The sequence below is a fragment of the Oncorhynchus clarkii genome, chromosome 9, assembly GCF_045791955.1.
Source record: "Oncorhynchus clarkii lewisi isolate Uvic-CL-2024 chromosome 9, UVic_Ocla_1.0, whole genome shotgun sequence".
Lineage (NCBI taxonomy): Eukaryota > Metazoa > Chordata > Actinopteri > Salmoniformes > Salmonidae > Oncorhynchus > Oncorhynchus clarkii.
Window position 1 is genome coordinate 40896818 of NC_092155.1, and position 72089 is coordinate 40968906.

The window sequence follows — 72089 nt, forward strand, 5'->3', positions numbered from 1 at the left end:
CATATTTAGGCAGCCATATTCTGTGGGTGATTATCTATGTCTATGTCAGTTGCTTGTGTCAGCACAGGTTTCTTATTATAGCGTCACGGTCGTTTATTGTTTTGGTTCAGTTTACTTCATGGTCTTTCTTCAATAAAGAAGAATGTATACTAACCACGCTGCATTTTGGTCCTCTCCATACGACGGTCGTGACAGTCTGACAAATCTCTAAAGTTGATTTCCAAACTGTATCAAGGGTTGAAAGAGGCTTTTCCTGATGACACAAACCAATTCAAACAAAAATCTGAGGAAGACCTGGGAGACGCTATGGATGATGATGGATGGATACAGATCTGTTAGAATGCCCGCTCATGTTCATATAATCTCAGACATAAATTACTGCAGTTTAAAGACCATCCATAGAACGTACTATATTCCAGTGAAACTGAATATCATACACTCAGAAATGTAATTATTCTGCTGGAGGTGTAAATATATTTGCATATATTATGGTCTTGTGAACGGAGGCTGAATATGGTAAAATACTATATTCTTCTATCTCAACATGTCTACAGATTCTCCCTGCTTTTGTTTGCTTGGAAATGTTGATACTGGAGACTGTTGTCAAGTTAAAAGAGCTCAACGGTACTATCAGGCCTATGATATGAATTAAATGGAGGATGTACAGTTTGTGTGTTAATGTGTAGGTGTATGTGTCTTTACATTTTTGTTTCTTTTGTTTTTCAAACCTTTCCCTTGAGACAACACAACCTCCTTCCCATCTTTTTTGTTGTATGAAAATCGAAACAAATCAAATGTTACATGAACCAAATACAACGGGTGTAGACCTTACCGTGAAATGCTTACTTACAAGTCCTTAACCAACAATACAGTTAAGAAAAATATTTACTAAATAAACTAAAGTAAAAAATAAAATAGCAACAATAAAATAACAATAGCGAGGCTATATACAGGGGGTACTGGTACCTAGTCAATGTGTGTGTCAAGGTTAGTCGAGGTAATTGAGACAATATGTATATAATATGTAGGTAAGGGTAATGTGACTGCATAGATAATAGATAATAAACAGCAAGTAGCAGAAACATAAAAAAAGGGGGGTTGGATAGTCCGGGTAGTCATTTGATTAGCTGTTTAGCAGTCATGGCTTGGGGGCAGAAGCTGTTAAGAAGCCTTTTGGACCTAGAGTTTGTGCTCCAGTACCGCTTGCCGTGCGATAGCAGAGAGAACAGTCTATGACTAAGGTGGCTGGAGTCTTTGGCAATTTTTCCTCTTCCTCTGGAGAGAGTTGCGTTATTGACTAGACTGGTGGGGGTCGGGCGTGCCGGCGGCTTGGGCTGGCTGGGCGGTCTGGATTTAATTTGATATGGAGAATGATAAATACAATCAAAAGTTACGTCTTTGTACTTTATTTGTAAGAGTTGTTCATTTGTTAGGCTGTTGGTTAAAGGTGCAACACAATATTGATTAGTGAATTATCATTGATCTATTTATGTCTTATCAATCACTTAAACATATTTAATAATGATATCTTACCTTGCTTGATGACTGTGGTAATTTTTGCTTACTTTTTGTTGATCTAAATAGAGATGGCTAAAAGGGCCGTGGGTCATATCAGATTGTGTAGAAGTGCAGGAAATGAACTTTAGATGCACCAAAAAATTGAAGGACCCTCCAAATACACTTGTGTGTATAAGGTAGTTGTTGTGAAATTGTTAGGTTAGATTACTCATTGGTTATTACTGCATTGTCGGAACTAGGAGCACAAGCATTTTGCTACACTCGCATTAACATCTACTAACCATGTGTATGTGACAAATAAAATTTGATTTGATTTACTAATCATTCCGTACCACACAAATAGATTTTTATTATGGACAACAAGTCCCTAGAGGACTAATACAATATGACACTTGTTACACAAGATGGAGATTTAAAGAGAGCGAGAGAGAGAGCACGAGAGAGAAAGAGAAACAACACATGGAATCATTTGTAAACTACGCTTAGTTTAGCCCTAATACCTTGCCCTGAACTGCCGTTCCTTTGGGTAAGAAGTAATGTAATGATCTATTTACGTGTTGACGGTCTTCCTCTCTGTTGGGCCCTCTTTGGATGGCCTTGTCCTTTGTTCTCAGGTTTAAGTCTCTGATTGTCCACAAGAGGTCACAATGTCCTTAGTTGTCTGTTTACGTGCACTCGTTCTGGAAGAGTGGTCTCCTAAGGACGGCTAAACTGTCATCTTCAAAACATATAGATTCAATGGTTGTAAAGATGGGGAGGGGTCTGGCCGTAATAAAGAGATGCTCTGCTTTTTTGACACCACACTCCAAAAAGCAAGTTCTGCAGGCTCTAGTTTTGTCGAATCTTGATTATTGTCCAGTCATGTGGTCCAGTGCTGCAGGCAAAGACCTAGTTAAGCTGCAGCTGGCCCAGAACAGAGAGGCACGTTTTTCTCTTCATTGTAATCAGAGGGCTGATATAAATACTACGGATGCCAGTCTCTCTTGGTTAAGAGTTGAGGAGAGACTGACTGTATCACTTCTTTTTATAAGAAACACTAATGTGTTGAAAATCCCACATTTTTTGCATAGTCAATTTACACACAGCTCTGACACACACACTTATCCCACCAGACATGCCGCCAGAGGACTTTTCACAGTCCCCAAATCCAGAAAAATGTAAGAAAACGTACAGTATTATATAGAGCCCTTATTGCATGGAACTTCCTTCCATCTCATATCACTCAAATAAACAGCAAACCTGTTTTAAAAAAAAAAGATAACGCAACACCTCGCGGCACAATGGCTCTCCCCTATTTGACCTAGATAGTTTGTGTGTATGCATTGATACGTAGGCTACGTGTGCCTTTAAAAAATAAAAAATGTAGTTCTGTCCTTGAGCTGTTCTTGTCATTCTGTATTATGTTTCATGTTTTGTGTGGACCCCAGGAAGAGTAGCTGCTGCTTTTGCAACAGCTAATGGGGATCCTAATAAAATACCCCAAAATACCAGTGGTGATGAAAGCAGTGTAGGACACGGTGATTTGAAGAGAATAACTTGATGGTCCTACTTAAATTCATCTTCTTAGATAATGTATTCAACCATAGCAGTTACTCAACTCTAGCATTGATTGTTAAGAGGTTCCTTTGTCTTCAACCTCGTGTTGTGTTTTCGGGGTTGCGACTATCTTAGCCCACACTGCAGCTGTGGTCCGTTTAGTCAGTTATGTTAATTCTTAACTCAAATGCTTTATACCCTCGTGTTAAAATGGGTGCGTTTACGTCAGGCTGACATGCTCTCTGGGTTCCCTGGGGCGTGGCTAGTTACGAGGCAAGGTATCACAATTTACTATGATCTCATTAGAGAACTGAAATCACAATCTTATTGTCACAAAAACGTTCTCTTTATCCTGGATATTTCCCACACTGTTACGGTTTTCTTCCGTCGAAGGAGAGGAGGACCAAAATGCAGCGTGGTTATTTATAAACATCTTTAATAAAGATGAAAATACGAACAATATACAAAAACAATAAACGTGAAAAAACCTAAACAGCCCCAGCTGGTGCAACAAACACAGAGACAGGAACAATCACCCACAAGAGACCTAAAGAATATGGCTGCCTAAATATGGTTCCAAATCAGAGACAACGATAACCACCTGCCTCTGATTGAGAACCATTCCAGGCAACCATAGACTTACCTAGAATAATTAACTAAACACAATCCCATAAACTAAAAAACACCTAGACAAAACAAACCACATAAATCACCCATGTCACACCCTGGCCTAACCAAAATAATAAAGAGAACACAGAATACTAAGACCAGGGCGTGACAGTACCCCCCCCAAAAGTGCGGACTCCCGGCCGCACACCTAAACCCATAGGGGAGGGTCTGGGTGGGCGTCTGTCCACGGTGGCGGCTCTGGCGCTGGACGTGGACCCCACTCCATCATAGTCCACCTCCTTAGCTTGGCGACCCTCGCCGCCGACCTTGGCCTAGTAACCCTAACAAAGGGCCCACCTGGACTGAGGGGTGTCTCATTACTGAGGAAGTTCAGGCCTGAGGGGTAGCTCAGGCCAGAGGTGTAGCTCAGGACTGAGAGGAAGCTCAGGACTAAGAGATAGCCGTCAACCTGCCTGAGCTCTGGCAGATCCTGGCTGACTGGCGGCTCTGGCAGATCCTGGCGACTGGCGGCTCTGGCGGATCCTGGCTGACTGGCGGATCTGGCGGATCTTGGCTGACTGGCAGATCCTGGCTGACTGGTGGATCTGGCGGATCCTGGCAGCTCTGGCGGATCCTGGCAGACTGGCGGATCCTGGCAGACTGGCGGCTCTGGGCGGATCCTGGCAGACTGGCGGCTCTGGCGGATCCTGGCAGACTGGCGGCTCTGGCGGATACTGGCAGACTGGCGGATCCTGGCGGACTGGCGGCTCCTGGCGGACTGGCAGCTCCTGGCGGATCATGGCAGACTGGCGGCTCTGGCGGATCCTGGCGGCTCTGGCGGATCCTGGCAGACTGGCGGCTCTGGGCGGATCCTGGCAGACTGGCGGCTCTGGCGGATCCTGGCAGACTGGCGGCTCTGGCGGATCCTGGCGGACTGGCGGATCCTGGCGGACTGGCGGCTCCTGGCGGACTGGCAGCTCCTGGCGGATCATGGCAGACTGGCGGCTCTGGCGGATCCTGGAAAACTGGCGGCTCTGGCGGATCATGGCAGACTGGCAGCTCTGGCGGATCCTGGCAGACTGGCGGATCCTGGCAGACTGGCGGATCCTTGCGGACTGGCGGCTCTGGCGGATCCTGGCAGACTGGCAGACTGGCGGCTCTGGCGGATCCTGGCAGACTGGCGGCTCTGGCGGATCCTGGCAGACTGGCGCAACCTGGCGGACTGGCGGCTCTGGCGGCTCCTGGCAGACTGGCGGCTCTGGCGGATCCTGGCAGACTGGCGGCTCTGGCGGATCCTGGCAGACTGGCGGCTCTGGCGGATCCTGGCAGACTGGCGGCTCTGGCGGATCCTGGCAGACTGGCGGCTCTGGCGGATCCTGGCGGACTGGCGGATCCTGGCGGACTGGCGGATCCTGGCGGACTGGCGGATCCTGGCGGACTGGCGGATCCTGGCGGATCCTGGCAGACTGGCGGCTCTGGCGGATCCTGGCAGACTGGCGGCTCCTGGCAGACTGCCGGCTCCTGGCAGACTGGCGGCTCCTGGGGGCTCTGGCGGATCCTGGCAGACTGGCGGCTCTGGCGGATCCTGGCAGGCTGGCGGCTCTGGCGGATACTGGCAGACTGGCGGATCCTGGCGGACTGGCGGCTCCTGGCGGACTGGCGGCTCCTGGCGGATCATGGCAGACTGGCGGCTCTGGCGGATCCTGGCGGATCCTGGCACACTGGCGGATCCTGGCAGACTGGCGGATCCTGGCGGACTGGCGGACTGGCTGCTCTGGCGGATCCTGGCAGACTGGCGGCTCTGGCGGATCCTGGCAGACTGGCGGCTCTGGCGGATCCTGGCGGACTGGCGGATCCTGGCGGACTGGCGGCTCCTGGCGGACTGGCAGCTCCTGGCGGATCATGGCAGACTGGCGGCTCTGGCGGATCCTGGAAAACTGGCGGCTCTGGCGGATCATGGCAGACTGGCAGCTCTGGCGGATCCTGGCAGACTGGCGGATCCTGGCAGACTGGCGGATCCTTGCGGACTGGCGGCTCTGGCGGATCCTGGCAGACTGGCGGCTCTGGCGGATCCTGGCGGATCCTGGCAGACTGGCGGATCCTGGCGGACTGGCGGATCCTGGCAGACTGCCGGCTCCTGGCAGACTGGCAGCTCCTGACGGCTCTGGCGGATCCTTAGCAGACTGGCGGCTCTGGCGGATCCTGGCAGACTGGCGGCTCTGGCGGACACTGGCAGACTGGCGGCTCCTGGCGGACTGGCGGCTCCTGGCGGACTGGCAGCTCCTGGCGGATCATGGCAGACTGGCGGCTCTGGCGGATCCTGGCAGACTGGCAGCTCTGGCGGTTCCTGGCGGATCCTGGCAGACTGGCGGATCCTGGCAGACTGGCGGATCCTGGCGGACTGGCGGATCCTGGCGGCTCTGGCGGATCCTGGCAGACTGGCGGCTCTGGCGGATCCTGGCAGACTGGCGGCTCTGGCGGATCCTGGCAGACTGGCGCAACCTGGCGGACTGGCGGCTCTGGCGGCTCCTGGCAGACTGGCGGCTCTGGCGGATCCTGGCAGACTGGCGGCTCTGGCGGATCCTGGCAGACTGGCGGCTCTGGCGGATCCTGGCAGACTGGCGGCTCTGGCGGATCCTGGCAGACTGGCGGCTCTGGCGGATCCTGGCGGACTGGCGGATCCTGGCGGACTGGCGGATCCTGGCGGACTGGCGGATCCTGGCGGACTGGCGGATCCTGGCGGATCCTGGCAGACTGGCGGCTCTGGCGGATCCTGGCAGACTGGCGGCTCCTGGCAGACTGCCGGCTCCTGGCAGACTGGCGGCTCCTGGGGGCTCTGGCGGATCCTGGCAGACTGGCGGCTCTGGCGGATCCTGGCAGGCTGGCGGCTCTGGCGGATACTGGCAGACTGGCGGATCCTGGCGGACTGGCGGCTCCTGGCGGACTGGCGGCTCCTGGCGGATCATGGCAGACTGGCGGCTCTGGCGGATCCTGGCGGATCCTGGCACACTGGCGGATCCTGGCAGACTGGCGGATCCTGGCGGACTGGCGGACTGGCTGCTCTGGCGGATCCTGGCAGACTGGCGGATCCTGGCAGACTGGCGGATCCTGGCGGACTGGCGGCTCTGGCGGCTCCTGGCAGACTGGCGGCTCTGGCGGATCCTGGCAGACTGGTGGCTCTGGCGGATCCTGGCAGACTGGCGGCTCCTGGCAGACTGGCGGCTCCTGGCAGACTGGTGGCTTCTGGCAGACTGGCGGATCCTGGCAGACTGGCGGATCCTGGCAGACTGGCGGATCCTGGCAGACTGGCAGACTGGTGGCTCTTGCAGATCCTGGCAGACTGGCGACTCTTGCGGATCCTGGCAGACTGGCGGCTCTTGCGGATCCTGGCAGACTGGCGGATCTGGCGGATCCTGGCAGATTGGCGGCTCCGGCAGCTCTGGACTGACGGGAGACTCCAGCAGCTCTGGACAGGCGAAACGCACTGCAGGCCTGGTACGTGGTGTTTGCACTGGTGGTACTGGGCCGAGGACACGCACAGGAAGCCTGGTGCGGGGAGCTGCCACCGGAGGGCTGGTGCGTGGAGGTGGTACTGGATAGACCGGACCGTGCAGGCGCACTGGAGCTCTTGAGCACCGAGCCTGCCCAACCTTACCTAGTTGAATGCTCCCGGTCGCCCTGCCAGTGCGGCGAGGTGGAATAGCCCGCACTGGGCTATGCAGGCGAACCGGGGACACCGTGCTCAAGGCTGGTGCCATGTAAGCCGGCCCAAGGAGATGCACTGGAGACCAGATGCGTAGAGCCGGCTTCATGGCACTTGGCTCGATGCCCACTCTAGCCCGGCCGATACGCGGAGCTGGTATGTACCGCACCGGGCTATGCACCCGCACTGGGGACACCGTGCGCTCCACAGCATAACACGGTGCCTGCCCGGTCTCGGAAAAGGACCCTGGGCACAACCAGAAAAATTATTGTGGGGGGCACACAGGAAGTAGTAAACACAGGAAGTTGGCTCAGGTCTCCTACCTGGCTTCGCAATACTTCCAGTGTGCCTACCCCCAAGAAATATTTCCCTGGCCGTGCTGCCTCTTCATACCAGCGCCTCTCCGCCTTCGCCGCCTCCAGCTCTTCTTTAGGGCGGCGATATTCTCCTGGCTGTGCCCAGGATCCTTTTCCGTCCAAGATTTCCTCCCAAGTCCAGAAATCTTGATTTTGCTGCTCCTGCTGCCGCTGCCTGTCACCACGCCGCTTGGTCCTGTTGTGGTGGGTGATTCTGTTACGGTTTTCTTCCGTCGAAGGAGAGGAGGACCAAAATGCAGCGTAGTTATTTATAAACATCTTTAATAAAGATGAAAATACGAACAATATACAAAAACAATAAACGTGAAAAAACCGAAATAGCCCTATTTTTTTTTTCAGCGTGGTAATTTAGATACATCTTTAATAATGAAGAAAAACGAACAATACAAAAACAAGAAACGTAACACGAAAACCTAACAGCCTATTTTATTTTTTTTTGAAAAAATAATTTATTACATTCAATACCATTAATTCTTTACAACTTATAATTTTCATTCATACTTCAATAATGGTATTTTAATTTAACTAAACAAAAACCCCAAACAAAACCTCAGGGGAGCATCTTCCCTCCCCGTCATACTACAAACTACCTTTCCCTATCTCCCCGTCCCTAATCTATCCCCTTACAAATCTAAATGACACCCAGCCCTAAACCCCCCTTCCACCTCTCCCGGGCAGCATGCTGCCCCCACTTCCTCTCCTCCCTCTTCATCCTCCCCCTTAAATCTCCTTCCACCCTCCTCACTATCCCTTCCACCCCCCAATCTCTCCCTGTCTTCACCATGTTCTGCCTGGCTTCCCACAGCCCCCGTTTAAAGAGACTCATGAGAGGCCGGAGCAGAAACCTATCCCTATCCATCCCTCTCGCTCTCCCTACACCTCTCTCTAACCTGGCCCACCTTAATACAAAATCCCCCCTTACCAAACCTAACAACACCCGTGCCCTAGCCCATACTACTCCGGCAAAGGCACAGTCCCAAAAGACATGGCGCACAGTCTCCTCCCTGTCACAAGAGGATCTATACCGGTACATGATGGAACGTACCGGCAAGCACTTATGGAGGCTCAACCAATTCAGGTCCTTGAGCCTGTTATCCAGACTGCACTCCCTACCAGACCACTTCCGAGATGCCCACTACAGGCGCCGGACTCCCTGCCTTTCTGACCTCCTCGTACAGGTGCCTGTGATCTAAACCTACTCGGGCAACTTCAACCTCCGGGTGCGCACGCAGCCACTTGGCCGCATGACCAAAGTGCCACGGCAGCTGTTCCGCCCGAGGACCCGTGTTAGACCACACCATTACGCTTCTCGCCTGATACGAGAAGAACACCCGCAGGAGGTAACCGGACTGGTGTATCACTGGATGAGCAAGCTCCGTTAACAAGAAAGAAAGAAAAATTGCGTCCAGCTTGAGGGGGAAATGTGGTACCCCCCTACCTCCCTCCCCGATGGGACAGAGCATGCGTGCCCTGGCGACCCACTCGCACCTGCCACTCCACATGAACTGAAACACAAGCCTCACTACAGGCCTCCTCAGACAAGCCGGCAATGGGTAGATGTACGCCAAATACAAAAGAGACGGCAACACATCCACCTTTAGGACCAGGACTTTGCCCATAAAAGACAAATACCTAGCCTTCCACATTGCTAGCTTCCTCTGTACCACTGTGATACGCATGTTCCAGTTTAGCATCGCTGAGCCGGAGGTCTCAAAATGGACCCCGAGAATCCTCAGGGCCCCCTCACAGAGAGATAACCCCCGGGCACATCTGTTCTACCGCGCCATCTTCCGAAAAACTTGACGGAAGACTTTGCATGGTTCAGAACTGCTCCCGACGCTCGGGTGAAATCCCCAAAGATGGCAAGGGACCTTGTCAGGCACGAGTCCTTGCACAGCAGCAAGGAAGTGTCGTCGGCGTACTGCGTCATCTTAACACGCAGCCCACCACTTCCAGGGATCAACAAGCCTTCCACCCCTGTGTCTGCCCTAATGGCAGCCCCCAGAGGCTCCATGTACAGAACGAAGAGGAGAGCCGAGAGTGGGCACCCCTGCCTGACCCCAGACGAGAGGTCAAAAACGTCACCCAAGTGACTATTTACACTAACTCGGCACCCCGCTCCGACATATAATGTACGAATCCATCCTATGAACTTCACCCCAAATCCTAATCGACCTAACACTCTGAATAAAAATGATCTATTCACGCGATCAAAGGCTTTCGCCTGATCTAGCGCTGCTACCATTAAAGGCAGTCCTCTATCTTCAACCCAAGCGATGGAGTCCCTGATTAACTGTAGGTTCCATCTAATAGAGCGGCCCTCTACCCCGCACGTCTGATCCTCATGGACGACGTAGGGAAGGGCTGTACGCAACCGGTCTGCTAAAACCTTTGCAAGTAGCTTGTAATCTACACACAGCATGGTCAACGGCCGCCAGTTGCCAAGGTCTGTTACTTCCCCCTTCTTATATAAAAGTGACAGCACACCAACAGCCATTGACCCCCCCGGGACCCCCGTCTCAAGGATGGCCTTCAAGACTTCGAGGACCACTGGTCCAAGTATACCCCAAAACTTGAGATAAAACTCAGCCGGCAGCCCATCCATCCCAGGCACCTTCCCTTTTCCCATCCTCCTAAGAGCGCTCTCAACCTCTTCTAGTGAAATCTGGGCCTCCTTCACTTCTCTAATGTCCTCCGGCAACCGCCTGGACAAGTGTTCTAAAAACACATTTCCCTGCTCTACATCTATTTCCCTTTCCTTAAATAAACCTTGGAAATGATCAGTTGTCACCCTGACCATATCCTCTGGTTCTCTAACTATACTACCATTTTCTTCCCTAACGCCATGCTTTACCTTCCTAATCTGTCTGGCCCTAACCGACTTAAAGAACATAGCAGAACAAGTCTCATTGTGTTCTAGAAAGCCACTATGCGCACGCTCCAGGAAAGCTTGAGCCTTCCGCTCCTGCAACTCCCTGAGCTGCGCCTTTAGGGTTGCGGATCTCTCCCAGTCAAACGACCCGCCGAGGTTGCCTGCCTCGTACTCGGGTTCAATTAACCTTTGGATACGATCCACCTCCCTCCTCTCCTCCCTTTTTTCCCTCTTGCAATACCCTATTATAAAAGCCCTAATCCTCACCTTAACTAATTCCCACCACTCTAACACCCCCTCGCACATGGATCGGAGGCCTTCAAGCCTCCAAAAGAAACCAAAAAACCCGTCAACAAAAGCCTGCTCCTCCAGCACATCCCGATCTAACTTCCAGTACCCCCTACCAAAGAGGCAGACTGGCGACCCCACCTGCAGGAGCACCCCGTCGTGATCCGAAAAGAAAACAGGCAACAGCCGCCCAGACAACCCCCCTGGAGTTGCGCCATGTAGGACCGGCCATTTCCGGAGTAGTGTGCAGGCCACCATCAACCAAACCATGGCAAGCCATTAGCCCGGTGATGGTGCCTGCACTGCTATCCCCCCCTATTCCTAAATCTGTATTAAAATCCCCCCCTATCACTAATTTCCTATTTGTGACACACAGGGGCGCCAGACAGTCCACCATCTCCCTCCTGTCTGCCACCACCTGTGGCCCATACACCACCACTAATCTAAATTTACAATCCCTTATCGTGACATCCACCCCTATAACCCTCCCCTGCATCACCACAAAAGAACCCTCCACTTTTACCTCCCTGTGCCCACACAAAATCCCTACCCCCGATGAGTGCTCCTCCAATACCCCAAACCGACTCCCCTTTGTCCCACTCCTTCTTAAACCTACTAACATCCCCTCCATCCCTCAGGTGAACCTCCTGTAAAAAAACAAAAATCAAACCCCACACCCTCCAAATAACTAAAAACCGCCCTCTTCTTAACATAATCCCTTAAACCCCTTACATTTAAACTAACAAAAGTAAAATTAGACCCCATGAAAGAATAAAATAAAAACATGTAATACACTCAAATACTAAACTCAGACAGAAAAAAAACAAAAACAGGAGACTCCCCCGATGCTTCCCTGCTCCATATCTACCGGTGATAACACCATCCGTACTCCCGACGTCCCCCCCTCTTCCTCCATCTCACCAACCCAGGATGCAGGAATAGTGTTTGGCTCCGGGGTGCCCTGCACCCTGGGTCTACCCCCACACTCCTCCTCCTCCCCAGCGCTGCAGCTGTTTTGGAAAAAAATAGGGGAGGCTGAGTCCCCAAACAAAAAACTCCCCACCTCCTCCTGCACCCAGTCCTGAGACTTGTTAGGTGTGTCCCCACCCAACAGAAGTTGAGGGTGTTACGGATACAGTTATCCTGTGTGTGTATCCTGTGTGTGGGTTTCTTTTCTCTCCTTCTCCCCTCACAGGTGAAAATCATCACTCCCCAATCAGTCAACAATCAACCAACCCATCAATCAGAAGACACACCTCCTCCTGTTTCCTACCCTATCACAGTTCCTTCCCCATGGTTTAAAAACCCCATCATTTGTTTGCTCTGGAGCTCAATCTCTTTGTAAATGCCATGTTGGTAGATCTCTGTTCTTCATAGATTTCAGTAGCTCAATCTCTTTGTAAATGCCATGTTTGTAGATCTCTGTTTCTCGACTCTCTCTCTTTGTGTCTTAAACCTCTCTTTTGTTTGAGCACCTCCATAGCACTTTGTCATCACCTGTGAGTATTGTTTTGGTTATGGTGTTTGTTTGTTGCTAGTGGGAAAAGGGGAAACCAAGACAAGTCGCCCATGGGCATACACTACCCGTAGGTGAACTTTGTTAAATACACTACTAGTTAGAACTGGGCGGACCACCCACTGTATTTTTGGTTAGTTAGTTAGCTGTTGTTAAAGTAGCTTAGGGGTGTTTTTGGGGTGTTTTTGCATATTTGTTTCTTTCCTTGGGTCCAGCTCAGCCCCTTTTCCTGCTCCCCCCATTACCGTGTGTTTATCAAATAAACCTTGAGTTTGACGGTAGATTTCAGTTGTCCTGGTTATTACGTTCACACTTTTACTTTGTCACAATTATAATTTACATGAGTTATGTTACGGGTCTCATTACCATCCCCCCTAGACTGTCGGGCCAAAAGGGATTCGTAACAAGGGCCTGGGGAAACCAGCAGCAACCCAGAGGTTTCTCCCACCCCCATCACTCTCTTGACCATCCCCTCCCTCTCACTGTCGGCCAATCGCACCCTCCTCTTCATTCTCTTCTTTGGTGATGGCGGCAGTGGAGAGATACCACCCCCCCCCCGCCAGTTCCTCCACCATACCCCTCATCTCTTCCACCAGGGCACTTTCCCCCCACTCCACTTGCTCTTCCACCATCTCCTTCTCCACCTCTCCTCCCTCGCTTTCTTCTCTCTCATGCTCCTCCACTCGCTTGCCTTCTTCCGCCGCTTTTCCTGGTTCTCCTACTGCCTTCCGTTTCCTTCTCTCTTCCATCCGCCGCTTCTTGCTCCTCCTCCTTCCTTGCGACCCTCCCCTCTGGACCTGTACTCTGGTCATGAGTCATTCTTCCTTCCCCTCCTCTTCTTCCCCCATCCCCCGCTCCTGCTCCCCCCCAGCCACAGACGCGTATGACCTCTGACGAGCCGGGCACCCCCGCCACAGGTGTGCTAACGAGCCACACCCGTGGCACGCCTTAGGCTCGTCACAATCCTTCGCCTCGTGCTCCCCAGATCCACAAAATCTGCATTTTCTTGCGCTGCACGAGGCGAAGATGTGGCCATAGGCCATACAGCGCCTGCAAAATGGAGGCTGACGTGCATAAAACAACGTCCCCCTGTCAGCCCCCAGGGAGAACATAGCAGGAGGATGGAGGTAGCCACCATGTCCCTTTGGGTCCTCCCTGAGGAGGGCCTGGAAGCCTCTCCTCCCATTCCAAAACCCAAGGGAGTCTTTGAGGTGCCTTGCTGAGGAGACGTTATCCATGTATCTACCCAGAAAGGCCCTCACCTCTTCGTCCTTAATGTATGGGTTGTATATGTTGACAGTTACAACCCTAAAGTTGTTCCTCGACAGGCTTGTTATTTCATAGTGGCTCATCGGCCTCTCACCTCCCACTGCTCTTGCCCTTCTCAGGATATCATCGTGTTTCTCCTCTGTATGTAGTGCCACGTCGTATGCTACCGCCAACATGTTGCCTTGGAAACAAAACACGTCCTTCACCGTCAGCTTTAGAATCCCCATCAATATTATCCTTCCAAAAGTTTCCCATCCTAAAGGCTCCAACTCCTTTTCCTTCCAAGCAAACCGAATCGTGTTGGCCAGGCCAATCCCAGGGACCGACCGTGTTGATGTATTTTGCACCATCTCCGCAAGGAGAATGGCGCACCCGGCTCATGTTCTCTTCTCTTCTCTTCCAAAACAAGGAAAAAAGAAAAAAACAAAGTGACTGAGCCTATCTGGTGCAAACAAAACACAGAGACAGGAACAATCACCCACAAGAGACCTAAAGAATATGGCTGCCTAAATATGGTTCCCAATCAGAGACAACGATAAACACCTGCCTCTGATTGAGAACCACTCCAGGCAACCATAGACTTACCTAGAATACTTAACTAAACACAATCCCATAAACTACAAAACCCCTAGACAAAACAAACCACATAAATCACCCATGTCACACCCTGGCCTAACCAAAATAACAAAGAGAACACAGAATACTAAGACCAGGGCATGACACACACAACATAAAGTATGTAAACTTGATATACACAGTATGGAAAAATCTTCAAGTTACAATGTTTTCGTTATAACGTCTTCATGCTACTTTTAATGACGTCACAAAATAGGCATCATTCCCAATATTCGGATGTTCAAATATATTGTCCCAGTGTCCATGGTTTGATGTTGTAGTTTTGGGCAGAGAACTCTTCATAAGACACAAAGACATTCTGATCACCCAAACTAGGCACCAAAAATAATTGTCTGCCTCCTATGGTTTACGATCGAGGTGCGGGGTCATAAAAACCCCACATCCATCCCTCTCCACCTCTGTGAGAGAACGAGAGCTTTGTAGAGCTGATCCACTGTCACTTGATCTTTTGGATCCTCACAGGAGAGTCATGACAGTGTTTTGTTTTTCCAACTGATATTCAACACAACAACAATAAATGTATGTATTGTTTTGGAAATAATATAAAATGCTGGTTAGTATAGAGTCCTTACATGACCCAACTCTATAAGGCAATATGTAATTCATATACAGTAATTATATTTTGCTTCGTAGAAGCCTAGTGGTTAGAGCGTTGGGCCAGTAACTGAAATTAACCGAAAGGTTGCTAGATCGAATCCCCGAGCTGACAATGTCACGAGTCCGACCGAGGGTGTTTCCCTTTCCCGGGCAGGTGGCGCTCGGCGGTCGTCGTCACCGGCCTATTAGCTGCCACTGATTGTTTTTCCTCCCCCTCCTTGTATGTTGAGTGGTAGCACCTGTGGATGTTTAATTAGTTTGTCTTTATTAGACAGCCGGCCCGCCTGGTTGTTGTGCGGGATTATTTCTATGTAACCTTCGGCTCTGTGGTATAGGCACGTGTTAGTGCCCGGTCGGGATTGTTTCCCATTGTACATTTTGATTCCCTGTGTTTTGGGAACGTAACTTTTTTGTGAGCACCCTGTGGTGCGTTGGTGCGATTAAAAGACGCGCAGCATTGAACTCTCTGTCTCCTGCATTTGACTCCACACCCACGACACCTGGAGCATTACAGAATCCCGCACCTATCAAATTGAATGGAGTCAGCGGGAGCAGCAGCCAACCCTCTCCCATCGATGGAGGAACGGGTTCTCCACCACACCACCGTCCTTCATCGGATCGGATCCGCGATGGATCAAGTGATGGAGAGAATGGACAGATGGGAGAGGAGTGGGCTCCTCTCTCCACCTTCGGCACCCACGGTTCCGGACTCCCCATCTCCCGAAATCCAGCTACTGATGCTACCGAGGGCTTATGATGGAGCGGCGGCGGGTTGCCAGGGGTTTCTGCTCCAGCTGGAGCTATACCTGGCCACCATCAGACCCACTCCCTCAGGAGCAGAGAGGGTGAGTGTCCTCATCTCCTGCCTCACGGGTGCCCTGGAATGGGCGAACGCGGTCTGGAATGGCCCAGACTCAGCGCGGGAGCACTACCCAGAGTTTTCCCGCCGCTTCCGTGCCGTGTTTGATCACCCTCTAGACGGTCGAGCGGCGGGAGAACGACTATTTCACCTCAGGCAGGAGAGGAGGAGCGCACAGGATTACGCGCTGGAGTTCCGGACCTTGGCAGCCGGATCTGGGTGGAACGACAGGGCCCTTATGGACCACTACAGGTGTAGTCTCCGAGAGGACGTCCGCCGGGAGTTAGCGTGTCGGGACACCACTCTGTCACTGGATCAGCTGATTGACATGTCCATTCGACTGGATAATCTGCTGGCTGCCCGCGGGCGTTCAGAGAGGGTCCTGTGCGTTCCACCACCCAGCCCCTCCGCTCCCATTCCGATGGAGTTGGGAGGGGCTGCGCCGAGGGGTACCGGAGGAGGAGGCCTTCCCTGCACCAACTGTGGTCGGAGAGGACACACGTCTGATCGGTGCTGGGGGGGTCCGTCTGGGAGTAGAGATGGCAGGCGGAACGCTTCTCGGTCACCCCAGGTGAGTCAGCATCAAACTCACCCAGAACCCCCTGTTGGTCACATGTTTGTCTTAACTTTTTTCCTTCGCTTTTTTCCTTCTTCCCAGCATAGGGCGCTAGTCGATTCAGGCGCAGCTGGGAACTTTATGAATCGCGGACTCGCCCTTAAATTAGGGGTTCCGCTGGTGCCGATAGATTCTCCTTTCCCCCTGCACTCCCTGGATAGCCTGCCATTAGGGTCATGGATGGTCAGGGAGACCAGGGTCCCACTGGACATGGTGACGCAGGGGAATCATAGGGAGCGTATCAGTTTCTTTATTCTTGATTCGCCTGCGTTTCCAGTGGTGCTGGGGGCTCCCTGGCTGGCCCGGCACAATCCTAACATTTCGTGGAGACAGGGGGTTCTCCAGGGGTGGTCAGAGGAGTGTTCTGGAAGGTGTTTGGGAGTTTCCATTGGTGCCACGTCGGTGGAGAGTCCAGACCAGGGTTCCACAGTGTGCATTCCCCCCGAGTATGCCGATTTGGCAATCGCTTTCAGTAAAGTGAAAGCGACTAAATTACCACCTTATCGACCGGGAAGGGATTGTACGATAGATCTCCAGGTAGACGCTGCGCTTCCCAAGAGTCACGTGTACCCGCTGTCCCAGGAGGAGACGTTGGCAATGGAGACATATGTCACGGAGGCGCTGGGACAGGGGTACATTCGGTCCTCCATTTCACCCGTCTCCTCGAGTTTCTTTTTTGTGAGGAAAAAGGAAGGAGGCTTGCGTCCGTGTATCGATTATAGAGGTCTAAACGCCATCACAGTGGGGTATAGTTATCCTCTACCTCTCATCGCTACGGCGGTGGAATCGTTCCACGGAGCGCAGTTCTTCACAAAACTAGATCTCAGGAGCGCGTATAGTTTGGTGCGTATTCGGAAGGGAGACGAGTGGAAAACCGCATTTAGTACTACATCAGGCCACCTCGTCATGCCGTATGGGTTAAAGAATGCTCCAGCCGTTTTCCAATCCTTTGTAGACGAGATTCTCAGGGACCTGTGCGGGCAGGGAGTGGTGGTTTATATCGATGACATTCTGATCTACTCGGCCACTCACACCGCGCATGTGTCTCTGGTGCGCAAGGTGCTTGGTAGACTGCTGGAGCATGACCTATACGTCAAGGCTGAGAAATGCGTGTTCTCTAAACGAGCCGTCTCTTTTCTGGGATATCGCATTTCCACCTCAGGGGTAGTGATGGAGGGTGACCGCATTAGGGCCGTGCGTAATTGGCCGACTCCGACCACGGTAAAGGAGGTGCAGCGGTTTCTGGGTTTTGCCAACTACTACCGGAGGTTTATCCGGGGTTTTGGCCAGGTAGCGGCTCCCATCACCTCACTGCTGAAGGGGGGCCCGGTGCGTTTGCAGTGGTCAGCAGAGGCGGACGGAGCATTCAACAAGTTGAAGGCGCTGTTTACTGATGCGCCCGTGTTGGCGCATCCGGACCCCTCTCTAGCATTCATAGTGGAGGTGGACGCGTCCGAGGCTGGGGTGGGTGCCGTGCTATCACAGCGCTCGGGTACGCCACCAAAACTCCGCCCCTGCGCTTTCTTCTCAAGGAAGCTCAGCCCAGCGGAGCGTAACTATGATGTGGGGGACCGGGAGTTGCTAGCGGTGGTTAGAGCTCTGAAGATGTGGAGACACTGGCTTGAGGGGGCTAAACACCCCTTTCTCATCTGGACCGACCACCAGAATCTGGAGTATATTCGGGCAGCTAGGAGACTTAACCCACGTCAGGCAAGGTGGGCCATGTTCTTCACCCGGTACCGGTTTACTTTGTCTTATAGACCGGGCTCCCAGAACGTGAAGGCTGACGCACTGTCCCGCCTTTATGACACGGAGGATGGGTCCACCGAACCTACTCCCATCGTTCCCGCCTCGAAGCTGGTAGCCCCAGTGGTATGGGAGGTGGACTCGCACATCGAGCGGGCGTTACGGGCTGAACCCGCGCCTCCTCAGTGTCCAGCGGGGCGAAGGTACGTGCCGCTTGGTGTTCGGGACAAACTGATTCGGTGGGCGCACGTCCTACCCTCCTCGGGTCACCCTGGGGTGACGAGGACAGTGGGGAGCCTTCAGGGGAGGTATTGGTGGCCTACGTTGGCTAAGGACGTTAAGGGTTATGTCTCCTCCTGTTCAGTGTGCGCTCAGAGTAAGGCTCCTAGGCACCTTCCTAGAGGGAAGCTACAACCCCTCCCTGTTCCACAGCGGCCATGGTCACATCTGTCCATAGATTTCCTAACCGATCTCCCGCCGTCTCAGGGGAACACCACGGTTCTGGTGATTGTGGATCGGTTCTCTAAGTCCTGCCGTCTCCTCCCGTTGCCCGGTATCCCTACAGCCCTACAGACTGCGGAGGCGTTATTCACCCATGTCTTCCGGCACTACGGGGTGCCGGAGGACATCGTTTCTGATCGGGGCCCCCAATTCACGTCCCGGGTATGGAGAGCGTTCATGGAACGCTTGGGGGTCTCTGTCAGCCTGACCTCCGGTTATCACCCCGAGAGTAATGGGCAGGTGGAGAGAGTGAACCAGGAGGTGGGTAGGCTTCTGCAGTCGTATTGCCAGGATCGGCCAGGGGAGTGGGCACGATACATTCCCTGGGCTGAAATGGCTCAGAACTCACTACGCCACTCCTCTACTAACGTGTCCCCTTTTCAGTGTGTGTTGGGGTACCAGCCGGTCCTGGCACCATGGCATCCGAGCCAGACCGAGGCTCCTGCGGTGGAGGAATGGGTACAGCGCTCCAAGGAGACCTGGAGGGCCGTCCAGGAATCTCTACGACAAGCGAGTGGACGGCAGAAGAGGAGTGCTGACCGCCACCGCAGTGAGGCCCCCGTGTTTGTACCGGGGGACAGGGTCTGGCTCTCGACCCGAAACCTACCTCTCCGCTTGCCCTGCCGGAAGCTGGGTCCGCAGTGTGTAGGGCTCTTTAAAGTCCTGAGGAGGATAAACGAGGTGTGTTATCGATTACAACTCCCTTCCTATTATCGTATTAACCCCTCGTTTCATGTGTCTCTCCTCAGGCCGGTGGTAGCTGGTCCCCTGCAGGACAGTGAGGTACCGGAGGTCCCTCCCCCCCTGCTGGACATCGAGGGGTCCCCGGCGTACACGATCCGGGCCATTCTGGACTCAAGACGCCGGGTGAGGGGCCTGCAGTACCTCGTGGACTGGGAGGGGTACGGTCCGGAGGAGAGGTGCTGGGTACCGGTGGGGGACATCTTGGATCCCTCCATGTTGAGGGATTTCCATCGCCTCCATCCGGATCGCCCTGCGCCTCGTCCTCCGGGGCAACCTCGAGGCCGGTGTCGGCGCGCTGCGGGAGCCGCGCGTCAGGGGGGTGGGTACTGTCACGAGTCCGACCGAGGGTGTTTCCCTTTCCCGGGCAGGTGGCGCTCGGCGGTCGTTGTCACCGGCCTATTAGCTGCCACTGATTGTTTTTCCTCCCCCTCCTTGTATGTTGAGTGGTAGCACCTGTGGATGTTTAATTAGTTTGTCTTTATTAGACAGCCGGCCCGCCTGGTTGTTGTGCGGGATTATTTCTATGTAACCTTCGGCTCTGTGGTATAGGCACGTGTTAGTGCCCGGTCGGGATTGTTTCCCATTGTACATTTTGATTCCCTGTGTTTTGGGAACGTAACTTTTTTGTGAGCACCCTGTGGTGCGTTGGTGCGATTAAAAGTTGCGCAGCATTGAACTCTCTGTCTCCTGCATTTGACTCCACACCCACGACACCCGGAGCATTACAGACAAGGTAAAAATCTGTTGTTCTGCCACTGAACAAGGCAGTTAACCCACTGGTCCTAGGCCGTCATTGTATATAATAAATTGTTCTTAACTGACTTGCCTAGTAAAATAAAAAATAATTCAGTCCCCCATGAAATAACACCATACATGGATCCTACTGATTATTCTCAACCACACTTCTACCTACACTACCGGTCAAACGTTTTAGAACACCTATTCATTCAAGGGTTTTTCTTTATTTTTATTTTTTTACTATTTTCTACATTGTAGAATAATACTGAAGACATCAAAACTATGAAATAACACATATGGAATCATGTAATAACCAAGAAGTGTTAAACAAATCCAAGTATATTTTATATTATTTAAATAGCCACCCTTTGACTTCATGACAGCTTTGCACACTTCTGGCATTCTGTCAACCAGCTTTACCTGGAATGCTTTTCCAACAGTCTTGAAGGATTTCCCTCATATGCTGAGCACGTTCCTTCACTCTGCGGTCCAACTCATCCCAAACCATCTCAATTTGGTTGAGTTCGGGGATTGTGGAGGCCAGGTCATCTGCACTCCATAATCTCTCCTTCTGGTGAAATAGCCCATACACAGGCTGGAGGTGTGTTGGGTCATTGTCCTATTGAAAAAAACAAATGATAGTCCCACTAAGACCAAACCAGATGGGATGGTGTATCGCTGCAGAATGCTGTGGTAGCCATGCTGGTTAAGTGTGCCTTGAATTCTAAATAAATCACAAACAGTGTCACCAGCAAAGCACACCCATACCATAACACCTCCTCTTCCATGCTTTACGGTGGAACACACATGCAGAGATCATCCGTTCACCCACAAAGACATGGCAGTTGAAACCAAACATCTCAAATTTGGACTACAGACCAAAGGACAAATATCCACCGGTCTAATGTTAATTTCATGTGTTTCTTAACCGAATCAAGTCTCTTCTTATTATTGGTGTCCTTTAGTAGTGATTCATTTGTTTAATACATTTTTTGTTACTACATCAAATGAAATGTTATTGGTCACATACACATGGTTAGCAGATGTTATTGCGAGTGTAGCAAAATGCTTATGCTTCTAGATCCGACAGTGCAGCCGTATCTAACAGGTAATATCTAACAATTCCACAACAAAACCTAATATCTAACAAATTCCACAACAGAACCTAATACACACAATCTAATAAAGGGATGGGATAAGAATATATAAGTATAAAATATATGGATGAGCAGTGACAGAGCGGCTGAGATGCAATAGATAGTAAAGAATAGATAGTGAAGGATACAGTATGCAGTATATACAGTGCCTTGCGAAAGTATTCGGCCCCCTTGAACTTTGCGACCTTTTGCCACATTTCAGGCTTCAAACATAAAGATATAAAACTGCATTTTTTTGTGAAGAATCAACAACAAGTGGGACACAATCATGAAGTGGAACGACATTTATTGGATAATTCAAACTTTTTTAACAAATCAAAAACTGAAAAATTGGGTGTGCAAAATTATTCAGCCCCTTTACTTTCAGTGCAGCAAACTCTCTCCAGAAGTTCAGTGAGGATCTCTGAATGATCCAATGTTGACCTAAATGACTAATGATGATAAATACAATCCACCTGTGTGTAATCAAGTCTCCGTATAAATGCACCTGCACTGTGATAGTCTCAGAGGTCCGTTAAAAGCGCAGAGAGCATCATGAAGAACAAGGAACACACCAGGCAGGTCCGAGATACTGTTGTGAAGAAGTTTAAAGCCGGATTTGGATACAAAAAGATTTCCCAAGCTTTAAACATCCCAAGGAGCACTGTGCAAGCGATAATATTGAAATGGAAGGAGTATCAGACCACTCTAAATCTACCAAGACCTGGCCGTCCCTCTAAAGTTTCAGCTCATACAAGGAGAAGACTGATCAGAGATGCAGCCAAGAGGCCCATGATCACTCTGGATGAACTGCAGAGATCTACAGCTGAGGTGGGAGACTCTGTCCATAGGACAACAATCAGTCGTATATTGCACAAATCTGGCCTTTATGGAAGAGTGGCAAGAAAGCCATTTCTTAAAGATATCCATAAAAAGTGTCGGTTAAAGTTTGCCACAAGCCACCTGGGAGACACACCAAACATGTGGAAGAAGGTGCTCTGGTCAGATGAAACCAAAATTGAACTTTTTGGCAACAATGCAAAACGTTATGTTTGGCGTAAAAGCAACACACCATCCCACTGTCAAACATGGTGGTGGCAGCATCATGGTTTGGGCCTGCTTTTCTTCAGCAGGGACAGGGAAGATGGTTAAAATTGATGGGAAGATGGATGGAGCCAAATACAGGACCATTCTGGAAGAAAACCTGATGGAGTCTGCAAAAGACCTGAGACTGGGACGGAGATTTGTCTTCCAACAAGACAATGATCCAAAACATAAAGCAAAATCTACAATGGAATGGTTCAAAAATAAACATATCCAGGTGTTAGAATGGCCAAGTCAAAGTCCAGACCTGAATCCAATCGAGAATCTGTGGAAAGAACTGAAAACTGCTGTTCACAAATGCTCTCCATCCAACCTCACTGAGCTCGAGCTGTTTTGCAAGGAGGAATGGGAAAAAAATTCAGTCTCTCGATGTGCAAAACTGATAGAGACATACCCCAAGCGACTTACAGCTGTAATCGCAGCAAAAGGTGGCGCTACAAAGTATTAACTTAAGGGGGCTGAATAATTTTGCACGCCCAATTTTTCAGTTTTTGATTTGTTAAAAAAGTTTGAAATATCCAATAAATGTCCTTCCACTTCATGATTGTGTCCCACTTGTTGTTGATTCTTCACAAAAAAATACAGTTTTATATCTTTATGTTTGAAGCCTGAAATGTGGCAAAAGGTCGCAAAGTTCAAGGGGGCCGAATACTTTCGCAAGGCACTGTACATATGAGATAAGTAATGTGAGATATGTAAATATTCTTAAAGTGGCATTATTAGTGTTCCATTTATTAAAGTGGACAATGATATCAAGTCTGTAGGTAGGGGTGGCTGTTTAAGAATCTGATGGCCTTGAGATAGAAGCTGTTTTTCATCTCTTTTTCTGTTTTTCATGATTCCATATGTGTTATTTCATAGTTTTGATGTATTCACTATTATTCTACAATGTAGAAGGAAGTAAAATAAAGAAAAGCCCTTGGAGGAGTAGGAGTTCTAAATATATAGATTCTACAGAACCTACTGTATTGAGTATTCCCAACCCCACTTCTACCTCTGTACATAGAATAGTTGTTTCTCTAAACATTGAACATTGTATTTTTCGATATTGGTCTTAAAAAAATGTTTTTAGAGGCATGTTTGTAATTGTTTTCGTAAATTCCTCCCTACATTTGCTTATACGCACAATACAAATGTACATTGATTCAAATGTAATACAGCATCTTGATTGACTTCTCCACGTTGCAGTTTTCAATTGCGGGCTTTTATTTTGACGGTTTCCTCATTACCATACAAAATAGACGTCAGCATTTGTGCAGCTGGCAAAAAAAATACTGGTGGAGGTTTAACTGACTTACGAACAAATCGCGTGTGTGTTTGGTACATCTTTTTTTGTTGTCGTTTCTTAGCTAACACATGACCTGCAATTTACCCAGTGTACTGGCAGTGGTGGAGGGAGCAAAAGAGGAGAGTTTGCATCTGTGTGCAAGCGGGGGGAAGCGAGTGACTGAAGTGCGGCAGGGAGGGAGAGCTGTATCGGTCAGCCATGGGTTTCCGAAAGAAGAACAAGAGCCCGGCGGTGCTGAGCCACGAGTTCGTGATCCAGAATCACGCCGATATGGTTTCGTGTGTGGCTATGGTCATTCTCCTCGGCCTGATGTTCGAGGTACAGTGTTAAATCCTGGGATGAATGCTGTATAAGTTATCTTAGGTAGGGCAAGTAGCTAGATCTTTAAAAAAAATTGTATAAAAAAGCATCGTCTATGTTGACGAGGGGGGCTGGGCGCTAGCGTCTCCCTTCTCATGTGTCACACTGATTGCACACGGGGGGGGGAGGCACTGTTCAAGCTAGTGGCTGCCTGGTCAGCTGGCGTTTCACACAGCCTAGTTGGCGATCTAATATTGCCAAATGGATTGCTAGCCAGTTAGCTTTGAAATATATCCGTGTTACAGCAAAATACGGGGATTGTTTACATTATCCACCCAACCTCTGCCTAACACATTTGTACTGTTTTTGACTCTCACGCACATTTACACTTATGTCCTTCCTTTATTGTAGGTGACAGCGAAGTTTGCCGTCATGTTCATCACTGTCCAGTACAATGTGACGCAAGGTCTTGGTAAGTTTTTACATTTGTCTTTTGTATCTATTTTTAAAACAAGGTCATTTGCCTTTTTATTACATTATTTAGTACTTGTATCCAATACCTTGTATTTGATTCCCTCGAGCCATGTTTTTTGTTTGTTCTTTGTGTGTTATCAGATGAGAGGGCTGAGCCAGTGAACCTGTACCAGTACGGCCCTAAAGACATGGCCACTGTGTTCTTCTACCTGCTCATCGCTGTCATACTCCACGCCTTAATACAGGAATACGTTCTTGACGTGAGTGGCTATGCACACAGACCCTGACACACTGTGTGTGTGTGTGTGACCTGAGAGAGAAAGCGGGACCTCTGTAAAGGTCGTTGCTCCACAGAATACATACGTCACTGTGTATGCGAGTGTGTGTGTCCCCCCCCCCCCCCTTTCTTTTCCATCTCTCTGTGTGAGTCATAAAATAAGGTCTGGCCTTCTCTCTCATCAGCCTTATCCTCCTCACCCTCTTAGTCATTCTAATAGCATCCCCCCACATCCACTACACAGCCCACAACAAATGATAACTGACACGTTTCCCAGCTTCTCATGTCCTATTCTCTCTGATTTCAGAAAATGAATAGGCGGTTGCATCTGTCAAAAACCAAACACAGCAAGTTCAATGAGTCGGGACAGCTTGCTGCCTTCTACTTAATCTCCTTCATCTGGGGCTGCAGCATCTTAACAGCGGTAAAAAGGCCAACGAAGCACTGCCAGGGAACATTATGTGACGAGACTAGCACTCCATCCCGTTGTATTTGTTCTTTGGCTCACGCCTTCTCTTCTTTTCATCTGTTAGGAGGAATTTGCAACAAATCCTACTTTCCTATGGGCGGGCTATCCACACACCCACATGGTGTAAGTAAGGATTTATGCATTTCATTTTACACCTTCAGCTTGCTCGGTCATTATTTCAACAATATGTCAGTAGGTCAGGGTAAGACCTCTATTCATCACGGCTCGTTCTGTGTGTTCTTGTTTAGAGTTACCAAGCATTCTTGAACACAGGTTTTCTGGGAAGGCTCGGCTGTTTTGAGGTGGCACATCGGACAGGCCTTGCTTTCCCAGGGTGCATTGCAGCCTCAGTATTGCGTGTGGGAGTACACTTCTGCTGTATTGGGCTGCCTCATCAAATCCATATTAGATGTCAGGTTCCCCTGAAATATTTATTAAGAATGGGATACTTTACTCAAGCTAGACACACAGCGCCAGGTGTCTCTCTGTCTTCCCATCCTTTCCAGATTTGTCATTGTGTTACGAGGCATCTTATTTCTATGCCTTTTAATTTGTGGGAAATGGAATAAGCAGGTATGCATAGATTGTGAACAGAATATTTTCTCCCAAATTACCTTTTTATTATTGATGGACTTTAATGTACCATCAAATAACATGTTTGTAAAATGCATATATTAGGGGATTGAAGTTATCATGGTCAAACCTTCCAATCGTATCCACTCCCTCCCTACATTGATAGACCTGATCTCTCCCTCTGCCTGCCTGTCACCTGTCCTCTGCAGTTTTCAGGTGAAGTTCTTCTACATTTGCCAAATGGCCTACTGGCTCCACGCCCTTCCTGAGCTGTACTTCCAGAAAGTGCGAAAGGTAAGCGTCCATGATCGCACCATGGGTTAGGTCCTAAAGATGACCCATCTGTTATTTAAAACCTGGAAGGATATATCTTGTTATACTGTAATTGTGCTACGTCTTGTGACTAATTCCCCAATGTTTCTAATATATATATATATATATACGGTTCCTATTCTTTATTCTCATCTTACACTGATACAGCAGTCATGAATAAAGGCTCTGTCCTACTTGTTTCTCAGGAGGACATTCCCCGCCAGCTCTATTACATTTGCCTTTACGTCTTCCACATCACCGGTGCCTACGTCTTAAAGTGAGTGTGTCCTTTTCAGTGAAGTGGTCAGATAAGAGGATGAATGGGTCTATTAGAATGGAGCTGCCGTTCGGAAGTTTTCTGTTTGCACTTTTATTTAGCCTGTATTCCACGGCCTTGAGTGAGCCGTTTCCCAAATAGTTGAATGAAGCGGCAGAACCTCTCTTCAAGCAGAGGAAAGGGTTTGGTATGGCAGAGGGGTAAACGCACTCCATATCTGGGTGCTCCCGTCATTGCAATGAAGTGTGTGTGAGCAGCTGTGGATATTCCCTTATCGCCTCGTGACTGTGTGAGGTGGCCTGGTTTAGTGTGATGGGACGATGCGGACAACAAGGGAGGTATTCAAACTATGCCAGAGGGATACCGCTGTCAAAACAATCCCGTTTATGTCATATATCCCAACGAGAGTTTGTGTGCTGGGTGGGGGGGGGGGGTGGGTTTAGTTGTAAACATTTCCTTACTTTAAAGTGGCTATGGAAAGATTTAGTAGTAATAGCAGATGGTAGAATCATGAGTAGTCAACTAAACCAGTTAGAGGTACTTCTGAACCTTGGCCCAATATTATGTAATGGCCCTCCGTCCTCTCTCCTTCAAGACCGCTGGTCTGGCAGCACAGGGCATTCATTTGATTCTAGTGCGCCCCACAGGGCATTCATTTGATTCTAGTGCGCCCCACAGGGCATTCATTTGATTCTAGTGCGCCCCACAGGGCATTCATTTGATTCTAGTGCGCCCCACAGGGCATTCATTTGATTCTAGTGCGCCCCACAGGGCATTCATTTGATTCTAGTGCGCCCCACAGGGCATTCATTTGATTCTAGTGCGCCCCACAGGGCATTCATTTGATTCTAGTGCGCCCCACATCTGTTCCTGATCACCGGGCATGGCCGACGGGAGTCTAGGGAAGGAAGGAGGATGTTCAAGACTATTTGCAAATCGCTTCAATGTGATGTATCCTGTACCCCTGTCGGGGCTGGCTGACCATGTCCTCAATCGGCCTCAGGGTTGACGTTTCCGCTAGTGTAGCAGCACTCGCAGTGGTGCCGTTCTTACCAAATAAAACAAATGCAATCTTTCTAATAGGTCGGACACCTACTACTGAACAATATTGGAGTACTGCAGCTTATAATTGCATGCATCAGTTATAGGCTGTTATGGTAGATATGCATAAATCATCTGGATGTCTTTAAAAGACAATGCTTCCTGCTGCAAATGTGAATAATATTGAGTATTTCAGTGCTGTTAATCCCTGTACAAAAAATGCCATCTGAAGTTCTGATATGTTTCACCTGGTGCTGTGCTGACTTGCTGTTTCCTGTGTGTTCACTAGCCTCCACCGGCTAGGCCTGGTGCTGCTTGTACCTCACTCCCTGGTGGAGCTCCTGTTCCACGCCTCGCGCCTGTTCTATTTCAGTGACGAGAACAAGCAGAAGGGGTATGGATTGTACACTGGCAGTAGAATCTGCACACAGGGTTTTGGAGTTTAGTTAGAATTATCCCCAGCCTTCAGCAACTCACTCGTGTGCTCCAATGGGAGCTTGTCCTTCTATGTTGGCGTCCCCTGATTTTGGTTTGAATAACTTGGTAGTGATGGTGTCTTTACATCAGGGTTTCCTAAACTCTGTCCTGGGGCCACCCCCGGGTGCATGCCTATTTTTTTAAATATATTTTTTACCCTAGCACTACACAGCTGACTCCAATAACAAACTCCTCATCAAGCTTTGATTATTTGAATCCACTGTATAGTGCTAGGGCAAAAAAAAAAAAAAACTTGCCCCAGGATAAAGCTTGAGGGAAACCCTTTCTTACATGAGCCCGTAGAAGATGTCACTGCTATTGCCGTGGTGACTTGTAACCCCCCCCTCTGATTCTCCTTTCCCAGTTTCACTTTGTGGGCGATGCTTTTCGTCATCGCACGCCTCGTCACCCTCACCCTCTCCGTACTGACATTCGGCTTCGGACTGCCCCGTGCAGAGAACCAGGGATTCTCATTGGCGGAGGGAAACTTTAATGTGCTCACCGTTAGGCAAGTCATGTTCCTTAAGGTCACTTTTTAATTTGCCCTCTCTCCCCTTCTGATTGGGGCCTTGAGAGCAAGTTAGAACTTTTCCTCTATCTAAAAGAATAGAAGCCTGCTCATGGCTGGTCCTCATGTTTCCTTCCCTGACTCAGGATGACATGCCTGGCTGCCATTTGCCTCACCCAGGCCTGGATGATGTGGAAATTCATCAACTTTCAGCTGAAGAAGTGGAGGGAGCACAGCCAGAGCCAGGCTTCCAAGGTGAAGGCTATCAGCCCAAAGAGCAAGCCCCACAAGAAGGACCCAGCCCGGGGTGAGTCCCCCACCGCTGCCCACTCTAAACACCCACCTCCAGCCATTTGTAACTCTGTGACGCAAATATGTTTCTGACATGTTGTTCTTGTTCCTTTTTGTTTTGTTAGGTTCTGCCAACGGTGTTGGTCTGAAGTCTGATGACAAGACATCACCTCGGGCAAGAAAAGCCTTGTAGAGATGGAGGGCGAGAACCAAGTGAGGGGGCTGCTCTCAATGTGACACTTTACACCACATAAAAAAAAGTTAACTTACTGTTCGCCAAAACAACCACTTAAGCGCACAAAGAAACCGTAACTTAACCATCTCTTGAGTTAGAACTGTTAAAAACTAGGTTCTGTTTTGATGACCTGATACGTTTGTGTTCAGTCGTTCTTTCTCAGGATGTAATTAATGTAGGCCGGGCATGGTCGACTGGTTAAACGCTTTAACTGGATAAATTGGTCAAAAAAGTGTCCCTTTTTTGGAGAGGACTTCCTATTGCATCCAGCTTCAGGACCTGATTCTATCAAACTTGTTAACCGGGTTTATGAGGAAGTCAAACAAGTACTGTTCAATTTGCATTAAAAGAGTGCATGTCAGGATTCATGTTCTCAACCGAACATGTGGAAGAAAGAATGGGGAAGCATTGGGCATGAAGTTTAGCCGTTTACCTGGCCGTTGGTTTCGATTGAATAGGGACCTCACCATTAACTCCTAAAAGGTGTCTGTTTACTGCCTGTATTGTTACCTGCCTTTTGCCATATGAAACCTGGGCTATTATGGGATTGAGGGCACTGTTTGTCATTAGTAGCCCCCATCTTCTGACTCAACTGGCCTTCATCCAGGAACCGGAACTCCTGACGGGAGATACTGTCTTTATCCATGCAGACCTAGATCTCTTGAGCAGATGATGCATTCGTGTAAGAGTAGGATTTGTGCAGGTGAGGTTTGTGTGTTTCAGTTCAGGATTTCGAGTCATATCTTCATTTAACAACGGCGGTCCTTTTCTGCGCTCAAGTTGTTGTTAAGCTTCGAGGGTCATGGTTAGGTTTTGACGTGCTGTCATGTTTGCATATCTCAGAAGCATTCGGTGGCCTTTTTTTCACATCCGCTGGTAGAGTTTTGAGTTATTTATTTCAGTCGTATCTTGTTTTTTTTTTTAAATGATCATGCTTTGGCAACTCTCTTAACCAGCATAGACGAGGTGAAACGCTTTGTCTCAGCGCTCAACCCAAATAATACAAAACTCCTTTAAGTGTCCTTAAAATGTCAGTGACGCGAGCTGTGAAATTTTCCTTGGGTTTCCTTTTCTGTTTGCCTTTTTTTATATCGGGGTATATGATGGCGGGCAGCTGCCTCCGGAAACACCCACCTATTCTACTGTACGTCCCGTTCTCAGATGGGAGAGGTGTCTGTTGGTGCGTGTTTGAGCCTTTGTGCATTGTTACCTGTGGTAATGCTTCTGTTGCGTCCGTGAGGAAGTGAATGCGCCGAATGAGTCATGCTTTCGTCTTTGCTTTTTTTTCTTGGTGGGGGAAAAAAAAAGTTGTTGCCCTTGTGGCGTTATAGAATGCGACACAACCAGTTTATAGACTCCCCTTGTTTCCTTTTTAAATCCTCTACCTTGTTTTAATTTCACCCTTTTTTGTTCATTGACGAAAGGCCTTTGTAACGAAGACGACGAGTGACAACTGAGTATATTCTATATAAAGTTAGTTGTTGGATGCTTACAACCTCTGGCCCTTCCTTAACCCTGTCCTGTATGAAAGAGATTCTGTGAGTTCTGTTTGCCAACTTTGGGGTGACGGGGGGGGGGGGATTCTTGCTCCACCTTTCCAGTGATTTGGACGTTTGCCTTTGGACACTTATGTCCTACTGTAGACCCAATGCTGTTGCCACAAATGGGCCAGGTTACCAGTCCTGCTATGGTGAACCTGATCTCAACTCTGCTTCACCAACTTCTCTGACTAGCGTTATAGTTGGCTGAAGCATGTACTGGTCTGGGACCAGGCTACTTGTTTGGTAGGTTGCATTTTTATTTTTTTTTTGGCAGGAAGTACATGAGGAGTTGTGACTAGTTTAGTCCTCATAGAGTGTTATCTTAAGTTGAGTGTGGAGGACTTGTGTTCTGTTATGTGGCAATGTCTCTGAGGAGGAAAGGTGGAGCAGAGAACCTGTACTTTACTGTATCGGATGTTTAAAATTACATGAATCTAACGCTACACTGTACTAAAAATGGTCCGAATTTTTAAAGCTATTTTTATATATTTGAAGAACTTAGTTCACCAATATTCGGCACACAGATATAAATATCTGAATATTATTTTGCATCCACATTGGCATGTTTTTCTACATCAAAAGACAAAGCTTTCTCCCCTTTCTAAGTCAGGGTTCACATTTCAGTTTCACCATCGTAGTCTATTTCATAGACTCGGATGTATATATATTGAGTAGAGTAAATGAGAACCACTCTGCCATAAGATGATGCTCAGAAAGCACTATGTGGAAACTGTCTACTGTAGTTGTATTGTATTCTACTGTAATTGCTATCTGCTGTCCATGGCACTAGGTAGCAAAGCTACTGTTTGATCAGCAAGGATCCTGATGTGTTTTTTTATTGTTCTAAGGTGTATTTAAATCAGTGGGTCGTCCTCCTCTACTCGCCTGATCCCAGACCTGTGTCTTCTTTAGCCAACTCCTCTGCTAGCATGACAACCATAGTCAGAGACGTTGACTAGGATATTAGTATCTGATCAAGGACCAGGCTATTGCTGACCCTGTAAAACAACACATTTCACTTCACCTAGCTGGTGTGTGGCACTAACACATCTAACTATATACAACACTTTGGTGAAGTGTTAATTACAATAAAGGAAAGATGATCATTTTGCCCTTCATCCATTCCTTTATGAATTGATTTGATGTCATGATACACTGAGGGGCCCGAGTAACAGGAGTTTCTCTAGCCAGGTTAGGACACACGCTAACCCTGTAGCATTGAGAAGAGTTGTCTTCTCAATGCTACAACCGCTATTGAAATATACAGTGTAGTGAAGCATGACACCAATGGATGCCACTGTGTACTGTCAGCATGTTGGGTTGTAAGCACTGTTCTGTAGCCTAGCGCGAGTCTTGACTGCAAGGACTGTTTGATCTCTGGTAAGGTGGCAATGGGCCAACACAATGCAAAGACCCATGCTAATCATTTATTAGTGTATATCAGCCGTTTAGGTGGCAACGACCATTTGATGCATTTGCAATGGGATGCATACTCCTTCATAGCAACCAGGTACACAGAAGAGAAACATGGTTATGGTTCATGCACTGTCCTTGTTTTGTGTTGTTTTTGCTGCTTGCTTCTAGATTTTAAAAAAATTATTTCAAAAAACGTGTCGTCTCTGAAATGCTCTGGAATGTAAATTCATGCAAAAATCTTGGTATTTCTCAAATTTATTTTGTTTGTACTTATTTCATGTTTGAATAAAGCCTTTGATTATCCAGAGTGATGCTGTCGTCTTTAGTGGGATTTGTTACGTAACCTAACGTTTGGAGTGTTTCTACATATGTCGGCGCGGGGGGTGCAGTCCTTTTAAAATACTCATTACTGTATTAGAATGAGGAATGTCTTGTCAGTCGTACAGCAGGGGCTTATGAGACACCATTCAACTGATGTTTATATTGCTGTCTGCCCCTCCCACTGTTTTTCTTATGTTCAACTTTAGATTGGTGTACCATCACACACTCATGCTTAATTTTCACTACATGGATACCAATTTGAAACTTCTGCAGACGAGGCTCACGTTTCTATTTTGACTTCATCTCAAAAGTATTTTCCATGATTATTTGTGCCATCGAAACATCAGAGGAAAGCAAGATTGTGTGTGTGTGGCTCAGTTGGTAGAGCATGGCGCTTGCGACGCCAGGGTTGTGGGTTCGATTCTCAAGGGGAATTGGAGCGGATTATGTTTTAGATCTCTGAAGATCAACGGGGAAAGTTATTTCACAGACAAACAGGTGGACATTTTGTGTGAGGGCAGAAAGAACGATGAATAAAATACTGCTGCTTATCATTTGGATTATGCAGGCCGTTTTTGTAATGCTCCTTCCGATTGCAAACGATGTTCGGCAATGGCTCTCCATTGTTCATGTATTTTGTTAAATAACAGGGTAGCTAGGCAAGTTGCTGATTTTGTAAATGGTGTGCAGAGAAGACCAGAAAAATCTGAGCCATTCGTTTTCAATATGTGAGGGTTACATGTTAAACAGTGAAAGTTACGTTGAAACTGTATTGTAGCCGTTACTGGGTTCAAAGGTTCACTCTGGGTTCAAAGCTACTTTGGCCTAAATATTTCTGTACCTTAAATAGTATTGTGTGTGTGTTGTGTAATTGTTAGATATTGTAATAATATGCCTTTACAGTCTCCACACATTACTTCCTTGATCAAACAAAAAGCTACAAAGGAGTTTGCAAAAGCGGAGACGGGCTATTAGCAAGGCTAATGGTTAATCAATAACTAATAGTTAAGCTCATTTGGATCTGGAGCCTTCTAATTTTGTCATTTCAAATCAACATTCTAATATGACATTTCAACTACTGTAGGTAACTAACTATGCATTCCCCTACATATTTATTTGGACAGTGAACTTTTATACTCTGAGCATTTTGGATTTTGAGATCAAATCTTTGAGGTCGACAGTACACCTTTTATTTGAGGGTATTTTCATATATACAGAATCAATCGAAAGAGTGTGCAAAGCCGTCAAGGCAAAGGGTGGCTACTTTGTTTTAACATGTTTTTTTGGTTACTACACGATTCCATATGTTATTTCATAGTTTTTGATGTTTTCACTGTTATTCTACAATGTACAAATCAAGAAAAGCCCTTGAATGAGGTGTCCAAACTTTTGACTGTTACTGTATGTTTTACTGTTTTGAAATTAAAGCACTATGTATCTAGTCCCTGCATTTGAAGGTGACATAAGTATTTGGACAAATTCACTTATCATGTGTATTACATTTAGTCAAGTTTGTATGTGATCCCGTATTCCCAGTACACAATGACTACATCAAGCTTGTGACTACAAACTTGGATGGGTTTGCAGTTTGCTTTGGTTGTGTTTTAGAATATGTTGTGCCCAATAGAAATGAATGGTTAATGTATTGTCATTTTGGAGTCACTTTATTTGTGAATAAGAATAGAATATGTTTCTGAACACTTCTACATTAATGTGGATGCTACAATGATTACGGATAAATATCCTGGTGGAGGGGAACAAAATAGTCAGCTAAGAACAAATTCTTATTTTCAATGACGGTCTAGGAACAGTGGGTTAACTGCCTGTTCAGGGGAATGTTATGGGGCCATGGTTTTGTGCATTTGTAACTTTTTCATTATTATTCACATTTCATTCATGATTATCCTTAATGGGGCGCAGGGTAGCCTAGTGGTTAGAGCGTTGGACTAGTAACCGGAAGGTTGCAAGTTCAAACCCCCGAGCTGACAAGGTACAAATCTGTTGCTCTTCCCCTGAACAGGCAGTTAACCCACTGTTCCTAGGCCATCATTGAAAATAAGAATTTGTTCTTAGCTGACTTGCCTAGTTAAATAAAGGTAACATTTTAAAAAAAACATGGTAGCATCCAAATTCATGTCAAAGGGTGGGGAACCTGACTGGGGGGGAAAATCCTGTGGTTGTGGTTGTAGATGCACCGACCTTGCTTCTATGGGTTGCAGAACTATATGGGTTGGTTCTGTTCAAATGTGAGGAAGATCCGGAGTTCATGAAAATGGCCCCCAGGTGTCTTCAACAACAAAGACCTCACCAACCACGAGCAGGTGAAAGGGCTGCTGGAAAAGGTGGAGGGGAACAAAGGAAAGTCTCCCCACCTCTGACTTTGACCTCTATAACAAGGCTATATAAAATATAAAAGGGGGTACCAGTACAGAGTCAATGTACAGGTTAGGCGAGGTCATTTGTAAAGTGACTATGCATAGGTAATAAACAGCCAGTAGCAGCAGTGTAAAGAAAAATGTAAATAGTCCGGGTGGCCATTTGATTAATTGTATATAGCTCCTGGATGTCAGGAAGCTTGGTCCCAGTGATATACTGAGCCGTACGCACTATCCTGTGCAGCGCCTTATCGTCATATGCCGAGCAGTTGCCATACCAGGCGGTGATGGGCCTATAAGTTGTGGGGGCAATCACATGTAAAGCTGTAGGGTGCGGTGCAGCAGTAGGAGGGATTGCAGGGTTGATGGTGGGGCCGGATGTGGCACCCTACCCCAAAGGCCACAGATATAAACAAGCAGCAGTGAAAGTGATAAACTAGTGGCCGTGTTAGGGACTACGGCAGTTAGAGACGAAGATAATACAGCTCTGGGGTGCGGAGGCTGTACAGTAGCTGCAGGAATTGTTTATGTACGTACGTGACTTGTACGTACGTGACTACACTGATTGTACAAAATATTAGGACCAACTTCCTATTATTGAGTTGCACCCCCTTTTCCCCTCAGAACAGCCTCAATTTGTTGGGGCACGGACTCTACAACGTGTCAAGCTTTCCACAGGGATGCTGGTCCATGTTGACTCCAATGCTTCCCCCAGTTGTGTCAAGTTGCCTGGATGTCCTGCTGTTGAGAGTGAAAACCCCAGCAACTTTGCAGTTCTTGACACACTCAAACCAGTGTGCCTGGCACCTACTACCATACCCCGTTCAAAGACATTTAAATATTTTGTCTTGCCCATTCACCCTCTGAATGGCACACATACACAATCCAATGGAGTAAACAGTTTATTGATGTCAATAAGGGATCATAGCTTTCACCTGGATTCACCTGGTTAGTCTATCCCATGGAAAGAGCAGGTGTTATACTCAGTGTATATTTGACTGAACAAAGTAAAGAAAACACTAGCATTTGTAAGATCTGTCATTGCTCTGATCTGGAATGTGCAAATGCAAATAAAGCTGTTGACTAAACCTTTGAATTGCAGGGATTTAAGACAGGGTACGTGGGAGTCGATGCAAGACACAAGTAGAGACACATTCAAAATTAAGCACAACTAAGGAATTATACATTACAATTAATACATGTGGTTTTATTTATTCAAATGAGCTAACTTGCTTAGGTCCTTTGCACTTAATCATTTTCATTGTGGATCCATATGAAGTCTTCAGTGTGTGTGCATGTGTATAACTGCAAATAGGCTGGTGTTTGATGATGCACTTTTGAGACAAGTGCACAAGAAAAAGTGTGTTTTCTCAGATCCTCTTTTCCCCCTTTCCTCGCCATCCTCCCTTATTTCCCTCTGGTATTGAGGCTTCCTGTCTTAATGTGAAAATAATGGTACAATCCTCCTAAATATGGAAAAAGCAGGACTGCAATAAGCATCTTCTACCTTTGGCCCACAAGAGGGCAATGATGAGTCTCACCTGAGGGACCATTGCAGTCTGCAGGGGGATGCAGGCAGCTCGACCTGCATTAATAAATCACCACTCAGAGAGAGAGAGAGAGAGAGAGAGAAAAAGAGAGAGACACACACACACACACACACACACACACACACAGTTACAGACGCTCTCACACACATTCAACCACAGAAATACGGAAGCACACACACACACACACACTCTCAGACCTACAGTCAATATCGTTAGCGTTAAAAGCCACACTAAACAGGGAGAAATGGATAGAGAGAATGAGGGAAAAATGGATTAAGAGAACGAGGGAGAGAGACACAGTAGAAACAAACCTCTGCCTCGGTGCTAAAGCATCTCGGTGTGGGTGCTATGTTTCAGAGTGATGGGGATTTTCTCGGTGATCAGACAGCACGATGGATCAGTGGGAACCAGACAATCAGACTGGAGCTCTGCAGGGTCGCCAGGATGACACCAGTTCTCGCACACACACTCTCCATCACACACACCACACCAGGCAGCAGCTATTCAGCTCTTCACAAGGTTCCCAAACCTCTGTGAGTGAGTGAGTGAGTGAGTGAGTGAGTGAGTGAGTGAGTGAGAGAGGGAGAGAGAGAAAGTGAGAGAGAATGACCCAGCGGTAAGGTTTCCCAGTGCCCAGAGTGAGGCTTTTATTAGCCAACGGAAAGATATAGGCCAGCGAAAAGTATTTACAAAAAAAGAATCAACTGGATCAAAAATAGCTCTTTCAAACAAAAACCCAGCAGCATGCCAACCTGTTGCCTGTCCCACAAACAATGAGAGGACAGGCCCCCTGAATATGTAGAAACTCCTCCTCTCCACGGAGAACATGTGCCGTGCATATGCTTCAATCATCACTGCAAAATACAACACATGCAAATTAGAACATATTGTCTACTGAAAAGAAGCATTCTGTGACAATTACATCACACGTGTCCCTGAATACAATGACAGAATCTACACGGCTTATAGAGCCCTCACTCTGTTGGGTGAGTGGGTGTGTGGGTTGGTTTATGTAAGAGAAAGGGGAGAGGAAAGAGATGTGAAGGATAGGATACTCTGTCTGTATGTGGCCAGTCTGAGATCAACTCCAGTCTCCTATTGTGCCTGCTGACATCATGCGTATGTTCATCAATGGGCGTATTGAGTGAATATAGTCATTCACTTAATGACTAGCTAATGTCAGAAATGCTGGTGCTTTACAGCGTATCACAGTTCAAAGGAGAGGTGAGCATCCTAAATTGTTGCAAATGAAACGACTGCTGCAGAATCTACCGTTGCCCATTTTGTTAACCTCTGTCTACAGGCCCTGCGACCTGGACAGTGGTTATACCTGGAGTCTTATAGGTTGAAGGCAGTCCTGCATAGAGGTTTGTGTTGCCGTTCTCCATGCATGGAGTTGACAAGGATAACACATGGCAATGGCAGGGCTCTAAGCTGACCATTTTTACAAGGAGCATGTGTGCGCCTCAGTTGAAAAATGTAGGCACACACAAAGAAATGAAAAATATTTTAGATATTAAAGCTAGAATTCTTCCTTTATTTTCTAGGCGCACTGGTTCTACTAAATAAAAATTCCAGGTCACACAGCAAAATATTTAGGCGCATATGCAAGTAAAATGGTCGCACTGTAGAACCCTGTCCTGTACCACTGTATAATACAGCTTCTGCTTGTGTTGAATTGTTTTGCTCCTACAAATAAAAATAGTGTTTGAAATCATTCCGTTTTATTATCAATGACGTAATGCTTTTATCTCCTAGAGTGAACGCTTAACAGAGTGATATGTTTTCCATGACAGAATTCACTATATTTATTTGCCGTTTGTGCAGAACCAGCACTTTACGCCAAGGGACCTTTGGGACCAGATCCTCCCGCCTCCGGACCCCCAGAACCAAAGATCAAATGTCCTATGCAGTTTAGGGCTAAACAAAAATTATCTGAATAGACATCAATATAGAAAGCCACCAGACCCTGCCCTATTTTTACAGGTAAGTCTACACGACTTTTAATAATTGTACGAATTATTGTAATTACAAGCATTGTACAGTATGCATTGTCCATTGGTAAAAGTAACAACCCTTATAATTACACTGAATTTGCTATTTGCCCTTCAGATGCAACAACGTGTCTTGGAGGAGATCGATTTGGAGGTCGTTCTCTCAGAGGGGGATATATCATATCACTAGCCACTTTAAACAATGCTACCTAATATAATGTTTACATACCCTACATTATTCATCTCATATGTATATACTGTACTCTATATCATCTACTGTATCTTTATGTAATACATGTATCACTAGCCACTTTAACTATGCCACTTTGTTTACATACTCATCTCATATGTATATACTGCACTCAATACCATCTACTGTATCTTGCCTATGCCGCTCTGTACCATCACTCATTCATATATCTTTATGTACATATTCTTTATCCCCTTACACTTGTGTCTATAAGGTAGTAGTTTCGGAATTGTTAGCTAGATTACTTGTTGGTTATTACTGCATTGTCGGAACTAGAAGCACAAGCATTTCGCTACACTCGCATTAACATCTGCTAACCATGTGTATGTGACAAATAAAATTTGATTTGATTTGATTTTGCCTACCTGACCCTCTCCTTGATATGCAGGGGGTTAAGGGTTGTTGTGAGCAGTGGAGAATTTCGAAAGTGGACCCATTTTGCCTGGCTGGACTGTAAGTAGCCAATGCAATTAGTCTGAAATGTAATTTGATATAGACAGTGCATTCGGAAAGTACTGAGTAAAGGGACTGAATACTTATGTAAATAGGATATTTCAGTGTTTTATTTGTAAATCATTTGCAAACATTTCAAAAAATCTGTTTTTTTGCTTTGTTATTTTGGGGTATTGTGTGTAGATTGATAAGAAAATAATGATTCAAGTCATGGGGTCTGAGTACTTTCCGAATGCACTGTAGGTACCAATCAACACGTCTCTTGCTATATTGTTCAGTATTATTCCATGTTTGAGAAAATTTCAATAAGGACCGTAAAAGAATGATGAACAGAAACGACATCTGTTTTTATGAAGCCCTTGTGGCTCAGGCAGCAGAGCAACAGTGGCATGAAAATGTTACAACACGGTTGATTGATTCAAGAATGGAATTTACCATCCTCTCCCTGTTTCATGTATCATGTCATCTTAGACAGTATTCTAATTATAAGCATGTTAAATTTAGTAATGTTATGTTCTCCCTGATTCTCCCTCTGTTCCTTGATACAGGCGTCGAGAGCATGCTACAGACGTTTGAAGTGTTGATGTGTATTAACTGCAATGAGTACTTCAAAGACAGTGTGGGGTACACAGGGAATTGGAAACGTGGAGTTCTCCGGGGGGGGGGGGGTATTTCACATGCCCATCCTTTCCTTGATGGTGCCTAGACTGCCAGTTTTAGGTACTGGGGAAAGAGAGAGCAGGGGGATGGAGGTATGTTATGTCTGTGACAGAGGGGTGGAAGAGAAGGGGGGGTGTATCCTTTACATTTAGGTGAAGGGGGGGGGGGCTGCGTGGGTACTGAGGAAAGAGAGAGAAACTCCATGAGGGATTATATGATAACCACACCGAAGAACAAAACAACACTGCACACTACATTCCTACTAAACAGTTTGTTGAATCAATCACACAACGCATACTAATTACAATTGAACATGATAGACTTCGTGTACATGTGTTTTTGTGTGTTTGTTAGACTACATGCAGGAGACTACTAGTTGACCCATCAATCAATCACATTTTATTTGTCACATGCACCACATACAACAGGTGTACACATCAGACGAGTCCCGAGACGCTTGTGGGGGTAGTAGAGCAAAACGGAGTACGCCATCGTGAGAGTCTCATGTTTCCATAGAGGGGTACAATAATAGAATAATAGTTTTTGTCGGCCAAGCCGTTCGGATGCTACAGACAATTCTGTGAGAAGACCGATTGCCGGGAGGTCTCATGGCCTGACAAACACCTCTCTAGCTCTGTCACCACAGATGCGGAAGTGAGACATAGGCGAATGCGGTGGATATCTCTATATTAAATGTACAGATTTTTATTTTTCTTATGCTAATTGATTTCCAGTACATCAACCTTAGGGGGTTTACAAAGTACAACATTTGCAAATAAAAAAAAGGAAATAGTAAAACAAAATATCAATAACAAGGCTATACTGTATGTATACACTGAACAAGAATATAAAATGCAACATGCAACAATTTCAAAGATTTTACTGAGTTACAGTTCATATAAGGAAATCAGTCAATTGAAATACATTGATTTGGCCCTAATCTATGGATTTCATATGACTGGGCAGGGGCGCAGCCACGGTTGGGCCTGGGAGGGCATAGGCCCACCAACTTGGGAGCCAGGCCCTCCCACTGGGGAGCCAGGCCCAGCCAATCAGAATGAGTTTTTCCCCACAAAAGGGTTTTATTACAGACAGCTTTCTTAATCCTCAATTTCATCAGCTGGCTGCTCAGACGATCCCGCAGGTGAAGGAGCTGTGTTATTGTCTTACTTTTTATTTGTACTTTTTATTTTAGCCTAATTGGTAAATAGTTTCTTCTTCTTGAACTGCACTATTGGTTAAGGTCTTGTAAGCAAGCATTTCACGGTAAAGTCTACACTTGTTGTATTCGGCGCATGTGGCAAATAAAGTTTGATTTGATTTGGATGTGGAGGTCCTGGGCTGGCATGGTTCGACATGGTCTGCGGTTGTGAGGCCCAGTTGGACGTACCACCAAATTCTCTAAAACGACGTTAGAGGCAGTTTATGGTAGAGACATTAACATTAAATTCTCTGGCAACAGCTCTGGTGGACATTCCTGCAGTCAGCATGCCAATTGCCCGCTCCCTTAAAACTTGAGACATCTGTGGCATTGTGTTGTGTGACAAAACTGCACATTTAAGAGTGGCCTTTTGTTATCCCTAGCACAAGGTGCACCTCTGTAATGATCGTGCTGTTTTAATCAGCTTCTTGACATGCCACACCTGTCAGGTGGGTGGATTATCTTGGCAAAGCAGAAATGCCCACTAACAGGGATGTAAAGAAATGTGTGCACAAAATTGGAGAGAAATAAGCTTTTTTGGGGTACAGAACACTTCTGAGATCTTTTATTTTAGCTTGTGAAACATCGGACCAACACTTTACATGTTACGTTTATATTTCTGTTCAGTATGCAAGGAGTACCTGTACCGAGTCTGTGTATTGGCAGTTGACTTGATGAGGTAATATGTACATGTAGGTAAGGCTAAACTGCAAATACTCCGGGTAGCCATTTGATTAACTGTTCAGCAGTCTTATAAGATGGCTATCTTGCAAATTTACTTTGGATGATGTGTAATTTGTGTAGGCAGGAAGCATATGTACTGGCCCACACAATATTGCAGCAAATTAGATGTTTTAAACTAAATGTAGTATATAGTTAGGATGCAAGCCTGATGAACCACGGGACTCGTCTTGTTGATGATACCAATGGACTTCATCACTTTACTGCAGACAAAGCACTTTCAGACTCCTATGTATGCTGCTTTACCATCTTAGGATTTATGTGTTGAGTATAACCTGTACACAGGGTTGGTAAGTTACTTTCTAAATGTAATCTGTTAGTTACTAGTTACCTGTCCAAAATTGTAATCAGTAACGTACTTTCCCCTTAAGGGGCATCAGAAGAAGACAAAAATGTATGTTACCAATTGAACGACATCTATTGCAGGATAAATCCATGTTAAAGTTGACATAGTTGGCCAGATATACAGTGCCTTGCGAAAGTATTCGGCCCCCTTGAACTTTGCGACCTTTTGCCACATTTCAGGCTTCAAACATAAAGATATAAAACTGTATTTTTTTGTGAAGAATCAACAACAAGTGGGACACAATCATGAAGTGGAACGACATTTATTGGATATTTCAAACTTTTTTAACAAATCAAAAACTGAAAAATTGGGCGTGCAAAATTATTCAGCCCCCTTAAGTTAATACTTTGTAGCGCCACCTTTTGCTGCGATTACAGCTGTAAGTCGCTTGGGGTATGTCTCTATCAGTTTTGCACATCGAGAGACTGAAATTTTTTCCCATTCCTCCTTGCAAAACAGCTCAAGCTCAGTGAGGTTGGATGGAGAGCATTTGTGAACAGCAGTTTTCAGTTCTTTCCACAGATTCTCGATTGGATTCAGGTCTGGACTTTGACTTGGCCATTCTAACACCTGGATATGTTTATTTTTGAACCATTCCATTGTAGATTTTGCTTTATGTTTTGGATCATTGTCTTGTTGGAAGACAAATCTCCGTCCCAGTCTCAGGTCTTTTGCAGACTCCATCAGGTTTTCTTCCAGAATGGTCCTGTATTTGGCTCCATCCATCTTCCCATCAATTTTAACCATCTTCCCTGTCCCTGCTGAAGAAAAGCAGGCCCAAACCATGATGCTGCCACCACCATGTTTGACAGTGGGGATGGTGTGTTCAGGGTGATGAGCTGTGTTGCTTTTACGCCAAACATAACATTTTGCATTGTTGCCAAAAAGTTCAATTTTGGTATCATCTGACCAGAGCACCTTCTTCCACATGTTTGGTGTGTCTCCCAGGTGGCTTGTGGCAAACTTTAAACAACACTTTTTATGGATATCTTTAAGAAATGGCTTTCTTCTTGCCACTCTTCCATAAAGGCCAGATTTGTGCAATATACGACTGATTGTTGTCCTATGGACAGAGTCTCCCACCTCAGCTGTAGATCTCTGCAGTTCATCCAGAGTGATCATGGGCCTCTTGGCTGCATCTCTGATCAGTCTTCTCCTTGTATGAGCTGAAAGTTTAGAGGGACGGCCAGGTCTTGGTAGATTTGCAGTGGTCTGATACTCCTTCCATTTCAATATTATCGCTTGCACAGTGCTCCTTGGGATGTTTAAAGCTTGGGAAATATTTTTGTATCCAAATCCGGCTTTAAACTTCTTCACAACAGTATCTCGGACCTGCCTGGTGTGTTCCTTGTTCTTCATGATGCTCTCTGCGCTTTTAACGGACCTCTGAGACTATCACAGTGCAGGTGCATTTATACGGAGACTTGATTACACACAGGTGGATTGTATTTATCATCATTAGTCATTTAGGTCAACATTTGATCATTCAGAGATCCTCACTGAACTTCTGGAGAGAGTTTGCTGCACTGAAAGTAAAGGGGCTGAATAATTTTGCACGCCCAATTTTTCAGTTTTTTATTTGTTAAAAAAGTTTGAAATATCCAATAAATGTTGTTCCACTTCATGATTGTGTCCCACTTGTTGTTGATTCTTCACAAAAAAAATACAGTTTTATATCTTTATGTTTGAAGCCTGAAATGTGGCAAAAGGTCGCAAAGTTCAAGGGGGCCGAATACTTTCGCAAGGCACTGTAGATGTTACATTTTACTTTATGGGTTGGTTAAGCTATAGAAAATGTGTGGGCAGAACTGAAAAGGCGTGTGCGAGCAAGGAGGCCTAGAAACCTGACTCAGTTACATCAGCTCTGTCAGGAGGAATGGGCCAAAATTCACCCAACTTATTGTGAGAAGCTTGTGGAAGTCTACCTGAAACATTTGACCCAACTTAAACAATTTAAAGGCAATGCTACCAAATACTTATTGGGTGCATGTAAACTTCTGACCCACTGGGAATGTGATGAAATAAAAGCTGAAATAAATCATTCTCTGTACTATTATTCTGACATTTCACATTCTTAAACTAAAGTGGTGATCTTAACTGACCTAAGACAATTTTTACTAGGATTAAATGTCAGGAATTGTGAAAAACTGAGATCAAATGTATTTGGCCAAGGTGTATGTAAACTTCCGACTTCAACTGTATGTGAGAAAAATGAATGCCTTATGCTGCCTTTGCTCTAGGCCTATTGTTTACCTTTTTGTTGGGGACACTTTGATATCTTGACAATATGCAGCTGTTTAAAGGGCAAATCCACAGATGAAACAATAACAAAATGGCCACCATGCCTCTGTTTTAGTACAAAGCTAAGGGATGGGCCTGGAGAAACGTAACCACTCTCAGATTAATAGACAGAGCTATGGATGTAAGGACTGACCATCCATGATATCAACATTATTGTTTTAACCGTGTTATGAGGCTATAAGGCGTTTGTTTACATTTACAATGTTTACAAACATTGGAGAAAAACAAGCTTATATTTTGGGGTCTCATGGAGTGTGGCAGTTGAACTAAACTCATGCAGGATTTACAAGTTATATTCTTCAAGAATCAATGGATATATACATGGGTTTTTCTTTATTTGTACTATTTTCTACATTGTAGAATAATAGTGAAGACAAATAACACATAATGTAGTAACCAATAAAGTGTTAAACAAATCAAATTCTTCAAATAGCGACCCTTTGCCTTGATGACCGCTTTGCACACTCACCTGGAATGCATTTCAATTAACAGGTGTGCCTTAAGTTAATTTGTGGTATTTCTTTCCTTTTTTAATAAAATGTAACCTTTTTTTAACTAGGCAAGTCAGTTAATTAAGAACATATTCTTATTTACAATGACGGCCTACCAAGGAACAGTGGGTTAACTGCCTTGTTCAGGGGCAGAACAACAGATTTGTACCTTGTCAGCTTGGGGATTCGAGGCACTAACCACTAGGCTACCTGCCGCCTTGCTTTCTGGTTGGCTGGCATGTTTCACCCTCCAACTATTTCAGATCCACAGGAGGGCAAGTTTCACCATGGGAACCCTTTTAAGTGGCACGGACAACACCGTTCAATCAAGAGCGTCTAACCTATAGCAGAGCGCTTTTGACACACCCACCGCTCCGAGACCAGTCCGGGACGCAGCTACCTATACTCGAAGAAAACTGCTGGACGTAATGACAAGACACTTCAAAAAAGAAAAAAACTTTTCCTCCCACCTATCTGTCTCATGTCTCAGGTAGCCCGCGTAAGCCAAGCAATTTACTAATACTTGTTATATTCTAATCATTCTCATGTGCCAACGTATTGCCAAGCTCCGTGCCATGGGGAAACTTGCACTCCTGTAGATCTGAAATAATTGGATGGTGAAACTTGCCAGCCAACCAGAAAATCAAGGCGAAGCAATTCAGGCGTTCTTGAAAGTCAGGAAAATCCTTGTCATGCAAATAAAACATTTTATAATTGAAAAAATGTATTTTGCAAGCAGTAGGCATTTAGAATGAAATGTGAAGTGGAGCTTATAGTTACTGTATGTGATGACATCACTGAACCCTGAATACATTCAAAAGTATTCGGCAATTATTTATTCGAAAAACACAGTTTCCATAATTTCTCGCAATAAAGAAAGTTGGACAAAATAAAAATACACATCTATCAAATGGATTAAACTGTCGTGGATCTTTAGAAAATGACGTCTGTATCTGCCGTTCCCGCTACATTTTTTTGCGTCATTGCTTTTGTCGAATAAACCTGGGTCAACGGAAACCTGCCTATAGAAACACCATGTGCTCGAACGCGCCCCATTTGCCCTTCAATTTTCTGAACAGGGAATTAACAGAAGCCTCTTCAATAAACGAAGAATAAAATATAATCAATCATACATGACAAGAAAGTGTAAAATTGTACCTGGAGAGGCACAAAAATAGGTTTTGGCGCCGACAATATGTAACATGCCGACGCTCTTCTTTTACAGGTGATCAACAACAATCAAGAGGACATCTCTAACCCACATTATTATCAATAAATAAATGTGCTTCTCATCAACTGGGGCTCCGCACTGCATCGCAGTGCTATAGGCGTTACTACAGACCCTGGTTTGATCCCGGGCTGTATCAAATATGGCGGCGCACAATTGGCCCAGCGTCGTGATCGGGGTATGCCGTCATTGTAAATAAGAATTTGTTCTTAACTGACTTGCCTAGTTAAATAAAGGTAACAAAAAAAAAAAAAACGTAAATCGTCGCTGTCTGGTTATCAATTATTTATTTTTACATGAGTACACGGGACGATCATCAGCGTGTCTGTCTGCGTACTCCTCAACACATTTTCGTCCTTAACTTTACAGCCCCGAAAAGACGGTCCCAACCAATTAGAAGAAATCGGTCAAAATCACTCATGTTCTTTTAGTCTAATTCCTCCCCCTTCATCCAATGAGCATACATCTCTTTCTGAATCGTGCGAATTATGTGTAATTTCCATATAAATGAGCTTTATTAAAAAGGGAGACTTTCTAGTTTAACGAGTCTCATTTGGAATTCTGTATTTAATAAGACATGTAATCCTAGACTCGCCCACTAATAGCCAACGATTAGCATGGCTGTAGTATCAATGGTGTGTATGTGTGTGTGTGCGTGCGTGCATGTGTGCATGTGCGTGCGTGCGTGCAGGGGCGGAAGTAGTGATGTGGAGGCCCCAGGGATTTAAAGTAGTTTCCAGTACTTGTCTTATATTATCTCCAATGTATCGTCCATGTAAAAAACCTGTCTGATTAGGATGAATAATATCTGACAATACTTTTTTTAATTCTGTGTGCCAAGCATTTTGCTAGGATTTTTGCATCACAACACTGAAGTGTAAAAGGTCTCCAATATTTTTTTATGGACTGGATCTTTATATATACCACATGGGTCCTGTTTCAGTAATAATGATATCAGACCTTCTTGTTGCGTGTCTGATAATCTACCATTTATATAGGAGTGATTGAAACAAGCCAACAATGGTCCTTTGAGAATACCCCAAAAAGTTTTGTATACTTCCACTGGTATGCCATCCAGCCCTGGAGTTTTCCCATCCTTAAAGGCCCCAATTGCCTCAAGGAGTTCCTCCTCTGTAATTTGGCCTTCACATGAGTTAGAATATATTACACTAGATCTTTCTTGAATAAGTTCCTCCATTTCTTTTTGTTTTTCAATTCAATTCAATTCAAGGGCTTTATTGGCATGGGAACATGTGTTAACATTGCCAAAGCAAGTGAGGTTAGAGGTTTCCTCTAACTTATCCTGTGCCTCTATAGTACCGTTTTTCTTGCTATCTAACTGTACTGTTAGTCCTTCAATTTCCTTTGTTAATATGGACTCTTTTGATCTAAATTGCTTTTGTTTTATAGATGAGTACTGTATTGCATTGCCTCTAAAGGCACATTTAAAAGTGTCCCATACAGAAAGGAGATCTGCTGTACCTATGCTATGTCTGAAAAAGTCAGTTATAAATTCTTCTGTCCTAGTTCTAAACAATTTATCATCTAGTAGGCTTTGATTAAATTTCCAATATCCTCGCCCACGTGGAAATTCTGTAAGAGTAATATATATATGCCAATTACGTGATGATTCTGTCCCCTATCAACACTTTTTAAACTTTTGGTGCCAGAGAGAATGGTATAAGAAAGTAGTCAAGGCGACTAGCTTGATTAAGCCTCCGCCTTGTATATCTCACCAGGTCAGGGTATTTAAGTCTCCATATATCCACTAATTCCAATATATCCATGACATTCATGATTTCCTTAAATGCCTGAGGGTGATAGTTTGTGGTGTGATTTCCTTTCCGGTCCATAGAGGTATTTAAGACCGTATTAAAATCTCCCACCATAATAATAGAGTCTAGTGTTGCTTGTAGAGTTGATAGATTCTTATATATATTTTCAAAGAAGCTTGGATCATCATTATTCGGACCGTATAGGTTAATAAGCCATATCTGTTTATTGTCCAATAACATATTTAAAATAATCCATCTACCTTGAGGATCTGTTTGGACAATTTGCACATTTGGATCAAAATTATTGTTAATTAAAACCATCACCCCTTTTGAATTTCTTTACCCATGGGAGAAGTATATTTCGCCCCCAGTTCTTTTTCCACAAAACTTCATCTAAAACTGTTGAATGGGTTTCCTGTAAACAATAGATATTATATTCATTCTCTTTTAGCCAGGTAAATACTGATTGTCTTTTCTTATTATCTGCTAGGCCATTACAAGTGTAACTGGCTATACTTATTTCACCACTTACCATAATGAGACACAACTTTCAATTCTATTTATCAAAATATATGTTTGTAAACGTACCATTAAAAAGTAACATGATGATGGAGTGTCTATATAGCTGTACCATGATCTTTGCCTTTCTACTAAGTAAACCTCCAATTGGTCCCTACTATTCCACCCGCTAAAAGCCCTCCTCATCCCGAGGTTGGTTTGTTATCCCAATGGCCGGCAGACCACCCTCAACCCCCTGTATCCCATAACCCATAACCGACTGGGATCCATCCTTTGGAAAGAGCACACAGTGCCATTTACCGAATTGAAGTAGGTTAACTGCCAAATGCATTTCCATCGCCCTCACCTCGATTTGTATTATATATAGCTGTGGATCATCCTCTATTGTCCCTAACATCTTTTACTTCTTCCCAACAGTTGTGGGATACACACATACACCCACACACACTCAACCCATACCCCTAGACAACCATAAGCTCACTTACTCGACAATTGCACCACCCCAGAGCCCAACTCAAGACAGGTCTTGAATTACAAATGTACTCGCAGTTGCAGCTGCACGAGAAGGCCTGCAAAAATTTGGCAAAAATTAAGAGATTTTATTTATCATTGTCAGATCCTAGATGATGTAGGTATTATGTAGGTATGTAGGTATTCCAGATTCTGTCACGAATCCCGCTTCCTGAGTCTGTTTTTTGCCTATGTTCTGTCCTGGAGAGTTTTTTCCGGCGTCCTGGAACGCACCCTGTCTGGTTGCCGGGCAATGTAGCCAGTTGGGGTTTCTGATTACCCGCACCTGTATCCCATCAGCTATCTGCACACCTGGTCCTGATCATCATCTCTCCTCTTCATAAGCCCGGACCTGACATCCATTCCCTGCCGGATCGTTAGCCATGAACAGTATGTTGTGCCAGAGTATCAGCCTCATGTTGGATAGAATTTGTTTTGTTGTTTGTTACGTATTGCTTGCCTTGAACTTACCTCCGTTTGTTCTGTCTTCAGTTACTCACCCGGATCATTTACCCCATTCCCGCCTGGTCGTCGGAGGATTCCGCTTCTCCATTGGATCCACCTATTTACTCCCATCAACTCACCACCGCTACCCGCTAGGCCACCTGGATATATCTACCCATTCACATTCACTTGTAAATAAATACTCACCTTCTTCCTACTCTCCTTGTCCTGGTCTGCTTCTGGGTTCGATTTTGAAGAAACGTGACAGAACGATCCGGCCAAGAATGAACCCAGCGGACCTGGATTCCGTTTGCCATGCCATTACCCAGCAGGGGAAGACATTGGGACAACACAAGACGGCGCTACAGGAGATAGCGTTTGCAATCCAGAACTTATCTGCTAGCTTGACACAAATCCAGGATCAGCTCAGTTTGCTGGCGATTCATTCACCACCTGTTTCACCCATCTCACCTGCCGTGTCTGATGCGGTTTCCTTCCGTGAACCCAAGGTACCGACGCCTGATAAATATGAAGGGGATTTGGGAAGATGCCGTTAGTTTTTTATGCAGTGTGGGTTAGTGTTTGATCTGCAGCCCCATTCTTACGCCACTGACAAGGCTAGGATAGCCTTTGTTATTGAACTGCTGCGTGGAAGAGCTCTGGAATGGGCTTCAGCCGTTTGGGAACGACAGGGGACCTGCATGGCTTCATACCAGGAATTCACGGGAGAGATGAGAAGGCTTTTTGACCATCCAGTCCGAGGTAAGGACGCAGCTAAACGTTTGTTCACTCTTCGCCAAGGAGCTCGCAGTGTGGCAGACTTTATGATCGAGTTCAGGACATTGTCTGTGGAGAGTGGTTGGAATGAGGAGTCACTACAAGCAGCTTTTTACCAGGGGTTGTCGGAGCAACTCAAGGACGAGCTGATATCCTATCCAGAGCCTAGTGACCTAGACAGCTTGGTCACTTTATCTATTCGGGTAGATAATAGAGTCCGAGAGAGAAGGAGGGAGAAGCAGTGGGGCCCATCCAATCAATCAGCAACTCGGTTACCATTCGGTTCAGGAAGTGAACCAGAACGTATTGATCGTTATTCCCCACACGGGATTAGTGGAGGGGTCTTGCCACCAGATCCTGAACCAATGCAAGTGGGGCGACACGGGCTAACTAAGGAGGAGCGCCAACGTAGACGTGAGACCAACAGCTGTCTCTACTGTGGTAGCTCAGGACATTACATCTCCGCTTGTCCACAGCGCTCGTTAAACTGCCCGGCTCGCTAGTTTTGGGAGGAATTTTAGCGAGCCAGATTCAACCTCTCAAGAATCCTGTCAGACCCCGTTTTCCTGCGACCCTTATGAATAAGGATCAGAGCTTAGAGATGAACGCTTTTATCGATTCAGGTGCCGATGGCAGCTTTATTGATGCCGACTTGGTGGAACAGCTGGGGCTTTCCAAGGAGCAATTGCCGGAAGGCATTGAAGCAACCACTCTGAACGGCAGTAGTCTGGCACGGATCACTATGAGGACTGAACCGGTTAAGATGTTGTTGTCTGGGAATCATTCAGAGTTTATCTCCTTCATTCTGTCCTCGCCCCATGTTCCTCTGGTTCTTGGTTACCCCTGGCTGAAGGAACACAATCCCTCGTTTGATTGGGTGACGGGTAAGGTAACTAGTTGGAGCATTGATTGTCATGCTAACTGTCTTAGGACTGCCTGTTCTCCTGCCGTTTCTAGTCAGGTCAGTGACTCTGCTCCTCCTGATTTGTCCCTGGTTCCAGAAACATATCACGAGTTGGGTGAAGTATTCAGTAAACAGAAGGCTCAGTCCCTTCCTCCCCACCGACCTTATGACTGTGCGATTAATCTGTTTCCTGGAGCCGCCTTTCCCAAGGGACGGTTATACAGTATCTCTCGACCTGAACGTGAGGCCTTGGAGACCTACATCAAGGAGTCTCTAGCTACAAGTCTCATTCGGCCCTCGTCATCACCTCTGGGAGCAGGATTTTTTTTTGTGAACAAGAAGGATGGCTCTCTTCGACCGTGTATTGATTATCGGGGTTAGAATGATATTACGGTCAAGAACAAGTATCCCCTGCCCTTGATGAGCTCGGCTTTCGATTCTTTACAGGGTGCTACGGTTTTTACGAAGCTTGATTTACGTAATGCTTATCATTTGGTTCGGATCAAAGAGGGGGACGAGTGGTTGACTGGGTTCAATAATCCGATGGGACATTTCGAGTACCAGGTGATGCCGTTTGGACTGACCAACACTCCTGCTGTGTTCCAAAGTATGGTGAATGACGTTCTGAGAGATATAATTGGTATTTTTGTGTTCGTTTACCTGGATGATATCCTCATCTTCTCGAAGGAGCTTTCTAGCCACGTTCAGCATGTCAAGCAGGTGCTGCAGCGGTTATTGGAGAACCGTCTGTTCGTGAAGGCTGAGAAGTGCGATTTTCACGCCCACACGACGTCCTTCCTCGGGTACATCATCTCCAGGGGAGAGATCAAGATGGACCAAGAGAAGGTTCGGGCGGTTCGGGATTGGGTCCAGCCCGGTACGAGATTGCAGCTCCAGAGATTCCTGGGGTTTGCAAATTTTTATCTGAGGATTATCCGTGATTACAGCCGGGTGGCCGCCCCTTTAACTGTACTGACGTCTTGCACCAGAAAGTTCTGTTGGTCTCCTGAGGCAGACCGAGCATTTCTAGATTTGAAGAGCCGATTCACCAACGCCCCGATTCTCTCTCAACCTGACACTTCCCGTCAGTTCGTTGTGGAGGTGGATGCGTCTGATGTGGGGGTGGGCGCCATCCTGTCCCAGCGTAGCTCCACTGACGGTAAACTCCATCCCTGCGCCTTCTACTCTTGTCGTCTTTCTCCAGCTGAAAGAAACTACGATGTGGGTAACCGGGAGATTCTCGCTGTGAAGCTTGCCTTGGAGGAGTGGCGTCACTGGTTGGAGGGAGCGGAGCAACCGTTTGTGGTCTGGACTGACCACAAGAATCTGGCTTACGTGCAATCGGCTAAACGTCTCAACTCCCGTCAGGCCCGGTGGGCTTTGTTTTTTGGACGCTTCAATTTTTCCCTAACGTTCCGACCTGGGTCGAAGAACGGGAAGGCGGACGCCCTGTCCCGGATGTTCTCCAAGACGCAGGAGAGTGGGGCCAAGACTGAGACGATTCTTCCCCAGAACGTTGTCGTGGGAGCCGTTACATGGAGGATTGAGGAGGAGGTGATGGCGGCTCTTCGGACACAGCCCGGGCCCGATAACGGTCCACCCGGTCGGTTGTTCGTGCCTGAGTCGGTTCGTTCTGCTGTCCTTCAGTGGTCCCACGCCAGCAAGATAGCTTGTCACCCTGGTGTTGCTCGGACTATGGCGTTACTGCGCAGACGATTTTGGTGGCCTGCCATGGGAGAAGATACCCAGAGGTTTGTTGCCGCTTGTCCTGTTTGTGAGCAGAATAAGAGTACCAATCGGGCCAGCTCTGGGCTTCTTCAACCCCTACCTATTCCCCGGCGACCTTGGTCGCATCTGGCCCTGGATTTTGTCACGGGGTTGCCCTCTTCTGTTGGTAACACGGTTATTCTGACCATTGTGGATAGATTCAGCAAGTTTGCCCACTTTGTTCCCCTCTCCAAGCTGCCTTCTGCCACTGAGATGTCCGAGATCCTGTTCAGGGTCCACGGGTTGCCCTGTGACATTGTTTCTGACCGTGGTCCTCAGTTTACCTCTGCTGTCTGGAAATCCTTCTGTTTGGCCATTGGAGCTACAGTCAGTCTCACATCTGGATTTCACCCCCGATCTAATGGTCAGGCGGAGAGAGCCAACCAGAAGATGGAGTCCACGCTGCGTTGTCTTGTCTCCTCTGATCCCACCTCTTGGTCATCTCAATTACCCTGGGTCGAGTATGCCCATAATACCCTTCCTTCATCTGCCACTGGGATGTCCCCCTTCCAATGCCTGTACGGATACCAACCTCCCTTGTTTCCTTCTCAGGAGAGGGATCTTTCGGTCCCTTCTGTCCAGGCCCACATTCGTTGTTGCCACCGGACCTGGCATCGGGCCAGGAAGGTCCTCCTTAGAGTTTCTGACCGGTATCAGATCCAGGCGAATCGTCGCCGTATTCCTGCTCCCGCTTATACCATCGGAGATAAGGTGTGGTTGGCTACACGGGATCTTCCTCTACGGACTGAGTCAAGGAAACTGTCACCAAAGTTCATTGGTCCGTTCGTGGTGGAGAGAATCATTAACCCTGTTGTGGTCCGACTCAAATTGCCGGCAACGCTTCGAGTACACCCCACCTTTCATGTCTCCTGCCTCAAGCCGGTTCACCTCAGTCCTCTGTTACCCCCTCCTCCTCGTCCTCCTCCTCCTCGGATGATCGGAGGTGGTCCTGTCTACACGGTGCGCCGCATCATGGACTCCAGACGGCTGGGTCGAGGGTTCCAGTATTTAGTGGATTGGGAAGGATATGGTCCTGAGGAGAGGAGTTGGATTCCTCGGCGTCAGATCCTTGACGATGACCTGCTTCGTGACTTTTACCGCGCCTCCACCCTGGCGCTCCGGGTAGTCCGCCCGGTGGCGTTCGTCGGAGGGGGGGTACTGTCACGAATCCCGTTTCCTGAGTCTGTTTTTTGCCTATGTTCTGTCCTGGAGAGTTTTTTTCCGGCGTCCTGGAACGCACCCTGTCTGGTTGCCGGGCAATGTAGCCAGTTGGGGTTTCTGATTACGCGCACCTGTATCCCATCAGCTATCTGCACACCTGGTCCTGATCATCATCTCTCCTCTTCATAAGCCCGGACCTGACATCCATTCCCTGCCGGATCGTTAGCCATGAACAGTATGTTGTGCCAGAGTATCAGCCTCATGTTGGATAGAATTTGTTTTGTTGTTTGTTACGTATTGCTTGCCTTGAACTTACCTCCGTTTGTTCTGTCTTCAGTTACTCACCCGGATCATTTACCCCATTCCCGCCTGGTCGTCGGAGGATTCCGCTTCTCCATTGGATCCACCTATTTACTCCCATCAACTCACCACCGCTACCCGCTAGGCCACCTGGATATATCTACCCATTCACATTCACTTGTAAATAAATACTCACCTTCTTCCTACTCTCCTTGTCCTGGTCTGCTTCTGGGTTCGATTTTGAAGAAACGTGACAGATTCGGTCAGGGAGAGGTTGAAAATGTCAGTACACGTCCTGTTAAATCCGTCTGGCCCAGGAGGCTTTGTGAATGTTGACCTGTTTAATGGTTTTTTTCACATTGGCTACTGAGAGCGTTATCACACAGTCATCCAGAACAGCTGGTGCTCTCGTGCATGCTTCAGTGTTGCTCGCCTCGATGCGAGCATAAAAGGCATTTAGCTCTACTGGTAGGCTTGCATCACTGGGCAGCTCTCCTCTGGGTTTCCCTTTGTAGTCCTTAACAGTTTTCAAGCCCTGTTACATCCAACGAGCATCATAGCCGGTGTAGTAGGATTCAATCTTAATCCTGTATTGACGCTTTGCTTGTTTGATGGTTCTTCTGAGGGCATAACGGGATTTCTTATAAGAGTCCGGATTAGTCTCCCGCTCTTTAAAAGCGGCAGCTCTAGCCTTTAGCTAGATGCAGATGTTGCCTGTAATCTATGGCTTCTGGTTGGGATATGTATGTACAGTCACCGTGGGGACGACGTCATCGATGCATTTATTGATGAAGCCGATGACTGAGGTGGTGTATTCCTCAATGCCATTGGATGAATCCCGGAACATATTCCAGTCTGTGCTAGAAAAACAGTCCTAGTAGCATCCGCGTCTTCTGAACAATTCCGTATTGAGCGAGTCACTGGTACTTCCTGCTTTCGTTTTTTCTTGTAAGCAGGAATCAGGAGGATAGAATTATGGTTGGATTTGCCAAATGGAGGACAGGGGAGAGCTTTGTATGCATCTCTGTGTGTGGAATAAAGGTCGTTAGGATTTTTTCCCCCCCTGGTTGCACATGTGACATGCTGGTAAAAATTTGGTAAAACTGATTTAATTTTGCAGTCATTAAAGTCTCCGGCAACTAGGAGTTCCGCTTCTGGGTGAACATTTTCTTCTTTGTTTATGCCCTTATAGAGTTGGTTGAGAGCAGTCTTAGTGCCAGCTTCGCTTTGTGGTGGTAAATAGACAGCTACGAATAATACAGATGAGAATTATCTTGGTAGATAGTGTGGTCTCAGGCAAGCAATACCTTGAGACTTCTTTAATATTAGACATCGCGCACCAGCTGTTATTGACAAAAAGACACACACCCTCACCCCTCGTCTTACCAGAGGTAGCGTCTCTGTTCTGCCGGTGCATGGAAAATCCTATATCCTATATTGTCCGTATCTTCGTTCACCCACGTCTTTATGAAACATAATATGTTACAGTTTTTAATGTCCCGTTGGTAGGATAATCTTAAGTCGGTCATCAATTTTATTTTCCAATGATTGCACGTTAGCAAGAAGAATGGAAGGCAATGGGAGTTTAATCGCTCTTCTCCGGATTCTCAGAAGGGTGCCCGATTTGCTGCCTCTTTTCCTGTGTCTTTTCTTCACGTAAAAGATGTGGATCTGGGCCTGTTCCAGTGAAAGCAGGATATCCTTCTCGTCGGACTCGTTAAAGGAAAAAGTTTCTCCCAGTCCGCGGTGAGTAATCGCTTTTCTGATGTCCAGAAAGTTCTTTACCAAAATAGCACAATTGCTTGGGAGAATGTAAAACGTCAGCCATGTTCTTCGGCGCCATCAATACCAGGTGTAAGATCTCTGGGATACTTACTGATCAGTGGTTGGCACACAGAAGGGACTTTATCCTCACTCATCTGCCCAACTTTCAGAACAGCAGAAAATTATTCTACAATTTTAGCAGTGGTGTGGAACCTGGTGTCCAAGTCACTTATGATATTGTCCATAGCAGTAAAAAACACTGTGTTTCCGAAACACCATTGCTGCACTGTCCTGAGCTGTGTCCTCTTGAGAGGTCTTATCATGGAATCTCTCCCTTTTCCTCTGGTGGCTGTGTTTCTTGCTAAATTGAGGTGCAACATTAATTTGCTTAGAAATCAGTGTCGCCTCAGACAGGAGAGACTCCCATCCATCTCTAAGAGCCTGCATCTCTTCCTTTAAGGCTCTGGTATTGGCTGCCTCTGTGTCAAGTGAGATTTTTCCTGACTGGAGAATCACATTCCTGTCCTCAATGCATTGCAGTATCTGCAATTATGCCAACTGACATGCCATTCAACACAATGCTGTTCACCTCCTTCTTTAGTTGGGAGTAGGGCTGGTTCAGGGGTATTGGGATGGGGAGACGGTGCTGCTGAGCCTGAAGCTGCATCTGTTGGGCCTGGTACCAGGCAGGGGCAGGGCCAACTGATTTGGTATGAATAGCCTGCCTGCATTGATTAAATGTCGGCTAAAAGAGGAGTGAAATGTAAACACTCTGCATTTTCTGTGAAGATATTAAGTAACTAATGTTAGGGGAGCAAAAGTAGCCTATTTCACTATGGACTAAGCTAACAGGTTCATTTCCACCACTCACAGACAACAACCACCAAATTGGGTGACAGTTTTCTCTCTCCTGTCTTTCTTTTCTTTCTTTTTGTTTTTGGGTGCCAGATTTTACTTTAGGAAGCTGAGACATCATGCTCCACTGGCACTCCTCACTCGCAATTCACTGCTAGCAAGTCACGATTGCGCCTGGTTTGGGGGCAGGACCGAACCATTTCATTTAAATAGGGGGTTTGGGCAATACAGAGGCTCTCTGGATGTTTAGTTTTTGCAAAAAACAAGAAAATAAAAAGAAACCGTTAGTTTTATTAGTACATTGTAAAAACATTTTTTTTATATTAACTATGATAGGTTAATAATTTAATATTGAAAATAATGTACCTAATGTTCTAATAATTTTGAATGCACAGAGATACTGTGACGAGATCCTGAGGCCCATTGTCGTGCCATTCATCCGCCACCATCACGTTTCCGCATGATAATGCATAGCTCCATGTCGCAAGGATCTGTACACAATTCCTGGAAGGTGAAGATGTCCCAGTTCTTCCATGGCCTGCATACTCACCAGACATTTCACACACTGAGCATGTTTGGGATGATCTGGATCGACGTGTACGACAGCGTGTTACAGTTCCTTCCGATATCCAGCAACTTCGCACAGCCAATGAATAGACGTGGGACAACATTCCACAGGCCACAATCAAAGCCGGACCAATTCTATGCTAAGAAGATGTGTCGTACTGCATGAGGAAAATAGTGGTCACACGAGATACTGTCTGGTTTTCTTAGAAAAAATGTATTCAAATAATTCATAACTATCTCGAAATTCATAACATACGAACTTGATGGTGAACTTAATAAGAATGGTAACATGCACATATTAATGTGATTATTGTGTATAGTCAGGTCAATGTAATAGTTAGAAAATAAACAATTTCCCTAAATGGCCACATATGAAATGGGACTTTGATTAATTCTGAAAGTCGGCATACAAAATGAACGTTCTACCACAGTGACCATGTTATTTTAGCGAAGACTATTTGATTCTGACTTCAGACATATATAAAGTTTGTATGTGAAAACTGTTTATAAGATGCATACTTTCAGTTTTTACGAACTCACTTCACTTGCAGTGTTGCAAAATAAATGTACACATACATGTTATTCAATCATTGCACCCCATTGCTCGCGTGCGCCAACGAGCATCTGCATTGCCAAGTGCTAAAATAGAAGTCAGTTCTATTTGTGATGCTGAACGCTGCCTCTCCCATCTCCTCATTGGTTTATAGAAGCAGATACCCACGTGCCATCTCCTCATTGGTTATACCCACGTGGGTGATTGAAAGCTGAACTGAGGTCAGTCGGTCGTGGTAATACACCTATGAAAGTTAGATGCCAATCGCCATATAAAGTACATAGAAGAAAAAGCCTGGAAGAAGGAGAGATGATTTGAAACGATTTGGTTGACCGTTTTATGTGTGGATTAATTGTTGAAGTAGAGGACCTTGTGCATTTCAGGTAAAATAACAACTCAACGCTTATATCCCAGGACAAATTAGCTAGCAACAGCAAGCTAGATAAATAGGACAAATAAGCTAGCACTTGCAAGCTAAATTGCCGTAAATGTTAAATTTTTTCCGACTTGTTCCCAAATTAATATAATTGGTTCAGAGTTTGTTATGATATTTCAACCTGCGTGTCGTGATCATGTTTGGTGTGGAGGGGACAAAATCAATTTGCTCACGATGGCGCACGCGCGCGTCCAGTTTGGGTATGGTGTAAGAGGGAAACATGACGTTACCCCGTTACCTGGCACATACCCAGATCAAATACCCCACTATTAAGCTGTTTAATCAGCATTTCAGTTGGACCTTGTTGACCAATAAAGGGATCTTAATCTGTGTGTCTCAGTGATACGGTCATAGAAAAAAGGTGCTCCCCATAGGAGAACCCTTTTGTATATACCTGGAACAAAAAAAATATTATTCAAAGGGTTCTCCTATGGGGACAGCCAAACAACCATTGTAGGTTCTAGATAGGGCCTTTTATTCTAACATGCTGACCACGCTGCTTGTGTTACATGCGCGGGCGTTGCAAAATAAATGTACACATACATGTTACTCAATCATTGCATCCAAAATGTCGTCGTAGGCGCAAAAAGTAGAACTTGGTTCTATTTGTGATGCTTCATGCGCTGCATGTCCCGCCTCTCCCATCTCCTCATTGGTTTTTAGGACCATATACACACGTGGGTGATTAAAAGAGGAACTGCCATCCACACTCCAGTCCAGTGGATGGTGATAATGCACCTTAAAGTTGGTTGCCAACCGCCATATAAAGTCCAAAGAAGAAGAAGAAGAAGCCTGAAGGAGGAGAGATTACTAAAAACTAACTCGGTTTACCAATTTATCTCTGGATTAATTGTCAGAGTAGAGGACCTTGTGCATTTCAGGTAAAATAAAAACCCAATGTTTGTATCCCAGGACAAATTAGCTAGCAACAGCAAGCTTACTAGCTAAATTGCCATAAATGTTACATGCGTTTCGACCTGTCCCCAAATTAATATACAGTGCCTTGCGAAAGTATTCGGCCCCCTTGAACTTTGCGACCTTTTGCCACATTTCATGCTTCAAACATAAAGATATAAAACTGTATTTTTTTGTGAAGAATCAACAACAAGTGGGACACAATCATGAAGTGGAACGACATTTATTGGATATTTCAAACTTTTTTAACAAATCAAAAACTGAAAAATTGGGTGTGCAAAATTATTCAGCCCCCTTAAGTTAATACTTTGTAGCGCCACCTTTTGCTGCGATTACAGCTGTAAGTCGCTTGGGGTATGTCTCTATCAGTTTTGCACATCGAGAGACTGACATTTTTTCCCATTCCTCCTTGCAAAACAGCTCGAGCTCAGTGAGGTTGGATGGAGAGCATTTGTGAACAGCAGTTTTCAGTTCTTTCCACAGATTCTCGATTGGATTCAGGTCTGGACTTTGACTTGGCCATTCTAACACCTGGATATGTTTATTTTTGAACCATTCCATTGTAGATTTTGCTTTATGTTTTGGATCATTGTCTTGTTGGAAGACAAATCTCCGTCCCAGTCTCAGGTCTTTTGCAGACTCCATCAGGTTTTCTTCCAGAATGGTCCTGTATTTGGCTCCATCCATCTTCCCATCAATTTTAACCATCTTCCCTGTCCCTGCTGAAGAAAAGCAGGCCCAAACCATGATACTGCCACCACCATGTTTGACAGTGGGGATGGTGTGTTCAGCTGTGTTGCTTTTACGCCAAACATAACATTTTGCATTGTTGCCAAAAAGTTCAATTTTGGTATCATCTGACCAGAGCACCTTCTTCCACATGTTTGGTGTGTCTCCCAGGTGGCTTGTGGCAAACTTTAAACAACACTTTTTATGGATATCTTTAAGAAATGGCTTTCTTCTTGCCACTCTTCCATAAAGGCCAGATTTGTGCAATATACGACTGATTGTTGTCCTATGGACAGAGTCTCCCACCTCAGCTGTAGATCTCTGCAGTTCATCCAGAGTGATCATGGGCCTCTTGGCTGCATCTCTGATCAGTCTTCTCCTTGTATGAGCTGAAAGTTTAGAGGGACGGCCAGGTCTTGGTAGATTTGCAGTGGTCTGATACTCCTTCCATTTCAATATTATCGCTTGCACAGTGCTCCTTGGGATGTTTAAAGCTTGGGAAATCTTTTTGTATCCAAATCCGGCTTTAAACTTCTTCACAACAGTATCTCGGACCTGCCTGGTGTGTTCCTTGTTCTTCATGATGCTCTCTGCGCTTTTAACGGACCTCTGAGACTATCACAGTGCAGGTGCATTTATACGGAGACTTGATTACACACAGGTGGATTGTATTTATCATCATTAGTCATTTAGGTCAACATTGGATCATTCAGAGATCCTCACTGAACTTCTGGAGAGAGTTTGCTGCACTGAAAGTAAAGGGGCTGAATAATTTTGCACGCCCAATTTTTCAGTTTTTGATATGTTAAAAAAGTTTGAAATATCCAATAAATGTCGTTCCACTTCATGATTGTATCCCACTTGTTGTTGATTCTTCACAAAAAAATACAGTTTTATATCTTTATGTTTGAAGCCTGAAATGTGGCAAAAGGTCGCAAAGTTCAAGGGGGCCGAATACTTTCGCAAGGCACTGTAGTTGGTTCAGAGTTCGTTTTGATATTTCAACCTGTGTGTCCTGATCGCCTCTGATGTGGGTAGACAAAATCAACATGCGCACACGGATGTACGCGCCTGGTATAGTCAGCATGTAAGAGTGGATCACTATGGGAACCGCCGGAGAACCCCTTTAGAACTATTTTTCTAAGAGTGTATACCGGCTGTATTTCTGTATTTTGAAAGTTATATATCTTCAAAACTTGATTGCTGACATGCAAAAGATTTTGGGACTATATCAACAATGGACTAATAAAACAAATACCAAGAGATCGTTTTGGGGTGGAATTTTCCTTTAAGGCTCCAGTGTGCCGTGAGGAGGGGGATGTGGCGAATCAGTGTCAGTGTCCAGCCAGCAAGCCAATGGGAGAGAGAGAATGAGGGAGAACTAAAATGAAGGAGGAGAGGAGAACAGAAAGGTGGGTGGAAGGTAGGCAGGGATAGAATAACTGTGAGGAGAGAGGTTATTTATCATGTAACCAACCACAGTAAAAGAGAAGAAATGAGGGGGTGGAAATAAGGGGAAGGACGGAACGAGTTTAGTTGAGGGAGGAGAGGAAAAGAGGGAAAGGAGAAGGGAGGGGTGGGAGCATGGCAGTGCTCTGAATCTAGGACACTGCCACTCCAAAACTGCATGAGCAACTCTCCTCAATCTAGAGCTTACATTACATTATGACTGTGTGTGTGTGCGTGCGAGCGTGCCTTCGTGCACGTGTCAGTGGCGTAGGCAGAAATCCATTGATGACAGGGCCAGCAAAAGTGTAGGTTGACCAAAATTTGGGCACTCAAATCATCCTTCTTAGTTGAGATCACTTTATGAGTCGAAATGCAAGCCAAGTGCAATTCTCTGCTGGGTCCGGGGGATCAAGTGTGCCTACAATGTATTGTGTGATATCAATTAAATGATCAATAGACTGGTTATAGGGCCTAACTATAGTGCATGGGAGTAGAAGCACAGGCTAAAGTTATATTTCCAATGATAAACTTGGTGGTTCAAGTCCTGAATGCTGATTGGCTGACTGCCGTGGTATATCAGACCATATACCATGGGTATGACAAAACATATATTTTTAAGGCACCTCGGGGGTTTGTGGTATATCGCCAATATACCACGGCTAAAGGGCTGTATCCAGGCACTCCGCTATAAATATAGTTTTTCCGCATTTGCCTATTTCCATATATAAGAAGAGAAATCCGCTTTTCTCCAAGTAGGCCTACCCCTTATTGTAATTAATGTAGAGTTCCTTATATTTCAAAACTCGAGTCTCAAGCTAAGCTATAAGATGAAACGTAATAGATCAGTTGTTGTAGCCTGTTACTTGCGAGGCACATCAGAGAATAAATTGAAATAACTTGATTTTTATTTCACTGGACTGATAATCGTGTCTCAGCGAGTTGAAGTGAGAAGCATGCTTCATGATTTCTAAAAGTGTTGAAATAAAACATTGTTGTGGTGCTGATCATTGTCTCTTAATGTACTGAAACTGTCTTTAAGGCCCTCGATTAGGTCAATGTAATCAGTGATTGATACAGAGGGGGACTGGAGGCCCTTCATGGCAAAATCACTGTCTCTTGAAAAAAAATTGTTTGCAATTTTACTTGTTTTTGCCAGCCAAGTTGGCTAGTGAGTCTGAACTACCTTGCTAACGGTGAGTAGCCTACACAGTGTAGCTTAGCCTACACAGCGATAGCACATAGTATCCGTGCGAAGTGACACTTGCCAAGACCTGCCCATTATTTTGAAATTGATAAGCTGATTGTTTTTGTTTTAGAATTTTTTTTCAGGGTAAATAATCATCATAATTCAATTCGTTGGCGCATGGATTGGGTATTGAAAGCGTTCCATAGGGAGGCTGGCCCATGTTGACTCCAATGCTTCCCACAGTTGTGTCAAGTTGGCTAGATTGAAATAGGTGCCGGTACCATTTATATTTAGGTGCAGGAACTCCTCAATGCATTTGAGCTAATATTCTATGGGAGGTGCAGGAACTCAAGCGGAAGAAAATGTGAGTTGCCAGGTACTCAGTTCCGGTGAGCTCCTGCCCAAGTCAAGTACCAGTGCTTAGGTTCAAAAACAAATAATGTCCTGTTTGGAATGCTGACAAGTAGAGCAAAACAAAAAACAAAAAAACAGACACTGTTAATTACTTGGCACCATGGGAAGTCTGTTTTGTGCGTGTATGTTTGTGAGTGTGTGTGTGTGTGTGTGTGTGCAAGTTGCGTGCGTGCATGTGTCTTTGTACGTGCCGGCAAGTGTGTGTGATCATGTCCATGCAGCTGGGATCAATAACAAACTGTGCATCTGGCACCGTGAATATTTACCACAAACACAACACAACACACACAGCAGTGGCATGGCCAGCTGCGTTGGCAGCTGACGGCACCAGTAAGGTCAGGTGTTGGTTTTAGACCCAGTCTCACTGCTTCTATGTGTGCTGTTTTGTTTGGCTGTGCCCTTTTTATATTTTCCGTTGATTTTAACTCCTTAAATCCGTGTAATAATCTCCTGTGGCAAACGTATGCCTAAAATTCCATGAGTAAGGACGAACCTTGAATCCAACTTGTTCACATACTGTACATTTAGTTTAGTGTGTTTTCACAGAGAACAACCGCATGGGAGTCCCTAGAGGCAGTTTCTGAGGATGGACCTATTGCAACATTCATCTTCTCATGTTTACTGTTTATATTAATATCAACTTGTCTGTAAAAAAAATAAAAATTGCAACCTGAACTACGGTGTGTGCTATTGCCCCCATGGTTGACCAGGCTCTATCTGAACTACAGTCTGCCTTCGTTGGATTACAGGAAAACTTAATTGACCAGAAATGAGTATTGAAAACAGGAAAAAAACGATGTATATGTTGTTCTCTAGAGCACATCAAAATAACTCTGAAGATTTATGCATATGTACTTTGGATGGTGCCCCTGCTTACAAATGTCTGGGCATCTGGAAAGATGAAAAGCTGTCTTTTAAAAAGCATATTGATGAGTTAGCTAAGAAGCTGAGAATAAAAATGGGCTTCTTCTATAGAAATAGGTCCTGCCTCTCGCTAAACAGCAGGAAGCAGATTATTCAGTCGACTCTTCTATCGGTCCTAGACCGATGGCGACATCTTCTATATGAACGCAGCTGCCACTTCATTAAAGCAGTTAGACGATGGCGCACTGCCCTTTATTAAAGGCAACCATTTTAGTACTCATCACTGCATTCTCTACCAGAAAGTTGGTTGGCCCTCTTTGAGGTCACGTAGATTGAGACATGGCTATGTTTTCATTTTCAACCCTTTTACAAGAGGTCCCACTGCACCTAACGTCATAACGACACTTTAGACATACGAGTTACCACACCCGGGTCTCAGGGCTGGCTAAGTCTTTAGACATACGAGTTACCACACCCGGGTCTCAGGGCTGGCTAAGTCTTTAGACATACGAGTTACCACACCCGGGTCTCAGGGCTGGCTAAGTCTAGAAATTCCCTTTGGTCTCTACTGATTTAGGTAAATCAGCTTATTTGCGAAACAATCTTCAAAATGTACTTAAATGTGATGTTCTGGTGCCTCTAGGTCAATTTAGAAATCTGATTGAGGACCTTATTACTGATGAATGGGTTTGTTCTTTAAGACCTTGTTTTGCTTTCTGCTCACATTTTGTATGTTCTATTTTGATGTGTGTAACTTATGTAATTCAGGGCTCATCTGTAAAAGAGTCCTTGGTCTCAGTATGACTCCCTGATAAAATAAAGGTTAAATGAAAAAAATAAATAATAATCTGATTGATCTGCTATAATCATAAAGTCCTATTGATTTGGCTTTGTTGTGCTGATGTTGGCTCTACAGGCTGCAACAGGAGGTGGCTACAGTAAAAGGTGGCTGCAGTAAAAGGTGGCTGCAGTAAAAGGTGCCTGCAGTAAGAGGTGCCTGCAGTAAGAGGTGCCTGCAGTGGTGGGATGGTAGCTGAGACTATGAATAGATGGGTGACAGAGAGATGATCAGCCCTCCTTGTTTTGTCTCTCCTTCCACACAGCGGCGGGAAGTACAGGTGCTGCTGGTGCTGCAGCATCCCCTGGTGGTGAGATGGTAAAACTGCAATAATTTGTGTTGTTTAAATAACAAAAATCTTTTAAAAATTTCTGTTGCATTATTGATATAAAAGATAATGGGATTGGGGTGGAAGCGAGAGAAAAACATGTGATATTTATATATGGGAGAGCTCTTGGAGAGCGGTGCACTCATAGTACGCTCTTATCTATTCTGTTGTGGGAGTTTGGAGTTGGACACACTCTGCTGTACGATAAACAGTTTAGTTTGAGTTAATCAGGTCCCTCTCTTCCCCCCTCTGTCCATTTCCTCTCTCCTCTCTCTCTCTCTCTCTCCCTCTTCTCTTCTCTCCCCTTGTGGTGTATATCACGTGATGTGGAGCGGTGCTCGCAATAGTTTACAATTCTAAACTTGGCGAAAAGGTAATGGAAAAAATATCACATAAGGAAGATTACATTCTCTCCCCCTCAGCTCGCAGGCCTGCTCCTGCCCATGTCAAACACATTGGTGTACTAGCCCACTTTATATAGAAAGGTGATTTTTTTTGCCCCCCCACCGCTCGCACTCACCCCCACCCCTCGCACCCCCCCACCCCTCGCACAACACCTTCCCATCCTTCCATCCATCTTTTTCTCTGTGTTGTCAGCTCTCTCTCTCTTCCTCTGTACTCCTATCCACTCTCCTATCTATCCCACCCCCTGCTTTTCACCTCTCCCTTTTGTGTCTTCCCTCATCTAGCTCCTTCCCTCAAAATGATACACCTGAGTCCCTGCAAGCTTCTCTATTCACCCCACGCTCGCTCTCTTTTTCTCTCTCCGCCTCTACACTCTTATAAAAATGGCCTCTAAAAGGGGTCTCCTGCTTCCCCGTAGGATAACTTTTTTTGGTTCCAGGTAGAACTATTTTTGGTTCCAGTTAGAATCCTTTTTTGGATTCCACGTAGAACCCTCTGTGGAAAGGCTTCTACATTGAATCCGAAAGGTTTCCACCTGGGACCAAAAAGGGTTCTTCAAAAGGTTATCCTATTAGGACAGCCAAATAACCCTTTTTTGTTTCTAGATAGCACCTTTTTATCTAAGAGTGTACCTGTCCCTCTGTCATATGTGGCAAAAGAGGGTTATTGTGATTAAGGTACGATATAACAATCTTATGCTATTAAGTCCGTCCTGAGCGGGCCCCTTATAATGAGGAATGGACTAAACCTGTCTCTCTCTCCTCCCGCACTCACTACCAACCCGAGCTCCCGCTCCACGCTCCGGCACAGCCATTACGACACCAAACGCTACTACAACATTGCAGCCAGCTAGCTACCACACCAAGATAACGTTGTGTGTGTTGAAGTGTGGAGGCGAACGTAATAGAAGAAGATGAGGCCAAAAATTGCTGAAGTAGCCTACTATTAGCTGGTGGTAGAATTACAGGTGTGTGCGTTTTGAATGCGTGTCGACTCGCGGAGGGAGTGAGCACTGGAGCGACTGTTTGGTTTTTGATTGTGTTATTGTTTGAACTGTCTCCTCTCTTTGTGGCACCCTTACTATATTTATTTGGTTTAGTCCGAGGGCATTTTGCTTTGCTAGTGTTCCTGACGATTTGACAGACAGAGTTATTCAGTGATTCAGATGTCATACAGTCACCAGTTTTCTCTGTCTCGCAGTTCCTATGCGGATGTTGTGGGTGGCCTTGACGCGACTCCCCTAGAACTCTGAACTCTCGCCACGGTCCAATTATCAAGTGCACTACTGCTGATCTGCACTACGGGCCCATACTACTGTGAGAGCGTCAGCGTCAACAATCTAAGGACTTATCTTTATTGTATATTGTACCTTCATTGTTTTATTTTTCATTTTATATTTAATTTGTTTATCACTTTTATTATTTGATACCTTTTTAAAAAGAGACTTTTCCCCAAAAAAATATCATAATGTTATTCTGGTCTCAAGCCTCTTCGCTGGGTAAACAGTGTGAGTTTCCACCAGATTTAAGAACCTGTATTGTAATGTTAGGTAGAGCTCCCCTTGCTCTGGTTTAAACCTGGGGTGGTGTAGAATCGGCTAGTACATGTATTTTCAATAGCGCCTAACACCTCTCTCTACCAATCTCCTACTACTCTCTACCCCCTCCCCTTCTTTTTCCCTACAGGACACCTGTGTGCAAGTGGACGTTTCCAAACCCATCCATCTCCTCTGTACTTTCACTCTCTCTTTCTGCCTCCCCCTCTCCCTCCCACTGAGCCCCTGTGCGTTATACCTGTGTGTGCCACTGGCTGCTCTGCTGCTCCTGAATTCTCTCTACCTGTTTGGAATGTTAAACAGCCTCTCTCTGTCTATTCCCCTCCCTCCCTCTCACTGTCACTGCAGTACTGAAAACTTCCAGGATTCTGTCTCAGTAACATCCGGGACATCTCTATCCAATTACTGCTCTTTGACTTATTCTGCTCTACATGTGTTTGATACAGACCCGGGCTCTTTGCCTGTTCAGTTTCATGCGCGTATGTGATTATGAAGGTGGGGGGTATAGGACAGTTTTCCACCACAGTTTGTGTGTGTGTGTGTGCGCGTGCGATCATTCCTACCCTGCTATACAGTTTGGAAGCCTGGACCCCATCGAAACATTTCACCAACGCCGCCTCAGGATAACGCTTAACATCAGCTGGGAAGACAGACAAACCATCATCGGAGTCCTGGAGAAAACCAACTCCCCCTGTATAGAAGTCACCCCTAGGAAACATCACCTCCGACGGGCCGGTCACCTCGTGAGGATGAGCAAATCGAGGCTCCCTAAACAAGTTTTCTAATCCCAAGCTCAGGGATAGATCCCGTGCCCCTGGAGGTCAGGGGGGAAGAGTTACCGTGACGACCTCAAAGCACGCCTCAAGAAATGCAATATAGATCAAAACAACTGGGGGGGGGATCCTCATGTCAGGACCAAAACCACCAACTCTTGGAGGCCGAAAGAAGGCAGCACTTATCTGGAAAAAGAGCATGCATTAAAACACAGACACATTTGCCAGTAACGACAAGCCCTGTTCACAAGAGGAACCATCGCTGTACCAACTGCGACCAGATCTGCAGGCCACGGGTTGGCCTATTTAGCCATTTCCGGACCCATGGCCAGCCGGACCCACACCACAACCCGGACCCGTGATATCTCATATTCGACTACGAAGGATCCTAAAGGAAGGAGGTGTGTGTATGTGTGCGTGTTTGTTTGGTTTTTACTGTCCTTGTGGGGACCAGAATTCTTCACAAAGATAGTAGAACAGGGAGAAAACAGGGAAATGTGCTGACGTTTCACCGGTCCCCACAAGGAAAAAGGCTATTTTAGGCTTAGGGGTTAGGTTTAGGGTCAGGGTTACGATTAGGGTTAGGGGTTTGGTTTAGGGTTAGGGGTTTGGGTTTAAGGACATCTTTTTCAACCTCTCTCAGACATATTATTTTTCATGACAGATGACTCTTTTTCACCCTCCTCCTCCTCTCCCCCTCTCTGTGCCCTCTCGCTTTAATGGGGGAGTATGGACAAAAGCACTGATAGTGGTTTGGCTTTCTGCATTGTGTGGTGATGGGGGAGGGGGGGAAGACAAGACTCAAGCCCACCCCTAGTTCTGTAGAGAAAATGGAGAGGAGAGCACACACACACACAGTTACACACATAAACAGACGACAAACCTCATCAGCAAATCCAATAAAATATACTTTTAGGCTTGAAGAGTTGTCACCAAATAACTTCACGCGAGCAATGATTCATTCACATATATAGATGGGAACCAATAGAGAAGGTCAATCCAAAGAAAAACTAACTTTAGAATCAGGATGTTCCTGAGGCACCTTTCGCCGGGCAACACAGTCCTCAACGCCGAGAAGCTATCAAGTACCAGTCTGTTTGTGCTGACACTGCTTCCTAAAAGAAGTACCATAATTGAAGGCCTTTCTCCGGCGGTATAAATAGCGTGTGTCTTGTTTGTTCGAAGCTGTTTGGGACATGTTCAGAAAATGTGCTGCTTGCCAGCCTGCTGCTGCTGCTTGAGCTGCAGTTTTCACTTGGACACTTTTCATCACTAAAAACTTGATGTAACTTCTGCAGTGTCACACGTCCACCCCTTTTCTCTTTCTCTCTCTTTTTCTTAAAAAAGAGGTTTGAAAGGAGACATAGTACAAGCATCTTTCTTTTCCTCTGGTCGTGTTCCTTGACTTGGTGGATTATGCCCAGGACAGGCTAATTGCAAAGTCCTGTTCTCCTCCTGCTCATTCCTCCCCATTCGCTCTCTGTCGCCTCTCTTTCACTCTCTTTCTTTTAGCACTCTCTCTCTCTCTCTCTCTGGGTAATTCTCTGACTGGCTCTGCTTAATGTTTTCTATCACTCTCTCCCTCCTCACCTTCACCCACCCTGCACATTCACATCACTCACTGTTTCTCCCTCTATTTCTCTTGCCCTCTCTCTCTCTCCTTTTCTCTCATTGTCCTCCTTGCCTTGTTTTCTGTATTTCCAACCATTTTTCGCCCTCTCCTCTCACACTCACTCAATCAACAAAACAAGTCCTACTGGAAAATTACAGTTGGCCCAGAACAGAGCAGCACGGCTGGCCCTTAAATCAACACGGAGGGCCAATATTAATAACATGCATGTCAATCTCTCCTGGCTCAAAGTAGAGGAGAGATTGACTGCATCACTAGTTTGCATTTGTGGGAGGTATTCACGTGTTGAAAGCACCAAACTGTCTGTTCAAATAGCTAACACACAGCTCAAACACGCATACATACCCCACAAGACATGCCACCAGGGTTCTCTTCACAGTCCCCAAGTACAAAACAGACTCTAGGAAATGTGCAGTACTACAGAGAGCCATGTCTACATGGAACTCTCTTACACATCAAGTAACTCAAGCGAGCAGTGAAATCAGATTGTACATTGTAATGTTGTGGTATTGTGGATTTTATATTGTACATGTGTATTAATAGATTAATAATATAATTATATATTGTATGATGCGTTGTTTTACGTAGGATGTAGGCTGTTTCATTTGATTTATTGTGATGTAATTGTTTTATCGCTGTTTGAACGCTAGGAAGAGTACTTGGCAGTAGCTAATGGGGATCCTAGTAAATACAATATACTAAATACTCAATTATAGCAATACATCTGTGTCCCTCTTCACCCATCTTCCAGCCTTTCTGCCACTCCATATCTGTTTTTACACTCTCTCCTCCTTCTCTCTACCTGATTCTCACTTTCTTCCTATCGCTCTCCCTCCCTCAATCTCTACCCCTCCCTGGCACAGCTGAAACCTTACTCTCTGCTCTGCCTGTGTGTGTGCCTACTCCCCTGCCTGCCTGGTATCACCATGGTGACGGGTTGGTGCTATCCTACCCTGTCTCTTCTTGGCAGGGGTACAGGTTCTGGGCCGACTGTGCAGATTGTGCCCCAGTCCCCAGGCCACCATGCAGGCTCTGACGCCACCGGTCCACACTGACCCTGCCAGCTTCCCCATATTGAGTCCACATATGGGCCTCATCTATAAGACATACAGGCCTGGAGGTCCCACTGTTCTACAGATACAAAATGAAACCACGCAGCCCTTTCCAGGTCCAGAAAATATTAGTACAGCTAGCAATTCAGAGTTAGCTCTCACTAAGGCGTAAAGACTGCCAGACTAAATCAAAGCATCATGTTATTTAATAGCAGTTCAATCAAACTCAAAATCACGGTTAAAGTGGTTTGATTGAATATGGCACCTTGCAAAGTATTACCACTCATAACAAATAAAGAGATACGTGATCATGTGCAAACGCAAGCAAGGTTTGAAATGATTATGTTTTAGTGAAATATTATATAATGTTTGAGTTTCTTGCAGTCAATTTGAAGTCTACAAATTATTAGCAATTATGTTCCTGGCCCCCTCACCATCCGCTCATGAAAAAATCGGCCCAGCGGCTGAATTTAGTTGATGATCCCTGCTGTAAATGTTATAAGTTTACTTAGACATTATGACCAATCCACACCCCTTCTGCAAATCGTCATGACCATGTTAGAGCAGATGATAGCAGAACAGCCTATTAGGTAATACAGGCATTTGCACACAACAAGTCACTGTTTGCTTTTCAAGTGCTCCTCATGTTAACTAAAAATAAACACCATGGCATTTTTCTGCTCTAATATCGTCGCTGTCAGCCGTCTACACCAGAACTCGAGATCTCCTCTTGGGGGCATACGTAGTTGTAGTCCGTATCCGGGAGGTCTGCCCTAGCGAAAAGAACAGTGTTCGACGGGGAATAAAACTACTCTACCCAGAAACCCCAACGCTCAGCCACAAGCTGGCTTCTTGGGCTTCGGGAGTGTTTCCCATTTAAACAAACACAGCGCTGAAGATGGCGGAGAGTTAATAGCGAAACGAAGAAGATATCGGTGCGCTCACAGAGATACATCGATTTGGTGAGTTTACGACGTTTTCCCCTTTACACGTTCCTTCTATACCAAGCTCGGTTTTGCGCACGAATGGCATTGTCCGTCGTTCCGTTGGACGGACTTTGTTGTCCACTAATGTGTAGTAGCACTCTATACACTCTTCATAACACAATACAGGTTGGTGCGCCGCACACACGGGCACTGTGCATATTCCCGTTTATTTTGACAGCAAATTAAAAGTATAACTCCAGGTCCAAGCCAAGGTCATGGATTTTGGTTTGGGTATAGCGCGCTGAACCCTATGGTCTCTGGCATAGTGGCTTTGAACCTATGAATGGTCATAGCCGAGGAATTGAAAATAAAGTGCCCTTTAGTTTGGAACTTGAAGGGACACATTTTCTAACTTACTAAGAGGACAAGGTTGAGAGAGAAAAAAAGTGCTGTTTATGTTCTGGCACACTTGGCGCGGACGACACGACATAAATGACAGTATTTTCTGACTCGTAAACTAGCCTAGGACATGTTGCTTTCATTCGGTAAGTTCATGTCGCCCGGCGGCGCAGGGGTAAAGTCTAACCAAGTCAAATGTAAATGCGCTCTATCTCTCTCCCTCTCTCTCTCTCTCTAGCTCTCGCTCTCTAGTTCTCTCACTCACACACCTCTAGTCAAGGTTTACTTCACCGAAGGAGATTTAACTTTACAGCGAAGCCTTGCTGTGTGTTGCTCCATTATTACATTGTTATTGCTGCTCGAGTTTGTTACATGGTGTCAGTGTATGTCGGTACGTCGCAGCCTACGTGTGATACCCATCCTACTATTGATACACTGTAGCCAGCTGCAAATGTTGCTCGTCTATGTTCAAGTTAGATACAGGGCCACCCAATCAGATTGAATTTGTTGTGCTCTTTAATTGTCAGTGTTCCAAACAG

At 45.9% G+C, this 72089-nt stretch overlaps 2 protein-coding genes across 2 annotated transcripts in view; both read left to right on the forward strand.

Moving 5' to 3' along the window:
- The first annotated feature begins 23618 nt into the window (after nucleotides 1-23618).
- Nucleotides 23619-32151, forward strand: LOC139416293 (translocating chain-associated membrane protein 1-like 1). The gene is made up of 11 exons (XM_071164780.1): nucleotides 23619-23971; nucleotides 24365-24425; nucleotides 24569-24687; nucleotides 25012-25128; nucleotides 25238-25296; nucleotides 25956-26040; nucleotides 26265-26335; nucleotides 27666-27770; nucleotides 28218-28361; nucleotides 28508-28668; nucleotides 28778-32151. The coding sequence occupies exons 1-11, from the start codon at nucleotides 23852-23854 to the stop codon at nucleotides 28843-28845; spliced, it is 1110 nt and encodes a 369-aa protein (XP_071020881.1). The 5' UTR covers nucleotides 23619-23851; the 3' UTR covers nucleotides 28846-32151.
- Nucleotides 32152-70983: 38832 nt separating this feature from the next.
- LOC139416305 (nuclear receptor coactivator 3-like) overlaps nucleotides 70984-72089 on the forward strand; it is a 125577-nt gene continuing 124471 nt past the window's right edge. The window contains exon 1 of the mRNA XM_071164797.1: nucleotides 70984-71187. The gene's annotated coding sequence lies outside the window, so the exon portion shown is untranslated. The remainder of the gene's footprint in view (nucleotides 71188-72089) is intronic.

Excerpts from the sequence above, each read along its gene's own strand:
- LOC139416293 (XM_071164780.1), top strand. The coding sequence starts at position 23,852 with ATGGGTTTCCGAAAGAAGAACAAGAGCCCGGCGGTGCTGAGCCACGAG. Across the intron at positions 24,688-25,011 it reads TACAGGAATACGTTCTTGAC|AAAATGAATAGGCGGTTGCA; the intron begins GTGAGTGGCTAT and ends CTCTGATTTCAG. Across the intron at positions 28,362-28,507 it reads TTTAATGTGCTCACCGTTAG|GATGACATGCCTGGCTGCCA; the intron begins GCAAGTCATGTT and ends TCCCTGACTCAG.